The following is a 69,488-nucleotide window of genomic DNA, read 5'->3' as shown; positions in this document are numbered from 1 at the left end:
GCGCTTCCGAGGCCCTGGCACAAAGGTGGACCAAGGACGCACTGGCGGCTGGGAAGGAGGGGCTCCGAGCCGGTTCACACGCGGCGACTGAAGCCTCGTCTCGGCGTGATCTCCGCGGAGCTGTGATCAACACGCGTTTGAGAAGCACGCACTTGTGTCTAATTGGACCCTGTTGGGTTTCTACGGAGATCCCCGCAGTCGTGACAGGAAGGTCTCTCGTCACCGGGACATGGCGAAGGCACGAGGGCAGAGCCTGGTCACGGCCAGCCGCTCTGTGACCACCATCCACAGGTCATGGGACAAATTCCCAGGCGCCCCTGTGCCGGGAACCCCACTGGGCTGAGTTAGCCGAGGTGGCTCCTGGGAGCTGGTTGGTTTCCCTGGAGGGGGTCCAGCCTCGCTGCTCCCCAGGACCCCTGCCCGGCGCTCTGCAGAAGGGGCGGCCCCAGGCCGGGGAGGGGCCAGACCTCAACCCCTCGCTCCCCTACCTGCCAGGAGCACGTGGCCTCTCCCCGGACGGTCCAGCCGCCCGCAGCCTCCCACCCTGCTTCAAACATGACGGGCTGGGTCACCGCACGCCGGCTGCCCACCGGACCCAAGCAGACAGATGGACAGAGGGTGAAGGGTTTTCTAAAGGGAGCACAGCCAGGCCTTCGGAGTCGGTGTCCTGTGCTGATTCAGCACCTGCGTAAAGTCCTGCCGTGGATGCCGAAGACTGATGCCGCCCCCGCCGGCCCCCGGGGACCCGGGGGCTGTGCACACGGGGGGGGCGGGGGGGAGAGGGGCAGAGGCACTGGCATCACCACCTCACGTGACCACCCGTCTTGCTGGTGAGCAGGCAAGCAGGGACGGAACGGCTCAGCCTGGAGAAAAGAGGGGCTCGCACCCGAGCAGGCTCTCCAGGCTTGGCAGCCTGTGGGGTCTGCCGGTCAGGAGCAAGGGGGCAGCGGGCACCACAGGGCGAGAGGGCAGGCGTGGGCGGGAGGCGCTGGCCGGCTCGGGGATCGGCTCGCAGGGCAGGCGCAGGCCGGGAGCCCCGGAACAAGCCCGTGCGGGAGCTCCCCGGCCGGCCCAGCTCCGGGCCACAGGCCCTCCCTGCTCCAGACTGGCGCTGTATCCAAGGTCAGCCCCCCTAGGGGGCTTCCAGCATGCGTGGGAGGGCCTCCTGGGGGTGGCAGGAGGAATAAGGGCAGGACAGCCCTGTCACGGTGTTCGCCATCCTGCAGGAACTTGGTCCTCTTCTCCAGGCACCAGTGGGGCCGGGCATCCTGAGGTCTGTCCATGTAAATGAGCAGCAGGCCCCCGCCCGCCCAGGCACATGGTGGCAGGCACACGTGTGTACATGCACGCACATGCACACGCGTGTGTTCCCCGGGCTCGCACACACGTGCACACACACGCAGCGGGACTTGTTAGGAGCTGGGGGCAGGACTGATTGCTAAATTTACACCAGGCCACCACCGGAGTCAGACTCATAATCGGGTCTGGTTGCCAGAGAAGGGGGCAATCCTCAAGCTGGGGGCACAGGCCCCTCCTGTAACGGCTCTCCTCCCGCACACTGGAGCCCCTGGGCCGGGGAAGGTCTGCCCGGTCACAGCGGGTTTCCCGGGGTCCCGAAGGGTGTCCGTGTTTTCCAAGTGAGTGCTCAGTGTCGGGTAGATGGGGAAACTGAGGCCCGGAGAGAAGAGCAACCCTCAAAGCCTATACAGCCAAGAGGGTCAGGGCTGACGCGGGGTTCCAGCGCTTCCTCTAGGGGACCACTCTGCGACCACGAAGGAGGCCACGCAGGGACCACTCCGCGGCGAGATGGCATCTGGCGGCCAGGCGCGGGTCCAGTCTCCGGTCACCCCCGTCCGGCCCTTCACAGCCAGCACAGCCGGCTGACCATGTCCATGGCCCAGACACTGCCACTAGAGAAACCCAGACTGGAGGCCAGTGAGGCCTCAGGGTCACTTTGACCCGGCACATAGAGCTCAGTGGTCCCCACAGCTGCCTGTACGTCCACGCTCCGGCCACGACCAGGAGGGGAGACTAAAGGCGCCGGCTGAGCAGGGCCGGGGGCAGAGGGGCGGCCGGGATGGCTGGCTCTGGCAGGCCCGCCCTTGTGCTGACCTCACCTCCTCTAACCCGGGCGGCACCCGTGAGTCGGAGGGGACCGGCTGCTTCTCCCTCCGCCTCTCGGCCGGCACTAAGTCCTCATCTGCATCCCCTCTTTCTGTCAGTGTGGACAGGGTGTCCATAAAACACCTGCAAGGAGCCGTCTCTTCCTGTGTCAGGCTCCAGACCCCCTGGACAGCAGCAAGTGTCCGCCCTCTGTCCCCCGAACATGAACAAGGGACAAGACGGGAGACAGAGAGAGACAAAAGGGACAGGCAAGAGGGAGAGTGCCACACAGCCTGCCAGCCGTCCCTGGTGGCCCCACAAACCATAAGACTGCAGAGACACCCCGGCAGCAGAGGCGGGGTCCCCAGGGCCTGGGGGCTGCGGGGGGAGACTTGCCTAGCCAGCCCCCATGCAGAGAGCCCTGTAAACCCCCAGAAGCACCCGGCTCAGGACATCAGACCATCACCTGCTGGGCCTCCGGGCAGCTTCCAGAGCCCTGCCACCCCCCAGGGGCCACCCAGAGCCAGCTTCCTCGCCAATAAAATAGACGGTCACGCCATAAAATGAGCCCCGAGGACCACCCAGAATCTCACCACAGAGCACGGAGCTCCACGAACACAGCACAGCTGTGGAGAGGATGCTGATGCTTCGGTGAGGCTGCGCACGCCCAGGGTCTGCCAAGGAAAAGCAAATGTGGCCAACCTTCCCCACAAAAGGGACATCCCAGCACAAGGACAATCTCCCTCGCCACACTCCTCCAGCCTCCCCTACGCCGACCCCGCTCCTCACCAGATGCTCTGTCTCCATTAACCCCCAAAACTCTTGGCCCAACCATTACTATGCCCCCCAGGGCTGTCTTCTCCAGACCCCAAGGCTGCACTGGGGTCTTCTCTGGATACTCTCGGCCTCTGGCATCCCTCTGGCATCAGGGACCACACCCTGGACCATAATGGCCTGACTATATGACCCCCAGGCTAGGGCCAGACTGGGCCCTGTTGTGTTGGAAGAGGTAAGGGGTGGAGGGATGGATGGATGGATGGTGGGTGGGTGAATGGATGGTGGGTGGGTGAATGGGTGGGGGATGGATGGATGGGTGGAGGGAGGGATGGATGGGTGGATGGGTTCAGGGAGGGATGGATGGATGGAGGGATGCATGGATGGATGGTGGATGATGGGTGATGGATGGATGATGGATGATGAGTGATGGGTGAATGGATGGATGGATGGACGGTGGGTGGGTGGGTGGGTGAATGGGTAGGGGGTGGATGGATGGGTGGAGGGATGGAGGGATGGGTGGATGGGTGGAGGGAGGGATGCATGGATGGATGGTGGATGAGGGGTGATGGATGGATGATGAATGGTGGGTGATGAGTGATGGATGGATGATGGAGGGACGGGTGGATGGGTGGAGGGAGGGATGCATGGATGGATGGTGGATGAGGGGTGATGGATGGATGATGGATGATGGATGATGAGTGATGGGTGAATGGATAGATGGATGGACGGTGGGTGGGTGGGTGGGTGAATGGGTAGGGGGTGGATGGATGGGTGGAGGGATGGAGGGATGGTGGATGATGGGTGATGGATGGATGATGAATGGTGGATGATGAGTGATGGATGGATGATGGAGGGATGGATGGATGGATGGATGGTGGAGGGGATGGATGGAGGGATGGAGGGATGGTGGATGATGGGTGATGGATGGATGATGGATGATGGATGATGAGTGATGGGTGAATGGATAGATGGATGGACGGTGGGTGGGTGGGTGGGTGAATGGGTAGGGGGTGGATGGATGGGTGGAGGGATGGAGGGACGGGTGGATGGGTGGAGGGAGGGATGCATGGATGGATGGTGGATGAGGGGTGATGGATGGATGATGAATGGTGGGTGATGAGTGATGGATGGATGGTGGAGGGGATGGGTGGAGGGATGGAGGGATGGTGGATGATGGGTGATGGATGGATGATGGATGATGGATGATGAGTGATGGGTGAATGGATAGATGGATGGACGGTGGGTGGGTGGGTGGGTGAATGGGTAGGGGGTGGATGGATGGGTGGAGGGATGGAGGGACGGGTGGATGGGTGGAGGGAGGGATGCATGGATGGATGGTGGATGAGGGGTGATGGATGGATGATGGATGATGGATGATGAGTGATGGGTGAATGGATAGATGGATGGACGGTGGGTGGGTGGGTGGGTGAATGGGTAGGGGGTGGATGGATGGGTGGAGGGATGGAGGGACGGGTGGATGGGTGGAGGGAGGGATGCATGGATGGATGGTGGATGAGGGGTGATGGATGGATGATGGATGATGGATGATGAGTGATGGGTGAATGGATAGATGGATGGACGGTGGGTGGGTGGGTGGGTGAATGGGTAGGGGGTGGATGGATGGGTGGAGGGATGGAGGGACGGGTGGATGGGTGGAGGGAGGGATGCATGGATGGATGGTGGATGATGGGTGATGGATGGATGATGGATGATGAGTGATGGGTGAATGGATGGATGGATGGACGGTGGGTGGGTGGGTGGGTGGGTGAATGGGTAGGGGGTGGATGGATGGGTGGAGGGATGGGGGGACGGGTGGATGGGTGGAGGGAGGGATGCATGGTTGGATGGTGGATGAGGGGTGATGGATGGATGATGGATGATGGATGATGAGTGATGGGTGAATGGATAGATGGATGGACGGTGGGTGGGTGGGTGGGTGAATGGGTAGGGGGTGGATGGATGGGTGGAGGGATGGAGGGACGGGTGGATGGGTGGAGGGAGGGATGCATGGATGGATGGTGGATGAGGGGTGATGGATGGATGATGAATGGTGGGTGATGAGTGATGGATGGATGATGGAGGGATGGATGGATGGATGGATGGATGGTGGAGGGGATGGGTGGAGGGATGGAGGGATGGTGGATGATGGGTGATGGATGGATGATGAATGGTGGATGATGGGTGATGGATGGATGATGGAGGGATGGATGGATGGATGGATGGTGGAGGGGATGGGTGGAGGGATGGAGGGATGGTGGATGATGGGTGACGGATGGATGATGGATGATGGATGATGAGTGATGGGTGAATGGATAGATGGATGGACGGTGGGTGGGTGGGTGGGTGAATGGGTAGGGGGTGGATGGATGGGTGGAGGGATGGAGGGACGGGTGGATGGGTGGAGGGAGGGATGCATGGATGGATGGTGGATGAGGGGTGATGGATGGATGATGAATGGTGGGTGATGAGTGATGGATGGATGATGGAGGGATGGATGGATGGATGGATGGATGGTGGAGGGGATGGGTGGAGGGATGGAGGGATGGTGGATGATGGGTGATGGATGGATGATGGAGGGATGGATGGATGGATGGATGGTGGAGGGGATGGGTGGAGGGATGGAGGGATGGTGGATGATGGGTGATGGATGGATGATGAATGGTGGATGATGGGTGATGGATGGATGATGGAGGGATGGATGGATGGATGGATGGTGGAGGGGATGGGTGGAGGGATGGAGGGATGGTGGATGATGGGTGATGGATGGATGATGAATGGTGGGTGATGAGTGATGGATGGATGATGGAGGGATGGATGGATGATGGATGGATGGTGGAGGGGATGGATGGAGGGATGGAGGGATGGTGGATGATGGGTGATGGATGGATGATGAATGGTGGATGATGAGTGATGGATGGATGATGGAGGGATGGATGGATGGATGGTGGATGATGGGTGATGGATGGATGATGGATGATGAGTGATGGGTGAATGGATGGATGGATGGACAGTGGGTGGGTGGGTGGGTGGGTGAATGGGTAGGGGGTGGATGGATGGGTGGAGGGATGGAGGGACGGGTGGATGGGTGGAGGGAGGGATGCATGGATGGATGGTGGATGAGGGGTGATGGATGGATGATGAATGGTGGGTGATGAGTGATGGATGGATGATGGAGGGATGGATGGATGGATGGATGGTGGAGGGGATGGGTGGAGGGATGGAGGGATGGTGGATGATGGGTGATGGATGGATGATGGATGATGGATGATGAGTGATGGGTGAATGGATAGATGGATGGACGGTGGGTGGGTGGGTGGGTGAATGGGTAGGGGGTGGATGGATGGGTGGAGGGATGGAGGGACGGGTGGATGGGTGGAGGGAGGGATGCATGGATGGATGGTGTATGAGGGGTGATGGATGGATGATGAATGGTGGGTGATGAGTGATGGATGGATGATGGAGGGATGGATGATGGATGGATGGTGGAGGGGATGGTGGAGGGATGGAGGGATGGTGGATGATGGGTGACGGATGGATGATGGATGATGGATGATGAGTGATGGGTGAATGGATAGATGGATGGACGGTGGGTGGGTGGGTGGGTGAATGGGTAGGGGGTGGATGGATGGGTGGAGGGATGGAGGGACGGGTGGATGGGTGGAGGGATGGATGGATGGTGGATGAGGGGTGATGGATGGATGATGAATGGTGGGTGATGAGTGATGGATGGATGATGGAGGGATGGATGGATGGATGGATGGATGGTGGAGGGGATGGGTGGAGGGATGGAGGGATGGTGGATGATGGGTGATGGATGGATGATGAATGGTGGGTGATGAGTGATGGATGGATGATGGAGGGATGGATGGATGGATGGATGGATGGTGGAGGGGATGGGTGGAGGGATGGAGGGATGGTGGATGATGGGTGATGGATGGATGATGAATGGTGGGTGATGAGTGATGGATGGATGATGGAGGGATGGATGGATGGATGGATGGATGGTGGAGGGGATGGATGGAGGGATGGAGGGATGGTGGATGATGGGTGATGGATGGATGATGAATGGTGGATGATGAGTGATGGATGGATGATGGAGGGATGGATGGATGGATGGATGGTGGAGGGGATGGATGGAGGGATGGAGGGATGGTGGATGATGGGTGACGGATGGATGATGGATGATGGATGATGAGTGATGGGTGAATGGATGGATGGATGGACGGTGGGTGGGTGGGTGGGTGAATGGGTAGGGGGTGGATGGATGGGTGGAGGGATGGAGGGACGGGTGGATGGGTGGAGGGAGGGATGCATGGATGGATGGTGGATGAGGGGTGATGGATGGATGATGAATGGTGGGTGATGAGTGATGGATGGATGATGGAGGGATGGATGGATGGATGGATGGATGGTGGAGGGGATGGGTGGAGGGATGGAGGGATGGTGGATGATGGGTGATGGATGGATGATGGAGGGATGGATGGATGGATGGATGGTGGAGGGGATGGGTGGAGGGATGGAGGGATGGTGGATGAGGGGTGATGGATGGATGATGAATGGTGGATGATGAGTGATGGATGGATGATGGAGGGATGGATGGATGGATGGATGGTGGAGGGGATGGGTGGAGGGATGGAGGGATGGTGGATGATGGGTGATGGATGGATGATGAATGGTGGGTGATGAGTGATGGATGGATGATGGAGGGATGGATGTATGGATGGATGGATGGTGGAGGGGATGGGTGGAGGGATGGAGGGATGGTGGATGATGGGTGATGGATGGATGATGGATGATGGATGATGAGTGATGGGTGAATGGATAGATGGATGGACGGTGGGTGGGTGGGTGGGTGAATGGGTAGGGATGGATGGATGGGTGGAGGGATGGAGGGACGGGTGGATGGGTGGAGAGAGGGATGCATGGATGGATGGTGGATGAGGGGTGATGGATGGATGATGAATGGTGGGTGATGAGTGATGGATGGATGATGGAGGGATGGATGGATGGATGGATGGATGGTGGAGGGGATGGGTGGAGGGATGGAGGGATGGTGGATGATGGGTGATGGATGGATGATGAATGGTGGATGATGAGTGATGGATGGATGATGGAGGGATGGATGGATGGATGGATGGATGGTGGAGGGGATGGATGGAGGGATGGAGGGATGGTGGATGATGGGTGACGGATGGATGATGGATGATGGATGATGAGTGATGGATGGATGATGGAGGGATGGATGGATGGATGGATGGATGGTGGATGAGGGGTGATGGATGGATGATGAATGGTGGGTGATGAGTGATGGATGGATGATGGAGGGATGGATGGATGGATGGATGGTGGAGGGATGGATGGAGGGATGGAGGGATGGTGGATGAGGGGTGATGGATGGATGATGAATGGTGGGTGATGAGTGATGGATGGATGATGGAGGGATGGATGGATGGATGGATGGTGGAGGGGATGGATGGAGGGATGGAGGGATGGTGGATGAGGGGTGATGGATGGATGATGAATGGTGGGTGATGAGTGATGGATGGATGATGGAGGGATGGATGGATGGATGGATGGATGGTGGAGGGGATGGATGGAGGGATGGAGGGATGGTGGATGATGGGTGATGGATGGATGATGAATGGTGGGTGATGAGTGATGGATGGATGATGGAGGGATGGATGGATGGATGGATGGTGGAGGGGATGGGTGGAGGGATGGAGGGATGGTGGATGATGGGTGATGGATGGATGATGGAGGGATGGATGGATGGATGGATGGTGGAGGGGATGGGTGGAGGGATGGAGGGATGGTGGATGATGGGTGATGGATGGATGATGAATGGTGGATGATGGGTGATGGATGGATGATGGAGGGATGGATGGATGGATGGATGGTGGAGGGGATGGGTGGAGGGATGGAGGGATGGTGGATGATGGGTGATGGAGGTGGAGGGATGATGGATGGGTGGATGGGTAAATGAGTGGGGGGTGATGGATGGATGATGGATGGATGGATGGATAAACAAATCAGTGTGTCGATGGGTGGGTCGATGGAACAAAGGCTGGAAGGGTGTGAGGGTAAGAGGGAGGGATAGACAGACTACCAAAGGACTTCGCCCCAGTGACAGGGAGCCTCATCCTCACAGCCTCCTTGCTGATCCAGCCCCCATGAGACGGCTGTAAAGCGACCCACAGCATCTTTCCATCATGAGCCATCCTCTGAAACCGGCTGGCTAAACCACCAGGTGTGGGCAGGGCACAGGGGCTCAGAGAGCTAGAGCCAGGGCAGGGGGCTGCCGTGAGGCCAGGGAGGGAACCAAGAATGGGGGAGACGGAGGCACACGCCCCCTTCTTCTGGGTGGCTTCCCTGATTCTCCTAGCTGAGAATAACCTCTCTTTTCCTCTTTCTGGAACTCTCTCTGCCCCCTCTCATGCCATGCATGTCTCCCCTTCTGCCAGCATCATCTGTCCTGCATCGCGTATCCCTGGAGCCCAGGCACCCCGGTCCCTTGTCTCACTGGCCCCGCACCCAGGGTCCGTGCACGGGGTGCCTTGCCCACCTCCTGCCTGCAGCGGGGACAGCGCTGGTGCATCCTGATCTAGAAGGTGTCCCGTGCGCACCGTGTGGCTGTCATCTGCCTGCCTGTCTTCATTCGTGCCCCACGCACGCCGCGTGCAGGCTGGTGTGACAGAGCGGGGACAGCCGAGACTGCCGCAATCTGCCTGCACAGAAGTGGGGGGGGGGGGTGCAGCACTCCCAGGACGGCCCCCAGGAAGGGCTGAACCGTGCGGGCTCAAGGTGGATGCAAATGGGAGTGCTGCCAAGCTGCTCGGTGCACGCCCGCCCTCACGGTGGGCAGGCTGGGGTGGCGGGAACGGCCCCGCCGGTGGCCAGAGCACAGAAGGAGGGAGACCGGAAGCTCTCCCCATAAAACCCACACCTGTCCAGCTTCTGCTGGCTGCCGTGCGCCCGCTGCCCGCTGGGCGGGGGCCAGCTGTGCCACCAGCTCGGCAGAAGGCAGGTGCACGTGTCTCGGCCCGGGGGGTCCCAGGGGAGCCACCAAGCCGGGGTCCGAGGAGCCTGGCTCCTCCCCGCCCCTCCTCCCAGCCCTTCTGCCAGCTCTGGGCCTCCCAGGGCGCATCTTAAATCAGTGTTTAACAGCCAGGGGGAGAGTGGCTTGGGGAGGCCGGAGAGGAGGCATCCACACGTCGCTGGTTGATGACCCCCCCAGAGAGAGGAAAGGAACTCTGTCACCTCCCATCAGAAGGAGGAAGCCAGGGCGTGCACCCCAGCTTGGCCACAGAGCCTGTGGTCCGCAGGCCGGGCCCCTCTGCCCTGCCCTCCACCTCCACTCCCCTCCTGGGGGCTCACGGAGCCCAGCTGGCAAGGGAAGGGCTCTGACCTCTGCATCCTGCTCCGCTCCTCTGCGGGTGGCCCTGCCCCAGGAGTTCAGGGACACCCGAGACCCTATAGGAGGGGACAGAGCAAGTCTAAGTTCTCCCTATCAGGCCCTCCCCAAAACATCCTGTGTTCGGGGTGCAGGGAGCTGAGGTACATCGGGGACAGGCCATGCACGGGGCCCCACGGGCAGAGAGGGGCCCTCCCCCCCACTCCTGCCAAGATTCTCCGTCCCCAGGATCCCCCGCCTTTCGTGCCCATGTATACGGCACCAGATGAGGGGTCAGCCTGGACCTGCTCCTGAGTCCGCAGGGCTGGGGCTGGGCAGGGCCTGGGGCCACCCCGCCCGACTTTGGCGCCCACGGCTACAGAGGCGGCAGCTCCCCACCGGGCCGTGCAGGGCCCAGAACCAGATCAGAGAAACCCGAGCCCCAGCACGTCCAGTGGTCGCTAATGGCCCATGAGTACCAGCTCAGGGACCCCAGGCCACCAGGACGGGGTTCCAGCTCAGGCCCTGAGTCCTGGCCACACCCCCGTCTACACCCAGGGTGGGCTCAGGTTCAGGCTTCAGCCGGGGGGTGGGGGGCACAACCAGGAGGCTTGGGGGTCTTTTAAGGTCAAAGACCCAGGAGACTCTCACAAGCCCCGTGGCTGCCTGCCTGGGGGGGGGCGGGGGAGGGGGGAGGGGGGAGCTTGTGACTAGAGGCTCCGGAACAGACAGGCCTGCTCCCAGGCCACAGAGCACCCACCGGCTGAGCCCCCGGCAAAGATCGGGCTGGGCCTGGGCCCCCTAATCCTGTCCCTGTCCCTGGAGGGCTCCCAGGTGCCAGGGCTGGGCCAGGGCTCTGCTAAGAGGCTCTAATTGGTAGGCCCAGAACGAGGCTGGTCCCCAGGGCAATCGCGTGGTCACAGGAGGGGAGAGCGTGGGCCAGGAGCTGCGGGTGCTTGGGACCCTGAGAGTGCACTTCAGATCCTGGCAGCCTCGTCTATTGTCCTAGAAGCCGGGGGGCAGTCAGCACCCATGGGGCTCCCGTGACAGACGGGGTGTGGCTTCAGGCTTCGCCCGTCTCCCCTGAGCACGTACGTGGGGGTCTCAGTGTCTCTGCAGATGTCCTGGGCACCGGGCATCCACTGTCTCTCTGACTGTGGGGGGGCCGAGGCCCCTTCCTGACCTGCCCACGTCTGTCCCTGACACCTGTGCAGGGGTGCTGTGCAAGATGGCTTATGCCACGCCCTCTTCAGGGGGGGCCATGGGGAGGCACCCGAAAGGAGAGGCCCCAGCTCACCTCCGGGGCCCTCACACCCCCGCTCGCCCTGCTCCAAGCCCCAAGGGCCCCGCCCTGGTTTCCCAGGCGGAAGAAGCCTAGGACCCCAGGCCTCCCTCCCCGCAGCCTCCGCCCTCACACTGTGCCCCGCCAGGCACGTCCTTCCGAAGGCCAGGCCGCGGTTAACTTTCCCAAAGGCAATCTGAGCCGTCCCCAAACCTCGCTCCCAGCGGGTCGCTGCGCTGAGCTCGCCCCGTGGATTCACCGCTGCCCCAACTCCTCTCCTCGCCTCACGCACGTGCACTGACAGACCACACTGCGGGCCCGGGAGGCCGCCCCCCCGCCCAGGTCAACCAAGAGCAGAGCCCTTCTCAGCCCCACACCTTCACACATACACACTTGCACACGCATGTGTGCACGCGTACACACATACCCAGGCCCGTGAGTGCACGTGCCTGCACGCACACGGGCACGCCCAGGTTGGATGCCCTGCTTGCCCGCGTGCACAAGGAACGGAGCCCCGGCTGGGTGCTCAGGGCCAGCACTGCCCCCAGCGCTGTGGGTCCTGCGCCTGTCCCCTCCCGCGAGGGGTGTGCTGAGGGCTGACACCCCCGGCCGCCGCGGAGCGCACCCTGCCTTGCCCGCTGCTTCTGTGGGCAGCAGCTCTGGGTCTCCTCCAGAAAAGGCTCCCCCAGAGGTAACTGATGACCCGGGTGCAGATGGAGGGAGGGCAGGACAGAGCGTGAGACAGTAAACTATTAATTGTGCCCATCGCGAAGCCCGGGCCACCCCCGCACGACAGACAAAGGCTACATGTTCCCCTTCACACGCGTAATTTATTCTCCATTAATGCTCGTGACAACCCAAGAAATTAAATCTGTTTTAAATGTAATCTATCTCTAATACTTAGCAGAAGGGGACAGCCCTACCTGGCTTTGAATACTTAAACCTCCATATAAAACACCGTGGACCCCGGGAGCACGAGTGCATTGACGAGTCTAATATTATCTTTAGGTGAGACACGGCTCGGTCCATTCACTTCCCCTGATGCAAATGTCCCGTTTTTATCTGCAGCTTACAGGCATGTCACAAATAGGATTAGAAAACCATTTCGTGAAATGGAAACGAACGGGATTTAATGGAAAAACTAAAAGATGGTCCAAGACCCATTTTTCTTTAATGATCTTTCCAGCCGGGAGATGGCCTGGAATCACCTCCCGGGTTGCGCGCCCCCAGGACACCTGCCCCCCACGTGGAACAAAAGCCAGACGGGGCTAGGGGACCCCGGGAAGACGGGGGGCACAGCGAGAGAAAAGGGGCCGCCGCCAGCCAGCCCGGAAGCCATTACGCAATTGATCCACCAGCAAAAGTCACTTAGCGGCTCCCCTGGAGCTCGATTGCCACGAACAACTCAATCCTTTGTGGTGGAAGTCCATCCTGGGGTCATCCGGGGACCGCCCCCCGAGCCCCGAGCCCAGGAGTGACCCAGCTGGGCACGCGGGGGCTGTCTGGCCGCACGTGCAGGCTCCGGGCACCCAGAAGGGGAGTCTGTCCAGCGGGGGCCGGGCCGTCTGCCCTGCCCTCCACCCAGCACCCCGGTGCTCGTCAGACTGACCACACGGGACGGAGGGCCGCAGTCCGGCCTGGGTGTCTCTTCCTCCTCAGCTGCAAAGGCGAGGGGACACAGAGATCCGGAGTGTTTATTGTGGCTGTATGGGAACCTCGGCCCTGCTCTGCCCACCCTCAGGGCCCTGACCCCTGGATCCTGGCCCCACAGCCACGCCCACCCCACGCGTTCACCCTGAGCCCTTCCCCCAGGGCCGGCCCGGAACCAGGAATGGTGCCTGGCTCCCTCCTCCTCTCCCACATCACCCTGAAAACTCTCCCCAACCAGCCTCTTCTGTCACCGCAGGGGCCCCCGCAGGCAGGTCGGCCCGTCCTCCCTCTTCAGGCCAGGCCCTCTGCAGCCCCCCACCCCCCGCCCAGCCCGGCCATCTCTACTCTGCGGCCCCCATGACCTTGCCCATCGCCCCCAGCCCCCCAGTTCCACCCACTTCCTGCCTTCCCACCCGCTGGACCCCCATCCAGGGGGCCTTCCCTTTCCCCTCTTCCGGCAAGACTCAGCTCAGCAGCCACCTCCTCTGAGCAGGCTTCCAGGCCCGACTCCCAAGTGTAACTGGCCGTTCAGTCCTCCGGGACCGCAGCCCTCACCGCCCTGTGGCCGCTTCGGGACTGTGGGTCGGTCTTCCCTGACCCCAGACATCAGCGTGTGGCGAGCCGGGGGCAGACGCAGTGTGGGAGACAGCGGGACAGCCTTCAAGCCGGGCCGCTCAGCCCTGGCTCAGCCCTGCTCGTGAGTGAGCAAACCTGGTCCCACGCCTCTGGCCTCGGGTTCCCCCTCTGAGCGGCAAGGAGGCCAATCAGGGTGATCTCGGAGCCTCCTTAGCCCTGGCCAGGCTCCACCTCCCACCTCCCACCTGCTCCGACAGTCCCTCCCCCTGCCAGCCCACCGGGGATCTCAACCTCCACCCCCACCCATGTGATGCGTGCCACACCGTCACCCCTTTGCCACTGCCGCGTGGGACCTCGTGGCTGCGGGATGGGCAGACGTCACCTGGTGACGTCATGCTGACCTGAGCTCACCTTGGTCCTGTGAGGCACCTGGGGGGGGGGTGCAGGGAGAGGCCCCTCCAACAGTGAGGTGCCAGGCAGGACCCCGGGACAGGGGCAGCGGGCACTGAGCCCTTCACGAAATCAGGGCATCACACACACAGGCGTCTTCCATCTCGCCACAGAGCCCCATCAGGAAGAGCTCCAGCGGCCGGAGGGGCAGAGGCCAAGGTCTCTGGTGTCCACTGCGCTGCCCAGCTTCTCCCGGGCCCCCGTCCACTCAGCCCCAGCCTGGGCGGCCCCTCCCTCCAGCTTCCGGGAGGCCCTTGCCTCTAACCGTCTCCTTGACAGGTCAGCCAGGCCAGCCCCCCCCCCCCACCCCGGCACGTGCGTTTGCCGGTCCTGGTCGCCGGGCTGAGGGGAGGCCCCGGGCTGGAGGCGGCAGGAGGCAAGGCCCGGGTGTCAGCTTCCGAGATTACAGGAAGAAAGTGCTTGGTGCCCAGGAAGGGGACAGAGCCTGTGAAAGTCACAGGAGGGGTGATTCTTCTGCCAGGAAGAGGCATTCTGTCATCCCATGAACATGGAACTGGGAAGGAAGAGGCCAGGGCCTGAGAGAGGGGTGCGGTGGGGTTGAATCGTGCACTTTCAGGGGCTGCTCACCCAGTGTGGCCAGATTCGCGCCTTGTGAGCTGAATTGGGACCCCCACCCTGAAATCTGCATGTTGAAGCCCTAACCCCAGCACCTCGGGGTGTGACCAGATTTGGAGACAGGGTCTGTACAGACGTTATCGGGTTAAAAATGAGGTCCTGGGGTGCTTCCTGATCCAATAGGACCGTGTCTGCCTAAGGAGAGGACATCGGGACACAGACACGCACAGAGGGCCGACCACGTGAGGACACGGGGAGAGGATGGCATCTACACGCCGGGGAGAGAGGCCTCAGGAGGCGCCAGCCCTGCCCGTGCCTGGACCTTGGACTTCCCGCCTCCAGACCACGAGACCACGAGACCACGAGACCACGAATGTCGCTTGTTTGAGCCTCCCGGGCGATGGGGCTGTGTTTCGGCAGCTTGTGCTCTGACGCCATGGTTTGGGAAGGAGAGGAAGGCTAGGAGATCGGGCTGGGAAGGTGTGAGCCATAGGGAGGTTGGAAGGTGTGTGAGCGGGGAGGGCGGACCCTCAGGGCCGACCACGCAGGGCGGCCTGCCCCGCACCCGGCCACCCCCTAGGCGCAGCCGCTCCCCAGGTCCCCCTCCTCCTGCCCGTGGCCAGAAGGGGCAGGGCTGTGTGGCCCCTCTGGGCTGCCCTGAGTCAGGAGGCTTCCGACCCGAGAGGCCTCTCTACACCTAAACTAAACACTTCCTCCAAGCATTTGTCTCCTCGGTAGATAGTCAGAGGGAGGCAGGACGTCGTGGTGGTTAGAGCACCACCTCCCACCCCGGGGGGGGGGGGGGCCCTCACTGGGCAGCCCAAGCGCCCGCGGGCCCCTCCCTTCCTCGGGGAGACAGGACACCTCTGCTCCGGCCAAGCCCTTAGGACAGGCCTGGGGCTCACTGACCCCCAGTCCGCGTGGACTGTCGGACTGTCGTTGCATGAATGACCGAGTTACTGAAGGAAGAGCTGAGCATCTAAGAACACTCACCTCCCCCACTCTGGTGCAGGCGCACGACATGCTCTCCAGATGCAAATTTTCCAAACAGGTGCCAGAGCTCAGCCCCAGGGTTTCAGTAACTGGGCTGGAAAGAAGAACTCGACCAGTGTGCCCCACCGTCCGGCTGAAACAGACAGCGGCAGGTGACATCTTCTGTGTGATGTGCCGGGATCCAGCGTGAACGTTCGGGGGGCTGGGGTACAGAGGCGCCTCGGGTCAGGCTGCTCCCCAGTGAGGAGCACGCGTGTGGACCATCTCTCACTCCTGACGTGTGGGCCCTCCCTCCCAACCATGTCCCCACCGCCGCCCCTGCCGCCGGGAGCCCCTCCCCCCATGCCATCTGCCCACCTGCTGCTCTGGGTCAGAGACCACAGTGTCCTTCGCCGGGACTGAGTGCTGGCCGAGGGAGCTGAGCCGGTCCGGCTGCCTCTGCCCCGGGCCCCGGATACGAGCAGGTGTTACCGGGCAGAGGCAATGAAATCTTACTTTAAAAATCAAATATTTAGGTGCGATCCTTTACACTTAAAGTTTTAAAATTTGCTTCATCTGTTTCAAAACAACTCAAGGTCATTGTGGAAAATCCAAACAGCACAGAAAAGAAGGCAAGTCAGTGCTGTGCCCGGCTGGATCTGTGGGTTCAGTGCCCAGCGTCCCTCCTGACACCCCTGTGGTCCTTGCACCCTCGAGATTCAGGCCCCGGGCGGCCAAGTGCCCTCCCCTGCTGCTTCCTCCTGCCCCCCCACACGCAGAAGATGGACCGGGAGGTCCCCGTTCGGTACACGAGCAGCGTCTGAACATCTAAACTGCACTTGCCCGGGCGTCAAAGAGTTGAAATCATCTCCCCGCACGCCCCCCCTGGGTCAGCGTCGCCGGTGACCAGCATGTCGCTCTGCCCAGCTGACCAGTTGGGAAGGGAGGTGGGAGATGAGACAGTGCGGCCCCAGGGCACCGGGGGCCCGGGCGCGATGCATCTTCCGGGAGTGGAAAACAGCCAGGGGCTCCCCACCCCCACCTGCCCCAGGGCCGCCACCGGCCTTGAGTGGGTGCCCCCCTGGCGAGGGTACCTTCTCTCCCCGTCCCGGGGTCCCCTGCTCCGGAGAAGTTGGGTCCAGCAGGCGCAACGATTACATAATCGATGGTTACAAACATTTCTCAGCTGAGCGGCTATGGTGTGCGATGTATGGGGTAAACGCTCGTACCCGCGGGAAGCCCACCCTGGCCTCTGAGCCCCGTCGGCTGCCTGAGCTCCGTGCCCAGCAGGCCCCAAGGCCAAGGGCCGGAGCCCGGGCCCATCCACACTGTGGGGGGCCCCCGCCTGCTCCCTCCCCGCCCACCCTGCGGCAGGGGAGAGGCCCCTCCCTCCACTGTCCACCTGCTTCCATGGCTTGAGTGTCCGGGATGAGGTGCCGTGGACGCCACGGGGACTTCAAGGTTCCGGGTCCTCAGTGCACATGAACTTGAGGTTAGTCCTCAACAAAATGCAGGGACTGGAAAAGCACGGGCCCCTCTCTGCCCCGGGGCACCTGGGACATCACTGGACGCGTGCACGTGGGGCTGTGTTGGGGGACAGGCAGCAGACACACCAGAGGGGACGCCAGGGTTGGGGCTGCGGGGCCGAGGAGGCCGCCACCCGGGGAGCACAGGCCCCCCACCAGTGCTCTGGTGCTCCAGGGAAAGCCTCCGGGGGCACAGGCCACACCCACATCGCATGTTCTCAGACTGCGAGGCCCAAGGGCACCAGAGATCGGGACGTCACGGGGCCGAGCTGGACACGAAGAGGCTGGAATTTGCTGAGCTCTGCCCCCCACATTCACACGTGAAGCCTTGAGTCCCAGTACCGGGGGGCTGACTGCATTTGGAGGCAGAGCCTCTGAAGAGTTGATCGCTTAATTTTTTTTAAAGAATTTTTTTAATGTTTATTTATTTTTGAGAGGGACAGAGACAGAGACAGAGACAGCACGTGGGCAGGGGGAGGGACAGAGGGAGAGGGAGACGCAGAATCCGAAGCAGGCTCCATCCAGGCTCCGAGCTGTCAGCACAGAGCCCGACGTGGGGCTCAAGCCCACGAACCGTGAGATCATGGCCTGAACCAAAGTCGGACGCTCAACCGACTGAGCCACCCAGGCGCACCAAGGGGTGCGCCTTTAAAATGAGGCCTTCAGGGGCGCCTGGGTGGCTCGGTCGGTTGAGCATCCAACTCCTGATTTCAGCTCAGGTCATGATCCCAGGGCTCATGGGTTCAAGCCCCACATGGGGTTCGGTGCTGACAGGGCGGAGCCTGCTTGGGATTCTCTCTCTCTCCCCCTCTCTCTGTCCCTCCCCCTGCTCGCTTTCTCTCCCTCAAAAATAACAAATAAATGATTTTACAAAATAAAAAACAAGCAAAATGAAACAAAATGAGGCCCTCCGAGTCCCTCCGACTGGTGTCCTATGACAGGAAGAGATGTGGACACATAGACCCCCCAGTGCAGGTGGAGGACAGGGGGTCTGCACGCCGGGAGAGAGGCCTCCGGAGAAACCAGCCCTGACCCCAGGCTTCCAGTTCCAGGGCTGGGGGTCAGTGAACGTCTGGCACTGTGTCCCGCCCGCCCTGAGCAGGGTTCGGTCCTGGAAACAGGGCTGAGGCCGAGGCCGGGCGGGGCAGACCGGCTGGACGACTCTCCACTCCTCACCCCTGCAGCCAGGTGCTGGACCTGGGTGCATCCTCTCCCTCCCTCAGCTCCTCTGCCAAGCCTCCCCGGGCCCAGCCCCCCTCTGCTCTGCCCGGGCCCCCAGGGGAGCCCCGGGTCCAGACCGGCCTCCACCAGCCTCCGAAATGCCGGGGACCAAATCCACCCCCCCCATTCCCTGCCCACCCCAAACCAGCCTTTTGCCAAACGCAGTCAATAAATTATTCAGTTTGCAAAATGCCATTATGTGTGAGTTTACTTAATTGAATAGAATAATTTATGGTAGAACCTGGGGAAAGGAAGGTCGATGAGGAATGCACAGAAGAATGATCGAGTTTCCGTGCAGGCAATTTGATTTTTATCCCTCATTATAATAATGTTAAGGGGAAAACATCAACTTGGGTCAGAATCAATATTTGCAGAGCGGCCGGACCATGAATTTTAACTGGAGGTGGCGAGGGGGTGGGCAGGCCCGTCAATAATTAATGCCGCGTCTGCCGCCACAAATAACGGCGAGGTTTGGGTACACGTGCCCGCTGCCCGCAGATTTGCTGGTGATCATAAAAGATAATTTAGGAACAAGTCTGTTCGCGATACACGTGTAGCAACCCCAGACATGATTCAGGACGCGGTTACACGTCGGTTTCCCAACAAATCACCTGGGGGACAGATGGTACAAACTTCCTGCTTTTCCTCAGTGCCCTGCCCTGGTGTGTCTGGCGGGGGGCAGCCAGGGCCAGGCCCCGGCACCCTGGGTGGCTCAGCCTGCGTCAGGCCACGTCTGCCTGACCGCCCCGCACCCCTGATGCCCAGCACTAGGCCGGCCCAGCCCTCGGAAGGCAGCTCAGGGCAAACAGTATGTCCCAGATGTGAGAAGCACAGGCCAGAGGATGGGCCACCTGCCAGCCATGGGACCCTGGGCTCGTCACCTCTGCTAGGAACCTCGGTGTCCTCCCCTGAGAAGCATAGCTGTGTTCTGTGATAATAGGGGGCCCCTGGTTCTGCATGAGTGGTTACTCCTGATGCTGTCTGTCTTTCCCTGAAGCTTTTCCCATCAGCCCAGACACCTGTCCTGTCCATGTCCACAGGCACGTGTGGACTCGTGCCCATGGCCCACGCCATCTGCAGACAAGACCTCCAGCTCCAATCCTGCAAGGCCGGGAGGAGCCAGAGCTCCTGAGGGGAGGCCCTTGCGTGGCCCCCTGATACCCATAGAGCCCTGCGGTCAGCTCCGGGAGCCTGGGACTCTGTGCACATAGATTTGTGATAGCTGCCTCACTTTATAGTTAAGAAAGCAGGCTCAGGAAGGTCGAGGAACTTGCCCGAGGTCACACACCCAGGCGGCAGAGCGAGGCCTGGGTCTGCCCGACCCCAAGCCTCCCCTTCAGATGACCGGGCCACTTTTAGAGCCCCGCGTGGAGGCATGGGGGCAGAACAAGGCAGACACAATACCACGGCCCTGGAGGCCTGGCAGGGAGCTCAGGACATAGCCACCACTTTAGATTCCTTTGGGAGCCTGGGATATCTACTCTGAACAGAAAGTGGCAGCAGAAAGGCAGATATTGGCCTTATGGCCAGAGCATGGTACCGGGGGCCTGGGCTTACGGGGTTCTCCTTTCTCTGGCTAACTTCCAGGTTCTACGGACTTCTCCAAACCCTCAGAAACAGAGAGGGCAACAGAGAGGTGGGCCGTGGGCCAGGACTTACCTTCTCAAACCAAAATGTCTCAGCTGACAACACAGGACACCAGAGTCAGTGCCCTGGGAGGGAATGTGCCTACCCAAGCATCTCCCCCGCAGTGCAGGTCGGCCAGAGCCTAGCCCCGGCTCCACTGAGACCCAAGTGGCTTGAACAACTTCAGGTCTGCATAGACCCTGCAAACACATTCCCCACAGACGTTTCTCCTGCAGGCTGAGGGGTCCCCAAGAGCAGGGACCACGTCCACTTCTTATCTGCCTCCGGCACCAGCCCTGAGTCCGGCATCACACAGCCCTAATTACCTTTAGATAAGTAACATGAGTGGATAGATGATGGGATGGATGGACGGGTGGATGTATGATGGATGGATGGATGAATACACAGATGGATGGACAGGTGGATGGATGAATGGGTGATGGACAGATGGATGGACGACTAGATAGATGGATGGACAGGTGGATGGATGAATGGGTGTTGGACGGATGGATGGATGAATGGATGGATGGACAGGTGGATGAATGAACGGATGATCAATGGATGGATGGATGATGGATGGATGGACAAGTGGATGGGTGGATGGATGATGAATGGATGGATAGATGGATGGACGAATGGGTGATGGATGGATGGATGATGGATGGACAGGTGGATGGATGAATGGGTGATGGACAGATGGATGGATGACTGGATGGATGGATGGACAGGTGGATGGATGAATGGGTGATGGACAGATGGATGGATGACTGGATGGATGGATGGACAGGTGGATGGATGAACGGGTGATCGATGGATGGATGGATGATGGATGGATGGACAAGTGGATGGGTGGATGGATGATGAATGGATGGACAGATGGATGGATGAATGGGTGATGGACAGATGGATGGATGACTGGATGGATGGATAGACAGGTGGATGGATGAATGGGTGATGGATGGATGGATGATTGGATGGATGGATGGACAGGTGGATGGATGAATGGGTGATGGACAGATGGATGGATGAATGGATGGATGGACAGGTGGATGAATGAATGGGTGATGGATGGATGGATGATGGATGGACAGGTGGATGGATGAACGGGTGATGGATGGATGGATGGATGAGCAGATGGGCCAGTGAATGGGTGAACAGATAGGTGGGGATATGAAAAGTAGACAGTAGGTAGCTGGACACACAGCCAGGTGTTAGGGAACAAGGAGATAATAGGTTGGGGTGAACAGTGGTGACCAGAATGAGAGAAAGGACTAGGAAGAAGGGTCGGTGGGTAGGTGGGGAGCAAGTGGCCGTAGGAGGGTAAAGACCATGCTAGTTCCCAGTATTCAGTGAATATTTACCAAGTGAATGAATGGACATGTGACAGCAGATCGTCAGATCGACAACTTCACCATCTCTCTCCACACTGACAGGACACAAGGAGGCTGAGGCTCTGATCTTGGCATTTCTCCCGGCACCACGAGGGCAGAGCTGGAACAGACCTCAGGGCCAGCGCCCCACGCACCACTTCATCGGGTGGGACGGCACAGCTGACGCACGCCAACATTCTTCCTTCACGCCCTGGTCCTGGCCTGGCCCTGAATCCCTACTTGCCAGCCCTCCTGCGGCAGCAAAGCTCCTGGTGTCAGGGAGGCGGTGACCCCTTGCCCACCCTCCCCCTCAGCCCGGGGGCCCCCGGAGAGCACTGCCGACTCCGCCACCTGACGGACAAGCACATTAACGTTTCATTACGGCTGCATGCTCACCTCAGCTGTCCCACACATATCAGGACGCTCCACGGGGGCCCCTGTCAGCAGGGGGACAGGCGAAGGCGGGCTGAGGGAGGGCGGGCAGCCCGTCTGGGGGCGGGTGCTAATACAGGGCACGGGCCCGCGACGGATCACAGATCAGACGGCACGTGCTTTGGGAATGAGCGCCCCCCCCCCGCCCCCGTCCCACAAAGGAAACACGAGCCGCCCGATCAGAGCCCCGCCAGCACCGACCCCTCAGAGTGGGTGGGGGGCTGCCTCCTCACCCCCTCTGCCCCTCCCTGTCCCAGCCCCTCTCCTTGGCAAGCTGTGTCCCTGACTCAGCCACCACACTCCCCACCTTCCTCTTCTTCCCTGCCCGGACGCATTCAAATACGCTCTCTCTGGCTCTAAGAAGCGCCCCCCTCCTGCCGCACGGGCGCTGGCCAAGGCCAACGACGGGCTCTAAGAAACCACCGCTGTGCGCAGGTGCACCGGCCCTCCGCGTGCTCCCAATGTCACTGCTGTAGAGAACGTGTTCGCAGACAAGGAAATACACAATACTCCACGGTGACTTCCGCCCAGCCTGGATCCCACGGGCTCTCCACGCCCCCGCCCCCCGGGTCGCAGCCCAAACCCACGGCCACCCACCCTCCCGCCCGCCCGCCGCGCACACGATTTGACAAAGGAAGCAAGTCCCACGCCTCGGGCTGGCTCCCGCCCTCCTGCAAATGTGATTCATTCAACAGGAACCTCTTTCAGCTCAAGGCCGGGACCACACTCGGGCCGGCCTCGTTAGCTTTCCCTGCCGTCCGAGGACGGGAACGATTTCATTCTACATTACTTAGTGACAAACACGCCTGACGACCAGCTCACAAAAGCCCCAAAAGCTTAGCAGCTGGCTCCGGCTGACCCGGGGGAGCTCCCACCCAGCACGGTCTCCCGCTCCCCTCCTCCCCTCCACGAATGAATGAAGGACACGGCGCCAGAACCAAGGGAGGAACAGCAATTTCTGTGTCTCAGCCCAGAGCTTCCTTCCAGAGCTGCCCTTGGCCGCCTAAAGCCTCTCGGACCAAACAGCTTCCCGAAACGGCGCTGGCGGTCCCGCCGTCCCGGGGGCCTCACACCTCGCCGCCCGCCTAAACCCCGAGCGGCCGTGGGTGAGGCCAGGCGCAGAGGTGCCCCACGCCGAACACCAGCTCTGTGCCAGGCCCGTGCTCCTGGCCGGGCCCCCGTCCGCCGTGGACGGAGACAGCCGGAGCCACGGGCCAGGCCCGCCCCGAGGAGGGTACGGGTGCTTGGTAAGGGCACTGCTCTCGATCCCATCCGTGAAGGATGATGGACAGGCAGCGCGCCGCCTCTCTCCCTTGGCTCCCCACCAGCAGCCTGGGGTGCCCAGCCGCCCGCCTGGCCACCCCCAGTTGGGCCTCCCCTCCGCTGACCGCCAGGGCAACAGAGCCCTTAAACTGCCCGCCTCACCCAGCAAATCCCCCGCCACGACACCTCCGTCCTTGTCCGGGCGGCTCCTTTCCGCCAAGAGGACCCTCACACCTGCCTCTCTGTTCCTGCCTGCCTCCCAGGGTCCCGCTCGGTGCCTTCTCTTCCAGGAAGCCTTCCCTGAACACCCCTGTCCTGGGCGGAAGGACCTCCCTTCCTCGGAGCAGCACCCCACACACTTTCTCTGTCCTCTCTCCTGGCCTCCGTCACCTGCCGGACTCAGGTCACCTGCTGGACTGGAGGTCCTGTTGCCGGGACCCGCAGGCACTCAGCCAAGGCGGCTGCCCCAGGGCGGGTGTCAGACAAGCCATGAAAGTCACCCCAGGATTGTGCCACCGCTCCACGCCAGGAAGCAAGTCAACAGACAGCGATGACCAGAAACACGCTAAAAAGGAGCAGACCAGATGTCACGGCAAACAAATGCTCTTTGTCTCGGTTGTTTTTTTTAAAACAGATTTTATTTTTAAGTAATCTCCACACCCCACGTGGGGCTCGAACTCACAACCCCGAGATCAAGAGTCACACGTGGGGCTGAGCGGGCCGGGCGCCCTGTTCTTTGTCTTGTTAAGGGAAAGGCTGAGTCGCCACCGAGGGGGACCCTCTGGCCTGAGGGTAGGTGAGACACCCCTTCCGTTCCTCCCTCTGCCAGGACAGGGCCTTTCCGGCCACGCCTGGGTGACCGGTGGAGGGGGGGTCATGGTGTAGGGCTGGACTTGGAGGCATCAGGAGCCCAGGTCACACCCAGGTCGGGGAAGGGGGCAGAGCTTTGGGGGCACACGGTGAGAGGCGGGTTTGAGGGAGCACTGATTGAGATCCCGCAGGTCTGGGGGAGCCCGAGAGGCACAGGGCAATTTTGGAGATGGGGGGCACGGAATCACAGATCTGGGGTTCGGGGGCCCCGGTGTCTAGAGGCGATGCGAAGCCATACCTCACGCCCAGATGTGGGCAAGGTGGTCCCGGGGAAAAGTGGGACCCACTGGAGGAGGTCCCCAAAGGGACAGAGCAGGAACGGCCACGGGGAGTTGGGGAGCATTCAGGACGAGAGCGGTGAGGAGTGGAGGGGCCCCAGATGCCGGGACAGCAGCCCCTTCCCCAGTGACCCCAGTGTGGGAAAGGGGAAGGCTGGGGGGGGCCTGTGCAAGGTGCCCCCACCCAGCCTTGGTCTCCCCAGCCTTGCCCGGGGCGACGTCTCTGTGAACAGGGCTGGGGTCTCACCCTGGCCCCCGCTCCAGGCTGTGGGGCCATTTGCAAGTCTAATCACCGTGCTCCAGCTCTGGCGTTCACACCCCATATATTGGCACCCACAGCTGAGATGCCTCCCCTCTACAAGCTCACAAGTTTGGGGGCCCCTGCTCGCCTGACAACGCACAGGGGTCAGGAGAGGGAGCGTCGGCCACCGAGGAGGGGACATCGCAGTCCCTGCCCCTGCCCCTGAGCCTGTCCCTCTCCCTGCCCCTCTCCTGTCCCTACCCCTCCCCTAGCCCTGCCTCTCCCCTGCCCCTGCCCCTGCCCCTGCCCCTGCCCCTGCCCCTGGCTCTGGATGAGAGCCTCAGGGAACAGGACAAGGGCAGCCCCAAGGCTCAGGAAGGAAGGCAGGGAATTACAGGTCTCAGGGGGGCAGGGACAGAGCCCCTGGCAAGCAGGAACGGGCACCCCGGCCACCCCCTCTGGGGCCGGCATGCCCACCTTGCACACCCCAGGGGCAGACTCCCTGTTCACTCGTGCACACGCACCACCCACGTGTGCACACACAGACACGGACACAGACACAGACGCGTGCCCTGCACCAATGTTAGATTCTTCCCGAAACCCTGTGAGGCAGGTGAGAATACGTGTCCCTGTTTTCCAGATTAGCAAACAGAGGCCCAGATTTGCTCAGCAGCATGCCTGAGGTCACACAGCTGGTCGGATTGTGTACCCAGACGGTCTGGCTGGGCGGGGCACTGGGACCCTGTGCCCCCATGACTCTGGACGAGACTCTGAGAGCCCCCTCGCGTGGGGATAGAGCCAGGCCACACCCAGGTCAGGGAAGGGGCCAGACGGGCCCTGGCAGGCCCTGAGAAGAAGGGTCCGCCAGGCAGTTCTCAGACAGAAGCCCCTCCTGCCGCTCCTGCTTGGTGACAGGCATGTCCGACCGGGAGGTCAGCGCTAATGGCCGCCTCGCTCCACGTTTGTGGTTAAGTTGACAGCAGTGGAGATTTACAAGCCGCGCCCGGCCTCCCTGCGGTGGCCAGGCTGGGGGACCAGCCCTCTGAACTCTCAGCGTGGGGAAGGCTTGGCCCAGGGCCCCTCCTCCAGGCTCGACTCCCACCCAAATCTCCCCATCTCGGCCCCTCACCTGCCGGGCCCCTTCTACCCACAGCCCTCTTCTACCCTCTCGGTTTGGGGGCTCCCACTGTCTCGGAGTCCCCAGCCCCCTGAGGGAGAAACTGAGCCCTGGAGGGCTGAGGTCACAGATCAGAGCCAGCTCCAGAGCAGAAAAGTCAAGGGTCAGTGTCTTCATTTCACCATGGAGGACAGTGATGACCAGAGAGGCCCAGGAGTCTGCCTAGGTCACACAGCAGCTTTTGATGATGCTCTGATGGGACCAGAGCCCGCCCCCCGCCGGGAGCCCCCAACATCTTGTCTGTGGCCTCTGGATCTGGCTCAGTGGTGAGGAGCAGAAGACGGTTCGGTGCCCAACTGCACGGGCAGCCAGCTTCCGGAGGGGACCAGGTGGGGCCTGACTCCCCCAGGGCCTGGAATCGAGAAGTTCAAGGTGGCCGCAGCTGAGCGTTAACACAAGTGGGGGCTCCGGGACTTCACGGGCCTCAGCCCCGCCCCCTCCCTTCCGCCCTCCCTGCTCTGCCTGCATGCCACCCCAGAAGCTTCCCCGCCCCTCCCTCGACGCCGCCTCCCTGAGCCTCACACCTGCTGCCTCCGTGGGGGCCTCCGTTCCCCCGCCTTTGCCTTCAGAGAGGCTGTCGAGGCTGTCGAGGGTCTGGGCCGATCTGCCCAAGACTCTAGACAAGGAGGCCGCCCTTCCCCTCTCATGGCCTGGCTGGGTGCCAGCTCACGGACAGTAGCGGCCACTGGAAGCTTCTAAAAGAAAATACTCGTGCTGAAGTCCAGGCTCCTTCAGGGGAGACTCCAATGCAGTCAGGCCCAAGGCCCTGAGCCAGACCCTCAGATCCCCAGACTCTCAGATCCCTAAATCCCCCCAGCCTCGGATCACATAGATCCTCATTGCTTCAGGCCCCCAGACCCTCACAGTCCCCCAGACCTCACACACACACAGGAGGAAAGTGTCATGACTGCAGCTCAGGGCCGGGCCCCCAGGGCCCACGGCGGAATAGCTGGGACAGGAGTTGAGGGCTTGAACAGAGCTTGGGGTGAAAGCCTTAGAGCAGATGAAAAGCTTCTGGAAGCTTCCATCACCCACCCAAAGGAATAGCCCCCTCGCTCAGGCCTCACCTACAGCCCTCCTCCTGCCGAGGCAGCCTGTCCCGACCCCGGCGCCGGGGTTGGGGACACAGAGGGCAGGAGACACAGTTCAGAAGGGGCTCTGATGAGGGTCCAGGCGGTGGGGGAAGCCAGAGCCAGGCAAGACAGCTGTGGCAGGAGGCTGGTTCTGAGAGAGGCGGGAGAGAGAGCCGCCCCCCACTGCCCCCACCCTGCCTCCTGCCCCAGTTCCCCCGGCCACCTGGGAAAGCCACCTGGCGAGAAGCCATCTTGTGATGTAAATGCCAGCACCATGCCTGGAAACCAGGCATGCCAGGGAATGCCAGGGACCAGGGTCCCTGGTCCTCACCCATGGCACCCCGGTCAGGCACGGGGACAGGTGACCGAGGCTTATGGCCGTCGGTGAGGGACACAGAGAGACCGCGGTTAGAGGTCCGGGCCTGACCCACCTGACTGCTCCAGCTGTGCCCCCGCCATCCTGCGCCTCAGTTTCCCCTCCTCGCCCAAGGGGGCTGTGCGGCCTCTGTGGTTTGGAGCTGACATCGGTGCCCGCCCCGCAGGCCCCAGGAAAGGAGGAGCGATAGCAGGAACGGGGCGGGGGCACCCGCGACACGGCGTCGCCGCAGGCACATGACCGGAGGCCTGGCAGAGGGCTCCTCCCACGCCGCCTGTCCCCACCTGGTGGGCCACCGGCGGCTCCGGTCCAAGCACAGCCGTGTATTTACTCACCTTCTGTCTTGCCCTCCCCCCCACTGTGCCTGCCACCCTGCCCTCGGCTCCCAGGGCCAGGCGCACAGCAGGGGACCTCAGCCTAGAAGGGCTTTGGCTTCTCCAAAACGCCGAGGCCCGCAAGAAGGCAGGTCCAGCACGGCCCAGCTGAGGGCTGACCCCGGGGTGGGGGGGCTGTCAGCCAGGGGCCGGGACGGGCCGACCCCCCAGTGCTAGCCCGCACCCTGCGCTCTCCAGGGCCAGGCACCAATCTGCCCATAGCGCCCCAGGGGCCTCCGGAAAGGATCGTTCCTGGAGAAACAAACAAACCAGGAGAAAGAATACGGAAATGACCATTTTTTAAAAGGTGAGTGCCTTCAAAACGGCATCCACCAGGCCCATCAGATAGCTGCTCTCCCCCTGGCGGGTCCTGGTGCCTGAGTGCTCCCTCCACGCCCGTCTCTTGCAGCCTCCCTACCCCTGCTCCTCCCAGTCCCGATGGTGGTGGGAGGAGGGGGGGGGGACCCTCAGAAAGGAAGGGTCTCCCGCCTCAGTATTCCCGCCGCATCGCTGCCTCGGCCAAGGGCACCATCCCTTCGAAGCCGCGGCACAGAGCCCCGCCCCCAGCCTCCCTCCTCCCACCAGCTGCTCAGGGGCCGTCGGTCCACTGCCCTGTTGGTCTGGAATGCGGACTTTTGGACTTTTCGCGCAGACAGCCAGGTGTCCGGCAATGCCCGGTTTGGGACGCCCAGCCCGCCCATCCTCTGATCACGTGTGGCACGCTCACTGCTCGGGAAATCACCCCTCCTGCCACTGAGCCCCTGAGTCTGCTGTCCCGCCAGGACCAGGGGATGTGGGGAAGGAGGCCGGGCCCCGGGCTCTGGCTCTGCACCCGCTCTGGGCAGCAGGGGGCGGGCCCACCGGTCTTGGGGCCCAAATCTGCGGGCACCGACGCCAGGGTCCTCCCCACAGACTTGCCAGAAACAACGGGCTGGAGGGAGGGTGGGAGGCTGGAGAAAGGATCCCCGGCCGGCCAGGACTCCAAGAATTCCGACACGACGAGCACGGAGCGTGGGGCGGCAAGTCCCACACGTGTGTGAGCGCGAGTGTGTGCATGAATGCACGCCCGTTCATAAGTCCGGCCTTCGGGGGGAGGCACGCTTCCCGCAGAGATCCATTTTCCTCCGCGGCTTATTAACAAATTGCATGGCCTGCCGCGCACTCCCCCTGGGACTCCATCTCCCCGTCAGATCAGCACAACTTGAAATAAGTGAGCAGTGGGATACACAAGCCCCCCGCCACTCAGCCAGCCCCTCCTCGTCTTGACCCCGTGCCCTGCCTGGTCCCCTGGGTCCTCCCACGGGACTGGCTGAGTCGTCACCAGCTCTCCCCCGAACCGAGGGCTCAAAGCATGCCAGGTTCCCAGCCCGAGCTGTCTGTCGGGGTCCTGGGGACTGTCCCCGGGGCCTCCTGGGTCCCCTCACACAGCTGCCAGACCAGGGACCTGCACCCCTCCCAGATTCCTGCGCCCCTCCGTCTGATGGCAGAGGATAACGGACTGCCGTCTCTCCCTGCTAAGCAAGGTGGTCGCAGTAGGGAGACCCGACAGTGGGTGCTCCCTGGCGCCTGGGACTCGGAGAAGGGGTCCGCCCAGCTCAGAACCTTCTGTTCTGCTGCTCCAAGGACCCCAGAGCCTGGGGGCCAGGATGTGCAGTTTGGGGGCCACCCTCAGGCTGGGGATTCCAAGCCCAAAGGCCCTGAGGAGGGGCGACTCCAGCTGGAGCTTGCCAGGCGGGGGGCATTCTCGGCATTCCCCCAGCACACGACGGAGCCTGGAATGCTCCGTCCTTGGGAGATCCTGGGCCTTTGGATACCCTCTGAGTGGACCAGTGGGGGTGGCCCTCGAGGGCACTGACTTAAGACATACGAACATACAAGCACCGTGTCCCTGAGTCACTCCTGCTCAGCTTCCAGAAAGCCCTGGAAACCCCCAGAAGGCTCCAGAAGCCTGAGCCCAGAAGCCACTGCGGGGGACACGGGTGCGTGCGGTGGCCGGCCAGCAGGGGCGGCTTGGGCTGCAGACTGTCCCCCCACCCCCCCACACACACCGCCCGGGGTTCTCAGCCGAGGCTCATCCCGCCTCATAAAGACACCGGCGTGCCCCGCACCAGCGCAGACAGGCCCACAAATCAGGGCTGGGTGCTAGATTTAGAACATCACCACTCTGCCCGTCGGATCAGCTTCCCCGGACGGCCACCGAGGCTGCAAGAAATACGGCCGATGTCTCCGCCGCTGGAGAAACAGGAGAGATTTATTCCAAACCACGGCGACCTGTGCTCAACGTCTGGGGCGACTCGGACACAGCCAGGCGGCACATCCCCCTGCAGGAGGGGAGCTGAAGGCACGGGAGGGGAGGACCCGCCCGGGGCCCACGGTGCAGCAGCCGTTCTGGGCCCCACACCCGGGGGTCCGGCCTCGAGCCAACTCATCCCAGAAACCCTGGTCCCTGCCTCCGAGCTGTGTGGGGCTCCCTTCAAAGGGCCCCGACTTGGGAGCTCTCTCTCCGTGGGGCACACGGTCCTCTTCAAGGGACAGGTAAAGGCGTTCTATTCACCTAGGCCATGGTTTCCCGAATGGCCGTGCCTAGAGACTGCGGGAGCAGGGCAGACCAGCTGACCTCACATTCGCCACGCGGCGACGGCGTGAAGGCAGGTACGGGGTGACCTCACCCTGGAGCCGCCCTGCGGGTTCTCGGAGACGTCACTGCCTCTTCTCCAGCCGCCGGGCCCACCTGGGCCATTAGACGATTAGACGGACACCGTGGGCACCATGGCCGCGGTCCTGCGCCCTACGCAGCCCGGCACCAACCAGCCAGCAGGCGCCTCCCGCACACCCCTGCCCCGTGGTCAGACACTGTGAGGGAGCCCCAGACGACGGCCCAGGCTTGCTACGTTCCCCTCCGCCCAGACACAGACAGCACCCCTGGGGCCTCGCAGCTGTCATCTCAGAGCGCCAGGGCCTGCGGGCGCCGGTGCCGGTGGGTACCCGGCGAGGAGTCAGCAGAGAGACCGGGCCAGGCAGGGACCTTGTGCCAGAGGGCACCCGTCCCGGACCGCGCCACCCTGGTAGGCACAGGGGCCTCCGCGCGGCGGGCGAGGGCTCTAAAAATGGCTCTGGCCCGATGCAAGGCTCCCAGTGCCCAAAGCTGGAAGAAAATTAGGAAGGTATTGGATTATAACCCCGAGTGTGAAATCGGTGTCCCCAGCAGCGAGGGACTAATTAACAAAGGGGAGAGAAGAGACGGGCCTCTCGCGGGAGTGAGTCCAAATAATCCGGGGAGGTGGCCCGCTTTGGTGTGCTGTCCTGGGGGAGGGCGGATCCCGGACCAGAAAGACACGCGGGGAAATGTGAACAAATATTGGCTTTAGCTCCTGAAAACGTATCAGCACTCGCTCCATTACACTCTGTAAGACGTTAGCGTCAGGGAAGCTGAGTGTGGGGCGTATGGGAATTTGTACTGTCTTCAGAAATCTCCTGTAAACCTAAGATAAAATGTGTTTACTTATTTGCTTATTTCTTTATCTGAGAGAGAGTGTGCGCGGGCAAGCAGGGGAGAGGGGCAGAGAGACAGGGAGAGAACCTCGAGCTCCACTGTCAGCGCGGAGCCCGACGCAGGGCTCAGTCCCACGCCCCTGGGATCGTGACCTGAGCAGGAACCAAGAATTTGACATTCAACTGACCCAGCCACCCAGTCGGCCCCAAGATAAAATCTATTTTTAAAAGGTGATTCTGAAACAGATAGAGGCAAAAGACTGAGGTTGGATGGGGCTGGGCGGCAGGTGCGTATGACATTCTGTGCTTGTCACTGGGGGTCTGTTTCACAAGGTGGGAAAGAAGGAGGGATCAGGGAAGGGAGAGGAGGGGAAGGGAGAGGTGGGGTGAGGGAAGTGGAGGGAGAAGGAGGAGAAGGGAGAAGAAGAGGGAGGGGGAGGGAAGAAAGGAAGAGGAGAGAAGAGGAGGGGAGGGAAAGAAGGGCGGGGAGGGAGGGGGAGGGGAGGGAGAGGAGGGGAGAGAGGGGAAGGGAGGAGGAAGGGGAAGGGGACCGAAGGGAAAGGAAGGGAGGGAGGAGAGGAGGGGGGAGGGAGGAGGGGGAAGGGCAGGGGAGGAGAGGGGAGAAATGGATGGGAGAGGAGAAGCGGGACAGGACGATGGGAGGGGAGAAGGGGGCGGGGGAAGAGGAGGGAGAAGGGGAGTGGAGGAGGGGGGCGGGGAGGGGAGGGGAGAAGCACATGCTTGGAAGGCTCCAGGACCCAGCTCAGCAGCCCACATCCGTTCAGAAGGCCGAGAGGCATTTGTGGTTGTCAGTCTGGGACGGGGTGACCTGGTCAGGAGGGGATTTGGGGAGGACGGTGAGGCTACGGCTGGGCCTGAAGCCCGGTGACCCTGGGGCAGGGCAGGGGGGCAAGGAGGGAGGGCCCATGGCTGCTCCAGGTACAGACGCCGGTGGGCCCTCCCCTCCCAGAGGGCCCCTCCCCTGAGACCTCGGTGTCCCTGCACTCCCGCCAGCCCCCCTGGGCCAGGCCACGCTGGGGACGCCACGCCCCTCGGCCCTGGCCCTAACTGCCTAATGGGGTCTCGGGGTCCCCAACCACAACACGGGCCGGGGTCACCAGGACGTCCGGGGCCCCCTGCCCTGGGTTCTGGGCCGGGAGGCTTCTGTCCGGGCTGAGGGCTGCGCCCCCCGCCCCCACGAGGCAGACCCAGCCCGCGGGAAGCCAGCTCCTCCGTGGCCCCCGCCCAGCCTCCCAGGCTTCCTGTGTGGAAACGGGGCCTGGATCCCGCCTTGGTAAACACGTTATCGGGAGGGAGAAGTCACCCTTCGGGCTTCCTGTTTGCTGCGGCCGACTCCAGGGCCAGGCCCCAGCCCCCCAGGGCCCTCGGGGACCCTGTCTGCCTCCGTCCCCCTAGCTCCTGTCCCGGTGGAGCCGCTGAGACAGGCCCTCCCCCCACCCAGGGCTGCAGGGCGGCCCCATGGGAGGGGGGGTGCTCAGACTCCCCGGGACAGTGGGGCCGAGGCGGGCCAGGGGTGAGCGCCGGGGGGGGGGGGGAACCCCGAGGCAGAGCGACGCCCAGCCGGGCGGGCGCTCTTGAAGCGCGAGGAAGACTGAGGCACCCAGACCTCGAGCAAGAGCCCAGGGCCCTGACAGACGGCGCACCCATCACCTCAGGCTGCAGTGTGGACTCACCCCCATTCCCCCCACCACCCCAGGACACGGGCCGGGAAGGGTCGAGGCCCCATAGCTGGCCTCACGGGGGCCAGGACCCGGCAGAAGCACGGCCCCTGCAGATACAGAGTGCTGCTCGGAGCTCCGGAAGGCCGGGCTCCCCCACCTCTGCCACCGCCATCCCCAGTATCACCGCTGCCACTGTGATGGCCCTACCCTGCCACCATGGCTGTCACCGCAGCGGCCACACGGCCCTCCCCGCCGCCGCCATCGTGTGTGAGGTGACGGGAAGAGGAAGCTCAGAGACCCAGCCACTCCCAAAGCTTCAGGCCGTCCCCCTGGCTCCTGAAATCCCCCCCGGGTGGCAGGCGGGGGCGGGGGGGCGGGGAGTGGGGGGCATCATGCCCCTCTGCCCAGATTAAGGCCCAGGAAGGAGACGGCAGGCTCTGAACCCTGGTGGGGCTGCGGGCCAGGTACCCAGCTCCTGCCCACCCACCTGCCCCCACCTTGGTTCCCAGCCACCACTGGTCCCTGTGAGCCCCCTGCCCTGGTCATCCAGCCCAGCCTGGCCTCACCTTCCCGAGCAGCCCCCCCAGTGCCCGGGGCCACGGTGGGCAGGGCGGGCAGAGCAGGCCTGGACTCGTGGAGTGAGTCAGGCGGGCACCTCACCCCCGGGAGTGGGCTGGCCGGGTGCCAGGCCGGCCTCGGAGGCAGAGACGGCCGCCGGGGCTGGCTCCTGTCCTTGTCCCCAGATGGCCCAGGCAGGCGTCTCACCAGCTCTCAGGGCACCGTCACTCCCACCCCTGGGGTTGGCTGACCCCGGCCCCCCGACACAGGAAACCCCCTCCCCCTGGCCCTGAGTGTTCTAAATCCGCACCTCCTCCAAGAAGAAAGTCCAGAGGAGGAGCCTGAGGTAGCCCGGCTCACTGTGGGTCTCTGTGTCCCCACACATCCCATAAGCAGGATGCCCACAGACCCCTTATAGGTGGCATCGCACGAGGGCCGCCTCAGCGTTGGTCCGAGAGCTGGGTCCCAGGCAGCTGCGGCTTTCCCATCCATGAAATGGGCACTCCCCAGCTCGGTTCCCAGCCTGTAATGACAGGGCTGAAGGCTTTGATGTCCCAGATGAAAGGCGGCCCCAGGCTCCAGCTGCCCCCAGAACAGGGGGTTCCCATCCAGAAAAGCAGGTGCCACCCTCCCAGAGCCTCCCCTGGACTGTGGGAAGGAGGCTCCCCTAGCTGGCCCCAAAGGTCAGCCACCCCCAGCAGTAGCTGGCGGGGGGGGGGGGGGTCGGAGAGGGTCAAGGGCATCAAGGGCTTGTCATCAAGGAGCAGGCTCTGGGCCCCTCCAGTGGCTGAGGGGTAGGAGAGGGAGGAAGGGGTGTTCTCTGCAGGAGGAAGGGACCCACGCAGCACCCCCAAGTGCAGTCCACCCCCCGCAACAGCTCTGGCCAGATGGTCAGGACACTATGGCCTTGGCTCTCAGGCAGGCCTCCCCCAGTCTCCTGTGTGACCACCCCGGCCCCAACCCCGCCCTGTTCTCTGATGTGGACGTGGCCCTGACCCCACCCAGGCCCCAACACTGTGCTGGTCCCTCAGGATGGAGGAGGGCGCCCAGCACCCCTGCATGGCAAGGTCAGACCACGGGTCACAGCCAGCTGGGCCTGGCTCACGGGAGTCCCAGACCAGGTGGGCTTCTCAGCCTGTCCCCTCAGCTATCAGGTCCTGAAAGCCTGTCTCCCATCCCACCCAGGGCCCCACCACAGACACCTGCACCCTTCAGCGCCTCCCAAATTCAGTGGCAGACGAGCAGGCTTGGTGGCTAGGCCTGAGCCCAGGCCGGGAACCAGATCTGGCCTCCGAAGAGAAAGGGAGAGCCCGGGGGTGCTCCGGGCTGCCGTTGCCTCTGGCTGACGTGGGAGCCCAACCCCAGGGGCTGGGGGCCGTGCCAGAGGCAGCAGGGAGCAAGAAGGCAGCCTGGGGCGGTTGGGGGGCGGGGAGGGCTCAGTGCAGAGGACAGGAGGGGCCGGGGAGGCATTCTGCACGCTGTCAAATGCTGTTGGGTGTGGGACCTGCTTCTGCCCCCAGCTGGGCCTCCCCCCTGAGGAGAAACCTCGTTCCCTCGTTCTTTCCTCCAGCAAGTATCTCCTGAGGCCCCACTGAGGCCCAGCACTGTGCCCAATGTGGGGGCACAGCAATGACTCAGACCCCACCCCACCCTTCAGAAGCCCCACGGAGGCGGGGAGTACAGGCAGAGACCACACGAGGTGTGGGGTGCAGGGCGGAACAGCCCCCGTGCCAGAGGGGGAGTCCCAGACCACACTAGGAAGGGCCCAGCCAGCTGGGAGGGGCCGTGGTGCCCGCACCACAGCCCCCGGGGGCCAGGGGCGCGCAGACGGGGTGGGGGCAGCAGTGGGGCTGCTCAGGACCAGGGTGTGAGCATCGGGCAGGGCCGCCTGAGGCCTGCAGAAGGTGCAGGGTGGGGAGGGAGGCCGTGCCCGGCGGGGGTCCTGCCAGCTCGGGGGTCCTGAGCCTGATGTGTCCTGTGTGTCTGCTCATCTGTCTCCCGGAGGGACAGGCAGCGGACAAAGGAAAGAGATCAAGGGTCTCCCACCGCAGGACCTGCCCCAATTTCCCCAGCTAGCATGACCCCTGGGAAGGGCCCCGAGCCCGCCAGAAAATGCTGCTTCCCACCAGCCCAGCCCCGTCCCGTGGACCCTGACTCAGTCCGTCCCTGCTGTCCCCTCTCGATCTGTCCCTGCTCTGTCCCCTCTCGGTCTGTCGGTCTGTCCTACTCTGCCCTCTCGGTCTGTCCCTCCTGTCCCCTCTCGGTCTGTCCCTGCTCTGTCCCCTCTCAGTCTGTCCCTCTCTGTCCCCTGTCAGTCTGTCCCTGCTCTGTCCCTTCTCGGTCTTTCCCTGCTCTGTCCCCTCTCGGTCTGTCCCTACTCTCCCCTCTCACCTGCAAGGTTGGTCCCTGCAGGGCTGCTGCAGGGCCCACAAGCAGAAGGTAAGTCCCCTGCTGTCCTGGAGATGCATCCTTCAATGCCTTGAGGCCACCTCACCCCAGGGCCCTTGCAGGGCAGCTCGCCCAGTGAGCTCAGGAGCCATTTTAACAACCGATGCGTCTTTTATTCACAAAAGCTGCAGCAAGATGTTATCTACACATTTGTACAAAGGTTTGGACGCCCTTAGAAAATGCACAACGGTCAGAAAACAGAGCTCATTGTGCCGGGAACACATACCTCAGCAAATTCACCCCTGGTCTGCATTTGGCAAGAAGTGCCTCCCAAGGACCCCTGCCCTGCCCAGGGTGCCCCCCAGAAAGAGCCTGGCCTGAGGAATACCTTCCATAGAAAACCATAAAAACATAGATCATTTGTCTCCAAATTCCCACTGCAAATACTGCATTTATAGGCAAAATGATATAAAAATATGAACCTAACAGAACCTTTACAAAACCCTTATCCCCCACATTTTTTGTGTGTGTTTTCTTTTGTTTTGTTTTTGCTTATGGTTTTGGTAAGAATTCCTGCCGTAGAAGAAGGCGCCGTGTGCCTTCAGCTCAGCCCGTGGGTGCTGCCCTCCCTGTGTCCTCAGGACAGAGCAGGTCCTCGGGGAAGGGAAGGTGGGCCGTCCCTGCCCGGAGGACCCCCAGTTCCATCTGCAGAGAGAACTGCACGCAGACCCAGGGCCTGGTGACCACTAGGGCCGGCTCTGCCGAGAGGAGACAGCTGTAAAGGAGAAGTGATCCTGACCTTCGGGCCTGCTGAGCCCAGAGCTGTCCTGCTACATGAATCTGCTTGGCTGGAGAGAGGCTCCTGCTGGGCACTTGGATGGCCACCGCGGCCGCCAGGCCACAGCCTGAGCACACTGTCTGCTGGTGTCTTGAGTCCTTAGCACCAAACGCAAAAAGGAGAGAAGTCCAGTTCAAGGTTAAAGGCACTTGTGTCGTCTGGATGGTGACAGTCTCTGTCTCCGCACGCTCGTTCCCTGTCCGCTCACTGCACTCGGCCAGCCCCTCCCTCACGCTCCCTCGCCTCTGAGACCCCCCCCCCCCCCGGTCCTTCAGCCGACCCTCTGCATCCTCCTCCCTCCGACCCCTACCACATCCTCGCTCCCTCCCACGCCCCCTCCGCGCACCCCAGTGCCCAGCCTCAGACGTCCACCTCCTGCGGCCCGGGCGTGGCGGCGGGGGCGGAGACGCTGATGTCAAAGCAGGTGACCATCATGACGTGGGCCTTACACAAGTTCACGCACTGCTCCAAGGCGGCCGTGGCGTGCTCCAGGGCCGCCAGGTACTCTGCTGACTCGGGCTCCAGCTCCGGGTCCACCTCGACTGGGGAGGGACAGCAAGCAGCTGGTCAGGCCAGGGGTTCCCACGGGGCCGAGGAAATGCTTCTCTCCCCTCCCGGCTTTTGGGTCCCTGTCTGGGCCAAGGTGAAGGTGAGCAACTGGAGTTCTAGAGGGAAGTGGCTGGCTTAGGGGCGCAGCAGGCAAGGGGCACCAGGGCGGTGGGGGCACACTGTAGAGTCCTACAAGCCTGCGCCTCCCGCCTCCCGGGATGGAGAGATCAGTTCTCCTCCCAGCAGAGGGGCGGGGCTCACACTGCCCCTCCCAGCAGAGAGGGGCGGGGCTCACACTGCCCCCCCAGCGGAGAGGGGCGTGGCCACAGTGCTCCTCCCAGAAGAGGGGCGGGGCTCACAGTTCCCCTCCCTGCAGAGAGGGGCGGGGCTCACACTACCCCTCCCAGCAGAGGGGGCGGGGCCACACTGCTCCTCCCAGAAGGGGGCGGGGCTCACACTGATCCTCCCAGCAGAGGGGCGGGGCTCACACTGCCCCTCCCAGCAGAGAGGGGCGGGGCCACACTGCTTCCCCCCCTGGCACCGAGGGGCCGGGGACTCACACTGCTCCAGCCAGCGGCCGGGCTCCACCATCAGCCGGCCCTGGGTCTCGGCCAGCTCCCCGCACAGGTGCTCACGCTTGGCCTGCACCTCTCGTAGCCTCTGCTGCCTGCGCTCAGCCAGCCGCAGCGTGGCACTGTTGCACGCCGGACCCTGGGGGGCAAGGGATGGGCGGGGTGGGGTGCTCAGGCATGGAGGGCAGCCCACTCCCATGCTCTCCCACCATCCCCAGCTTTGGAAGGAGGCTCTCCCTCCAGCCCCCAGGCCTGGGCCAATGTACGGTGGGGCCTCAGAGGTGGGCAGGGGTCAGACCTGGGCCCCCCACAAGGTGGGGCTCCCACCAGGTGCTCCCAAAGCAGCCTGCCAGTGCCTGCGCCCAGGTTGTGGGAAACAGCTGTGGTAAAAGCTCCATCAGATGCAACTCCAGGGGACAACAGTGGTGACCTCAGGACCCCTCGGACCACCCACTCTGCCCAAGCGGGCATCAGCGGCCACCACAGGTTCAGGGTTGGGTAGTGCTGGTTCCTACCTTCTCCACATCCTGGGAAGGCTGAGGGCAAGAGGGGAAAGTAGGGTCAGCTGGCCACTGGGCCACACCCTCCAGGGCCCACCCTGCCATCCCAGGACCTCTCACCACCAGCCGCCCAGCCGCCCACTGGCCCTGACCTCAGGCGGATCCTCCCTCGGGAGCGGGCGGTGCCGCTGCAGCCGCTCCACGTCGTCGATCTCATACACCTTGATCTCGAAGGGCTCCTTCAGGGAGCCGGCCAGGGGCGGGGGCAGGTCCACCCACTGCCCGGGGAGGCTGGGCTTGCGGCCCAGGGCAGCCGTGTCGGGCATTGGGGCTGGGATCAGCCGTCTCCTCTGCAGACCTGGAACAGAGAGCCGGGCCCTGGATGCACGGAGACTGGGGGCCCAGGCCCAGGCCCCGGCCCCGGCCCAGCCTGCCCAGGGCCTGAGAGAGAAGACAGCACCGGGGCCAGATCCAGAAATCCCCAGCCTCTCCAGGCCACTTGTCACCTGGACAGCCACTCCAGCTGCCCCTTACAGCCTCCTGGTTGGCCCTCCCCTGAGGGCAGCCCTCAATACCCCAGCCAGCCAGGCTGAGGCCCAACATAACACTCCCTAGCCCAGCTGCCCCAGGACAGACTCCTGAGCCAGGCTTGAGGGGCGCGCCCCACCCATACCTCCCAGGATGTCCCTCCCTGCTCCCCACTCCCACCCCCACCCCCACGCCCCAGCCACACACACACACACACACACACACACACACACACACACACACACAGCAAGGAGCTGGCCCTGTCTCCCCAGGTCAGGGTAGGAGGCAGGAGCGGCTATGGCAGGGGGCTCCCATGCAGCTAGGCCCGAGCCCAGGGAAGCACCTGACTGGGAGCCCCAAATGCAAGGCCTCCCCCGGCTCCCAGTGCCCCATCGGGGTGACCCACACAGACTTGCACTCGCCAGCCTGCTCTAACAGCACAGCCCCAGCCTCGGGGGTGGCAGGAGATCAGAGGTGGGCATGCGGTAGGTGCCAACAGCGGAGGGCAGCACCCGCACCCACCTGTGGCCCTCTTCTTGGGAGACCTGAGGCTTCGAGAGCGAGCGCCGGGGGAGGCGGCCCCACTGTCGCTCATGGAGTCGGGGGCAGAGGAGGCACTGCCGGTGGCCTCGCTGTCTCGGAGCACGCTCTCATAGCCGCTGCTGCCACCGCTGTGGTAGAACAGGGCGGTGCGGCCCATGGCGGGCGGGAGCTCGCCACTCAGCACGCTGCTGTTGTCGCTGCCGTGGCCGCTGCTGCAGCGCTGGGGCCTCCGTGGGGCAGTCACCTTGCTATAGGGGGAGGGCAGCGCCGGGCCCGCGGGCGGCCGCTCCTCCCCCACATTCACACCGCTGTCACTGCCGCTGTCCGAGTCCACTGAGCCCCAGGGGGGGCCACCTCTGCCAGGGGCTCCGCTGGCTGCCAGCTCATTGACGCGGCTATGGGCGGCCCGGAGCGCCTGCTTGGTGCCCATGATGGTGCCGCGGCTGGCCTTGGCCCCCATGCCAGGCACTGCCCGTGGGGCCACCCGGGGCGCCATCACGGGGCCACCGGGGGTCCTGCCCACTGCTGGGGTTAGTGGCTTCACGGGAACACCCAGAGCCCTCGACCCACCAGCTGCTAGGCTGCGGCCCTTGCCCCCTGCGGCCGGGGGCTTCGGGGCCCCCACTCCCTTGGCTGGGCTGCCCCTACAGGCAGGAGTGGGCCCAGGTGTGGGGCTGGTGGACGGTACACCCAGCCTGGGCACGGCCCGGGCTGGCCTCCCGGGAGCTTCCCTGGCCTTGCCGCTGCTGTGCCCCAGGAGCTCACACCGCTCCAGAGAGCCGTGGGTGGTGGCACGGGACACTGCCTCCGCCTTGCCAGCCCTGGCCTTCAGGCTCGACGTGGCCCTGGGGACGGAGTGGTCAGCCCGGCCACCGGGCCTGGCCTCCTCCTCCCCTCGGGGGAGGGCGGCAGCCGCAGGTCGCGAGAGGCCCCCGGCCTGGGGAGCGGCCAGAGCTGGGCCACTCTTGTGCTCCAGGCTGGATTTGCGCACAGGAGGGGCTGGGGGGGCCGCCCCGCTGGGCCTGGGGAAGAGGCCTCCCTTGGGGACCACGCTTTTCTTGCGGCTGGGGGCATCCTTCAGGCCGCCCAAGCACGCAGCCGCGTCGGCCAGGGCGTCCCGGCAGGATGCGGTGGGCGTGCTCACACCCAGTGTGGTGGCTCCCCTCCGCAGCGGTGGGATCTGAGCCACGGCCTCCGGCCTGTGGCCTGCCCCGGCTGCCACCTCACAGCCGTCCACGACCCTGCGGGCACAAGGCAGCACGGGGGCCGGGCTGGAGGCCCTGCCGGCAGAGACCCCCTGGAGGGCACCACATTCATCTGCCCGCAGCAGCCAAGGGTCCTCGAACAGGCCTCCGGGGCCCGGCGGGCTCGGGGCCAGGCGAGGGCAGCCTGCGCGGCTGGCCGCTGAGGGAGTCCTCAGTTTCCGGGGAAGGCTGGAGTGGATGGTCTGCGCCGGGGCTGCCCCCCATGGGGCAACTCGGGTGGGGGCTGCGGCGGCCGCTTCCCCAGGACGAGGACTCCGGGCCGGGCCAGGACTGTCCGATCGCCCGTGCTCCGGGAACCGACAGCGGCCATCATCCGGGGAGCCGCCCAGGACGGGGGGGCCCAGAGGGTCGGGCCTTGCCGGCGAGTCAGGGCCGGCCCCGAAGGGAGGCTGCGGCGCGGGGCTGTGGCGATCGTCCGCGCGCACGCTGACCTCGCCGCGCCGAGAGCTGATGGAGGAGCCCTGGCTGCTCCCGGCCCAGGCTGCGCCCTCTGAGGGCCCGCCGGGCGCCTGGGTGGTGTAGGCATCGAACTCGTCGTTGATACTGCTAATGATGCTCACGGGCCTCGAGCCGGAAGCCAGAGCCTGCAGAGAGCAGTTGCTGCCGAAGCTGGCCAGGCTGGCGGGGCGGCCGGAGCCGGTGAGCCCGCCCAGAGACAGCTCCTCCACCACCGTGAACACCAGCTCGTCCTCGCCGTTCAGCTCCACGGGCTGCTGCAGGGTCACCGTGGTGGTCAGCAGGCCCCGCTCCAGACGGCGGCCTCGTGCAGACGGGCGGGGGCGGCCGGTCTGCCCGCTCATGCCCACGGGGGGCGTCCGTGCCGCACCATCCACGTCCGCGCCCCCGGGGTCCTCGGGGGCTGGGCCGGCTTCTGGCTGCCGAGGAGGCGGAGGGGCCGGGCCGGGCAGTGGCCTCCCGCCTCCGCCCGCGGCGACCTTGTCCGGCCCGGGCGGCGCAGGCCTAACGCTGCCTCCCTCCCTCTGGTCGGCGCTGGCCCTGGAGGGCTCTGGGGCACCCCGGTGGGTGTCCGGGCCGGGGCTGCCTCGAGGTGTGCTGGCCGCCAGCGGGGAGCCCACAGCCTTCCTGGGGGCGGCGGCCTCGGGCGGGGAGGGCCTCCTGGCCCCGCAGGCCGGGCCGGGCTGGGCCCCACTGGCGACGCTCAGGGTTTCGGAGGGGCCCTCGCTGCCGTCAATGCCCTCCAGACGCTCCTGCAACTCGGCGAAGGTGCTACAACGGAAGTGGTCGGCGTCTCGAGGGCCCTGGGAGGGCCTGCGGCGGCTCAGCGCAGGGATGATGGGCACGAAGTCGGGCGGGCCCTCGTTGTCAGTGAGCTCGCGGTCGGACAGTGCCGTCCCGCCAGGCCCCACGTAGATGACGGTGTCGCAGGACTGCTCACTGCTGGACGAGCACTCGGGGTCTCCGGGTGAGCTGGGGGCCAGGCGGCCAGGGTCAGGGGCCATGGAGCGGCGGAAGGGTCGCAGGTGCGGTGGGCGGCGGGCGCGGCCTTCCTCACAGGAGCTGTCCCCGCCCGAGGAGCTGGACGCGTACTGGGGGCAGAGCAAGCGGGTGAGCGGCCGCCTTACCCACCGCTCACCGCCCCCCCCCCGCCCGCCCCCGCGCCCCAGCGACACGTGCCGCTCACCGCCCGGGAGGACGCGATGGCAGCCACGGCACCGGGTGGCCCCTGGGGTGGGGCCGCCGCAAGCACCAAGCACAACCGCGCCTTCTCCGGAGCCCAAGGAAATAGCATTAAGCCGAATCACAGGGACGCAAGGACACGCGGCCACAGCCACACCACCCGTAACTGCGAATCCAGGATTCAGACCCAGGTCCATGTGACCCCGGGGTGGCCCTCACGCCACCCTCCTGCCCCTCCGAGGGCTGCCCGGGAAGTTTTCTGCTGGTTGGCGCCCGGGGGCCACGGGGACCCTGCCAGGTTGCCCGGACCACAGGCCTACCCCTGTGCCGGAGACACAGAGGCCAAGCAACCGCAAGCCCCCCTCGGGGACAGGCTCCAGCCCTGCGTCAGATGCCCAGGGCCCAGGCCCGGCTCCCTACCTTCTCTGGGCAGAGCTCCACGGGGCCAACCAGAGATGGGCAGCAGGCTCCCCACCCCGCCAGGCAGGGGCCCTCAGAGGACGCAGGACCTCGGGGGGGGGGGGGTCCTCAAGGCGGGAGGGGCAGGAAGGAGGCGGAACAGACCTTGACCTTCTTCCTGCGCAGGCGGTGAATGCGGGCAGCCAGCTGCACGGTGCTGAGCGTTTCGGCATGGCGTGCTGGCGCGTCCGAGACGTGGGCGATCATGGTGGCTCGGCAGCTGGGGGCGGCCAGGGACTCACGCAGCAGCATGGTGAGCCTGTGCTCCCTGGGGGCGAGGGTTGCTCAGAGGCTGAGGGCCTGGGGAGGGGACGTCAGGGTGGGAGGCTGGGCGTGTGGGGTGCTACGGGGCGGGGGGCGGGGGAGGGCAGGACACAGGCCCCTCGCCGGGACGGGGCCATGCCTGGAGCCCAGGCTCCGGTCGGGCAGCCACCCCGTGGGGCCCCCCCCGACGGCAAGTCCCGGCAGATGGGGACGAACAGAGGACCAAAGAGCTCAGGGGTCCAGACGCACTGGGCAGGCCCGCCTTGCCCTCGGCTGGTTCCCGGGGGCCACCCCAGGGCCGGAGCCCGCCCACCGAGGAGCCCGCCGTTCACCTGTAGGGCACGTGCTTGGCTCCGCTGACCAGGGCCAAGATGACGCTGCCCAGAGCCGACAGAGACAGGCACGGGGGGCCCCCGGAGGCCTCGCCGCCCCTGCCGGGCGCCCCCTCACAGCTGCCCAGGTCGATGAGATGCAGGCGGCTGCGGCCTCCAGACACTGAAACCACAGGGCGGGAGGGTGACGGCAGGGCCCCAGGGCACCCAGGCCCCCCGCCCGGGCACGGCCCTGCGGACGGGAGCCACGCCGGGCGGACACCTACTTCCGCCGCGGCCGCACTTCTCCATGCGGTACTGGTAGACGTGCAACGTGAAGAGCGTGTGCGAGCCGCACCGGGCGCCCTCGCTGCAGCCGGGCCGGCTGGTGCTGCGGGCCGCCAGCGCGGCGTCCAGGTAGAAGGCTGCCTTCTCGGCCGTGGGCGCCCGGAGCTCGCTCTGGTTCTGGAGCTGGGGACAGGCGGAGGGGACAGCGCCCCACAAGCTGCGGCCCGCGCCTACCTCCCCACAGCCCCCTCGCAGCCCCCCGAGACCGCACGCGGGGCCGCGGCGTACCTGCGCCCCACACCCCGGGTCCTCGCGCAGGTACACGCCCGGGGACTGGGCGTCCTGGAGGCTGCCGGAGGCCACCTCGGCCAGCAGGTCCCGCAGGCTCTCGTCGGGGCCGCACACCTCCGCGGCCGACACGCGGACGGAGAAGCGGGTGCCCGTCCTCTCCTTGCGCTCGTCGATGAGCCTGAAGAGCCATGAAATGGCGCAGGGCACGACACCCAGGCTCTGAGGCGAGCTGTCCTTCCCGATCATCGTGTAGGACTTGCCTGGGGGCCACGTGGGCGTGTCAGGGCCCCCCCACTCAGCCCGACATGCCCTGGGAGCCCAGCCACACCCAGCCTCCGCCCTGGACCTGCCCGGGGCCCTCGGGGCCGACTGGGGGCCACTGAGACCTAGGGGGCCTCCTCCAGTCCAAGGCCCCCTGCCCTCCAGGACGACAGGGTTTGGGCTTTCCCTCCGTGCAGCCCCCTCCCCACCGGGAAATGAGGCCCAGAGACTGCAGAGAGGGGATGAGGGGGGGATGCTTACCAAGGCTCATGTGGCCAAAGGAGAAAATGCAGCCATCAGCCCCCCCGACCACTGCCTGGAGCACGTCAGCCACTGTCCCGGAACAGACCTCAGCCTGGGAGGGGGGGGCCCCGGGTGTCAGGAAGGCACCAGAATCGAGGGAGTCGACACCCAGCCTCCCACCACGCCTGTCTGTCCCCAGCTCACAAGGTGGCCAGGCCGGCACGCACAGGACCGAGGACACAGACCTCCACGTGCACACGGGACACACACGGATGGGATACAGACACACAGCGCACAGGGCGTGAGCCGCCAGGCACACAACTCACACCGCCGTCGTGGAGACCACACCACACCCCAGGCACTCACGCACACCCAGCACACAAGCCTTCCACAGAGCCCACCAAAAATCGTGCACTTCCCCAGGCCAGCAGCAGAGAGTCGGAGACCCCCTGGGCCGGGGCCAAGGAGGAAGGGAAAGCAGAAGGGGCCGGGCCCGGGCCGCTGGCCTCGCTCTTGCCGCCCTCCTCCTTCCTCGCCGGGCACCAGGAGCAAGCACAGGCCCGGCCCCGGCCCCGGCCCCGGCCCCAGCCCTGGGGGTGCCCGCCGCCCTCACCTGCTCCGAGTCCTGGGGGAAGACCGCATCGAAGGCAAACATCTTAGGAGCCACAGCGGCAGCTCGTCGGGGGCCCGAGCTTCCCGGGGGCCCGGCGGCCGGGTCGTACAGGGTCACCTGCTTCTTACGCGGGTCCACCTTCAGGAAGGACGTGGGCTCGGCCGAGTGCTGCGCCCCCTGTGCCGGCCAGATTCGCAACATGACCTTCACCTGGCAGGGGAGGCGGGAACGGGCATCTGAGCAGCCGCCCGCCCAGCGGCCGCTAATTACAAGGCAGGAGGAACTCGCGCGAGTTGAGACAGCGGGCCAGGCCCCGGCACGGGGATCCCCACCGCAGGAATGTGGATGCCTGCACCCCAGCTCCAGCCAGAGCAGATCCCGTAAGAGATCAGCCAGGCAGGCAGAACGCGAGGCTCAGTGACAGGATGGGAGCCTGGTGTGGGGGCAGTCAGCACAGGAGGAGGAGCAGGGGCCAGGACAGGGGAGCACGGGGTCAGGGAGCACAGGGTGGAGGAGCATAGGAGGAGCATGGGGTCGGGGAGGACAGGGCGGGGGAGGGGGGTGGGTGGTGGAGGACAGCAGGGGGAAAAGTCAGGAGTGGGGGAACAGGCTTTGGATGCCCCCGTGAGCACAGGGATGGAAGTGTGGCACCACAAGTGCACCCACCTACCCTCGATGAGGGGTTTCTGGCCCGCTCACTGACTCAGATGCAGAGCTGGAAGCTAAGCGAGCTCAACCCGAAGGCACAGAGCCCCTGGGACCAGAAGGAGCCCCTGGCACACACACAGCGCGGCTCTCGGCCCAGCGACCCCCTCCCAGGCCCACCTCCATCCCAGGAGGGAGGAAACACTGACAGGTCACACAGCCTGAGACCCAATCCCAAACTGAGGGCAGAGGGAGGAGGAGGGAGGGAGGGGCAACCAGAACAGGCCGCAGACACAGCCACCCCCCCGCCGAAGGAAGATGCACAGGCCACACTCCTGCCCACGGAGCCCGGCCCCGGGGTGCTGCCCCGCACCCCCACCTCAGCGGCCCCAGGTCAGCAGGCCGTCAAGCGCAGCTCCCAGGAAAGCAGGCGCGGGATGGGGACTGGGGCAGCCCCCCAGCGAGGATTCCCTCCCCACGGCCAGAGCAGGGCGGCCCCAGCCCCCATGTCGGTCCAGCCTCTGCCTCCTCCAGGGAGCCCCTGCCTCTAGCCCCTCAGCCAGGGTCCGGCACAGGGAGAGGAAGAACAAAGGCACAAAAGGGGGCCGGCTGGAGAGCCATGATGCCCTGGGAGGGGAAGCTGGGGGAGCCAGCCGGGGACCCAACCCAAAACCCCACACACTGGCAGGGTCCCGGCCAGCAGGAGGACACGGTGATCCTCCCCAAGAAAAGGCTCAATTCTGCCAGGAGGTGTTGGCGACACTGAGGCCTGGCCAGGGGGGCACAGGTGGGGGAGTAGAGGAGAAAGAACAGGGCAGGATGGGGGAGGGTGTTCGCCTGGGGGCTCTGGCAGGTGACCACGCAGCCTCAGCTCCCGCGTGACCCTAAAACCAACAATAGACACAAAGGTGTGCCCCCCATCCCCCACCCCCCACCCCCGTGCCAGGCTCCGCGGAAGACTGGCATCCACACAGTTGGACCACCAGCCCCGTCGCCCCCAAGGGAACAGAGGCTCAGCGGGGAGGGGGGCCGGGACCCGGCCCCAAGAGCCCAGCGCAAGCTGCACTGCAGACACCCCAAAACCTGCGTGGAGAACAAACACCCCAAACTACGTCTCGTGCAGGGCCGTGACCACGATGCGCCCCCCGTGAACTGGGGCGCCTCCTGGGAGGGGCGCCAGACCCCACTTTCTGCTGAAGGACACCACCTTCCACTCCCCAATGAAGTCTTCGATTTCTCCGCCACAGCGTAAATCAAATTACCAGACTCATTTCAGAGCCCATATTTTTCACGGATTTAATTGTAAGTGACAGATACATACGCGGGCAAGATTGGTTTACTGTGGGTAGTTCCGCGAGGCCCGTCTTCTCCCCTTCAGCACGTGGCAAATTGACATGCAAAATCGCTCCAGGAAGGGGGGGTACGTTCTCAGGGGAGAAGCGGAAAGAAAACACTTTTCTGCTGCACTCCCCGAACCTGGGCTCCGTCGGGCGAGAATCGATTCCTTTATTCCCCGACGACACGAACAAAACTATTTCATTTCCAAATGCTGCTGCCAAGCAGACAACAACGTGCACTTCGCGGTAATTTCTGGCAATTTTTTTTTCAGCATGAACTCCTGGCCACTTCAGGAGCCAAATGGGCTGTGCAGATTGGAGGGGGTTCCTAGGGGGTGAGGCCCTCCGCCTGGTCTCCTGCAGGGCAGGAAATGCGCCCGGTGCTGCCTTCTGGAGCCAGCGACATTCATCCCCACTCAGGGACCCACGGCCTGGCCTGCGGGGAGGGTGCAGAGCGGCCGCCTGGGGCTGTCGCCCTGTCCTAGCCATTGTCTGCAAGGATCCTGTCATCACGGCCAGGAAATGACAGGGTCTTTGCACCAGACAAGGGCATCAAGTCTCTTCCCCAAATGTTCAGATATTACAAAGAGCCGCGGAATGCTGCCAGGTAGGGAAAAAACACGTTTTGCATAAAAAAGGGCTTCTACTCCTAAGAGGTGGCCCAGGCGGGCGAGGGGGGAGGGGCGCCGCTCAGCACCCACAGAAGCGATGTCTTTTTTAATACTGCAAGATGATGAATTACCTTAAGTAGCACATTAATGTCAGGAATTGAGTGTAATCTAACTTCTTTTCTGTGACAATATTAAACGCCTTTCAAGAGGCATTTCTGACTATGCGACATTCGTGCAAATAACAGCCCGGGAGCCAGGGAGGGGGCACTGGGTGGGCAGGGAGTGGACTGGGGGACAAGGGGTCCATGCGGAGGGACGGGGGCAGGGGGTGGGGAGGGGGCTGGTGTACCACGGAGGAGACCCTGCCCCAGAATACTTGGGTGGGGACCCCAGAAGGAGGTGGCAGAGGCTTGCTACCCCCATAACACGCCTGAGACACGAGGCCCGCCCTGCCCACCACCCCCCCCACTTTCAGAGAGAGCTGGCCGAGGGAGCCAGCGACAAGGGAGGAGGCCAAGGTCAGAGCTGTTAGAGCCCTGTCCCGCAGCCACTCTGCTCAGTCGGGGTTCGTGTCCCCGACACATACACCTGCACGTGGGCGGCGCTGAGGTTCCCAGGACCACCTACGCGGAGAGGTTTGTCGGGGTGACAGGCGTGAGAGAAGGCTTCTAGCAAGAGCTGGCTGGCAGTCGCTTGAGGAGGAGGGGCGCGGCGGGAGGGCCGGGGGGGGGGGGGGGGGGCGGGGAGCGTCAGGGGAGTGGTCTGGGGAGTGGCTCAGGCCCTGGGCCCGGGGACCCTCTGTGAACACATCAGACCCCTCTGCAGCCCAGGCGGGTGGGGCAGACCGAGCCCAGGGGAGCATGGACCCAGCCAACCAGCCTCTGCAGGGTGAGCCTCTGGGCGCTGGAGAGGCTGCGCCCAGTGCCCGGGTGGGTGGCCGGCCGGCCGGGGGCAGGGGTGTGCGGCAAGGGGGCCACCCCAGTCCCAACCACCCTCGGGGAGGCACCTGGGAGTGGCCAGCACGCAGAGTGTGGGCAGGAAGTCAGGGGAAAATGTCGGGGTACACACTCAGGGTCAGGTCCAATGCTCACCCCCACGGCTGTGTGACTGTGCCTCAGTCTCCCCACCCTCCATGGGCACAAAGAGCCCACCTCACAAAGAGCCCAGCTAACGTGCTCACGCAGACCCCACACATGCAGGGCCCCGATCCGGCCAGGGTATAGTTCCCAGCAAACCACATGGGGCCAGGACGGAAACCCAGTCTGGGCAAAAGGCCACGGGAGCCAGGGGTCAGAGCCAGGGGCCAGATGGCCTGTTCCAAGACCAGGCAGCTGGGCCCCTTCCCCCCTCTGGGCCTCAGTTTCCCCACCTGAACCAGCTGATCATACGTTCCCCTTTCCAGGGGTGGTGGCAGCTGGGATCTGCCCGGACTCTGAACAGCGGAGGGCAGCGTCCCAACTGACACACGGTAGGGGGGCTCCTGGGGGCCAGACCCCAACCCCCAGCCCCAGGAAGCCCTGGCTGTCCCACCCCACTCTGAGGCCACAACATGCCCCTGGGACCCCCACCGCAGTCTCCTAGGCTCTTGTTGCCACCCAGAGCAGCCAACGTGGGCCTGGGCCTCAGTCTCCCCGTCCGTATCCCACCTCATCCAAGCTGGGAGGAGGAAGCAGGATCCTTTCGCCTCCTGCGCCCCCTCCCAGCACCTACTCAGACACCCCTGGCTTCGTCCCAGCCACCAGCCCCCGGGGTCACCGCCAATCAGGAGCAGGCCTACCTTTCCGACACCGCCGAGGTTGTCCTTCACCTTGGAGGCGGCCCTGAGCAGGCAGGGGGGCGTGGGGGGCGGCCACAGCTGCAGGACCCCGCTGAAGTCCGTGGGGTAGGGGGAGGCGCCGCGGGCAGCAGGGGCTGGTGGCGGATGAGGTTTCTTGCGCTTGGAGGCCAGGCTGAGCTTCTGGGCAGCCCTGGGGAGGGGAGGACGGGGGCCGTTGGGGGCACTCAGTGCTGTCCTCCTCACCTGCCCCGCCCCGGGTGCGGCCCCACAGCCCGGTACGGGCCCCCGGGCTGGGGTTGCTGTGTCCTATCCCTGGCGGCTGGCTCAGTGCAGGCCGGGTCTCCTCCAGCTGCCCTGGGTCCCCTGCCCAGCAGCTGCTGGGGGGACAGGGAGGGGGGGTGGCTGGAGCGTGCTGGGGTCAGCCACTCCTAGGCCGGGGCACCCAGGCGTGTCGACTTAGTCTCTGTGCCTCGGTCTCCCCATCTCTAACATGGGTTGCCATGACCAGCACAGGCTCTTGCGTGCAACCCTGACGAGCCGAAGGGTTCGAAGCACCCTGCAAACCGGAGGAGCTCAACAAAACCTAGTGTTCCCATGGTTACCGTGGCCCCCGGCCCCCTCCCCACCATACCGGCACCCTCAGCCGGGCACTCGAGCCCTGCACGGTGTAGCCCCACCGACCCCACAGCACCCCCGGGGAATGTGCAGACCCCCCTGAGTTTTAACCCACCCCGACATCTGGTGCACGTTTGAGAAGCACTGTTGTGAACCCCCAGGGGACCGTCACAGGCACACGTGCCCCACGGGCCCACCACGCTCCCACGGGGGCTCCCGCAGCCGTCCAGCACATCCTCCCCCGGCACCACGCTAGAGTTGGCTCGCGTCAGCCCCCGGAGCCCGCACCCTCCACTGCAGGCCACCAGGCTGCCCGGCACCCACCCCAGGCTCCCAGCACGGTGACACCAGGTGACACAGATACGAAAGAACACACCGTGGGCCCCGGAGCGCGTTCAGGCTCCGTGCCCGGTGCGCAGATGGCCTGGCCTCATCACCTCTCCACGCGGGTGGGGCCCCCGTGAAAGGGGGGCAGCCGGGATGTGATCCGAGCTCGGGGCTGAAGCACCTGTGGCACCCGCGGCTCCTCCTCTCTTCTGCACCCCGCGGTGCCCGCCCAGCCCTCAGCCAGCCTCCCGCTCAGCCATCTACCGCCAGCGTTTTGCTTAACCCCACTCATCTTTAATAGGAGTTGTCTTTTAAGAGACCCCAGGGACGGCTTTCCTCCTAGTGAGGTGTCATGGCGGGAAATAAAAGTAATCTACGATGCGTGGCGGGTCCTTAATAGAGCGGTGGCCGGTGGTGCCGATGCGTGCCCGGGCCGGGTGGGGCGGGGGTGTGGACAGTGGAGCCCACAAGCTGTCCAGGAGGAGCCCAAGCATCTGGGGGTGCAGGGAGCCCCGAGCCGGGCCACCGGGCTTCTCTGGCCACAGACCCACAATAACCCGATTCCCGACTGAGCCCACGTACTTGTAAACCTCAGAACTCCGTGCAAGGAGAAGACCTTCGTCCCACCCCCCACTGCCTGAGAATCACAGCAAGTCAGGGGCAGAAGGGGCCTGGCAGCATCGCCTGAGGGCAGGGGACAAGAGCCACTCTGAGAAGGCAAGGCCTCGGCCACAGCCCAAACTTGAGTGTGACCTGTCCCCGGGGGTCAGTCAGGGCCAGCAGGGCAAGGACCAGGGAGACCTGGGCAGGGGCTGTGGGAGGAAGTGAGGCCGTTTCATCAGAGCCTCGGCTCCTGGGGCTCCTCCGCCCAGCCCGCTGCCCAGCCTTGGACTCCCGTCCTGGACCCCAGCCACCCCGGGTTCCGCAGAGGCTTCCTGCCAAGCACTCGGGGGTGGGGGTGGGGGGGTGCTGTAGCAGGACTTGGAGAACCAGCAGGCAGCCCGGCCCCACCTGCCCCACACTGCCCCCAGGGGCTGGGGTGGCCAGGGAGGGCGGGACTCTGAAGGACTAAGAGGCCCCAGGATTCATTTCCTCCTCTGTAAATAGGTACAGTGGTGCTCATTCCCAGGATTTCAGGAAAGCCCAGCACGGACGGGCCGCCCAGCACGAGCGTGTGGAGGGTGTCCACCAGGCCCTCAGGCCGATGGAACAGGTCAGCAGACAGCCCTGGCCAAGGCAGGCCTCCCCCACGCCAACAGCCAGTTCCCTGCTCCTCCCTAGGTCGGGCAAGGTCGGCCTGGGACCCTGGCGCTGTGGGGGGCGGGGCATCCTGAACCCACACTCCCAAATCTCCGGGGGGCGTAGGGGCTGAGAAGGACCCAGGGTTGATGCGTAAGGTGGTGGAGGAGCACGGAGCAACTCCGGGTCACAGCCTCCAATCTGCACGACCAGAGGGCAGTGCTTTCTCTGCCCGGTGGGTCACACATGAGGCCAGATGGCTCCTGTTCCCTCCGTGATCCTCTCAAGAGCCAGGAGTTTGCGGCACAGACCTCAGCACAGCTGGTCACCCTCAGGGCCCTGGCAGCAAAGCACGGCGAGGTGTCCTTCCCCCAGACACGTTCCGGTCACGCCTGGACAGGGGCTGGGCCTGGCGCTCTCTGAGGTCCCGCCAGCCCTGGGAGTCAGGAACGCTGTTGGCCAGGGCTCCACCCTACGGTCTGACCTAACTCAGGGCACCCTCTCCTCCCTCCTCAGCCCTGCGGTCGGCCCCCAAGGGGCTGGGAGCTGAGGAGCTGGGCCCTGGCCCGCCTGGCCCTCCAGGTCCTGCCCTTACAGGCTCACCCCACCAGGCATGACTCAAAAACATGTCACTGCATTAACAAGGGCCCAGGACGGGCACTCTCTCTTTTGATGAAACCCAGGCCCCTGTTCACAGGGACAAACCCAGCAGCCACACCTCGGTTTCTATGGCCTGGGGGAGGGGGCCCCTGGGGGCCAGGCTTGCCATTAAGGGCTGCAGATTTCTGGAGGCCCAGGCCTGGTTTCTGACCAGGGAAGGTGGAAAGAGCTAGTGGGAAGGTGCCACCAGGCCTCACAGAGGCTAAGAGAATACACAAGCACCACACCCAGGACCATGAATGCCCACTGCGTTGTTGGAGGTGGGGGCCCAGGGTGGGACCTGCAGGGGTGAGGAGTAGTGGAAGGCGAGACATGCGGGAAGTGTAGGCAAGTCTGAGTGGTCTGGCTCTGAAGAGAAGGCTTGGAAAAGCAGGAACTTCACCTGCGCATCTAGCTCTCCGCATCCTCAGAAGCTATTCTTCCAGGAAGCCTGCCCTGATGCCCCCAAGCTGGGCTTCCCAAGTCTCTGCCTCCTGCTACTACAGGAACCAGTCCCTGTCCTGAGAAACAAGTTTATAAGGCCGTGTCCATCCACCAGGCAGAGTCTCAGAAGGGAAGGTGTTTGCCAAGCCCAGGCCAAACACCGGGGAAGCTCGGGACGCAATGACATGGCTAAGAGTGAGTGAGTGAATAGATGGGTGCATGGGAGAGTGGGCGATGAGTGCATGGGTGCAGAGGTGACTGGGTGAGTGTGTAGGTGAGTGGGTGAGCGTGTGGCTGTGTGGGTGAGTGGGTGTGTGGGTGAGTGGGTACAGGGGTGAATGGGTACGTGGGTGAGTGCATAGGTGCATGGGTGAGTGGGTGCAGGGGTGAGTGTGCGTGGGTGAGCGGGTGCAGGGGTGAGTGGGTGGGTGGGTGGGTGGGTGCGTGGGTGCATGGGTGAGTGAGTGCGTGGGTGCGTGGGTGAGTGGGTGTGTGGGTGAGTGGGTGCAGGGGTAAGTGGGTGCGTGAGTGCATGGGTGTGTGGGTGAGTGGGTGCAGGGGTGAGTAGGTGAGTGGGTGCATGGGTGAGTGTGTGGGTGCGTGGGTACAGGGGTGAGTAGGTGAGTGGGTACATGGGTGCAGGGGTGCATGGGTGAGTGGGTACAGGGGTGAGTGGGTACAAGGGTGCAGGGGTGAGTGGGTGCGTGGGTGCAGGGGGTGAGTGGGTGAGAGGGCACAGGAGTGAGTGGGTGGGTGGCTGGGGGATAGACCCCTCCAACATCCCTCGGGGAACATTTTGCCATTTTACAAAGAACAATTGCCTCTCACAAACGAGGTGACTGCACAAGCAGGTGGCCTTGATGGTGAGGCCCTTCCCTATTCGAGGAGGCAGCCAGGGCTTTTTGGACACGTGTGTGGCCCCCACTCCCACAGCCGCATCGTGTCACCTGGGAACTTCACCTCGCAGTGGAGACACTCTCGGCAGAGCCGTCTTGCTCGGGGTACCTGGCTTATGCTGACCGCGTGCCCCTGGGCGGTGCCCCCTCTGGCTGAGGACCTCTGCCTGGCACCAGGCCAGACAGTCCTCGGGTTGGGCACCCAGGCAGACACCCAGGAGGGGCTCCACCGAGGTGGCAATGCGGGGGCATCTATGAGTGCGGGCGGGGGTCCTGGTACCTGAAGGAAACCTCACCCTGCCACCTCCCCAGCCCCTGCCCGGGAGACCCCAACGGCTCTTCCAAAGCATGTACATTCAGCGATTTGGGAGCTGACCACCAGAAAGACCCAGAAGGGTGGGCGAGAGACCACTAGAGGAGACATCTTGGGAGGAGGGGAGACGGCAGAGGTGAAGGGCAAGGGCACCCCACGGTAGGAGCAGGAAAGCTGGGGAAGGGGGTCAAGGCCTCCAGAGAGAATGTAATTATGCCCTCCCCACGGAGCCCGGCCTTGTCGGAGCTCTGGTCGGTTGGCACTCTGAGCTCTCGGCCACAGCTGTGGCCGCCAGGTGCGAACGGCCCATCCAGGCCCAGCTGCGGGGAGCAGGGCGCCAGGCCTCAGCCCTGAGCCGTACAGCGCAGCAACATTAATGAGGTCCTGGGCACCCGGCGCCCACGCAACCACTCCCTGCCTTGGTCCCCCAAATCGGGGTGAGGGGCTCAGAGGTCCTGGGAAGGCCCGGGGCGAGGCTGGCCCCCAGCGAGTGCTCCAGGACCAAAGGAGATCCCAAACTGCCAACGGCTACCCCATTCCGCCTCCCCCGGCCAACGCCAGGCTCCTACTCACCCCTCAAAGTCCACCTCCGTGGCACTCAGCACCACGGACAGCACTCTGCCCTGTCCCTTCACAGATGCCACACGGCCATCACAGGCTGTCCGCACAGATACCCACCCCCGCTGGCCAGGGGGCAGGCCGTGGGCTGGGCTCAGCTCTGCCCCTGTAGGAGCCCGGCGAGGGGCAGAGGTGGGAGCACAGACTGTACACTCGGCACACGCCCGAAGCCCCCCAGGCCAGGATCTGGCAGCTCCACGGCCCCCCAACACACACACTAAACAAGAGAGCAGACGTATGGTGCACAGCACTCCCATCCCACCCAGGGGGCTGTGGCCCAAGTCAAGCACAAGGTCCGATGGCCTTCCTGGCCAGACACGCACCCCCCCCCCCAACTTGGCCCGTGCCTCTGCGAGACGCTGCTACGATTCAGGGCTGGTTCAACAGGCTGGAAGTAATGGCAGCGGGCAGTGCACAACCCCCCCCCCCATCAGAAAACTTGCCTCCCGCTGTCCCCACACTTGTTTCTATGGTAACTTCCCAAGGTCAGCAGCAGCCTTGCTCCGATGGAGACAAAAGGCAGCCGGCACCTGCTTAGCCGGCCACGAGGTTACTAATGAGCCAGCGTGGCCCCCAGAACCTGGGACCACTGGAGCGCTCCTTCCTTTTCAGAAGGCTTGAAATCCCCCTGCAGGCACGGCCCAATGCAGCAAGCCACCACAGAAAGCCCTAGACATGGAGGCTAACCAGGTGGGGACGTGCCCAGCTTGGCCCTCTCGTCCCCTGCACGGGGACTCCCCCGCCGGCCCCACAGCCAGTGTTCGCCAGCCCATCAGCACCCCCCTCCCCGCCCCCTGTCGGGCCTCACGGCCCCACAGCCCGTGCTGATAAGGCACCTTGCCCCTCCACCCGCACGTGATTCATGGACAAGCTTATCAGTGCCCGCCAGGGCTGCTAATGGGACAGTGACCCGCATCTGGGCCTGCCATTACCACTCATTACCACCATTACATCCTGTAATCCACAGTCCTCCGCTGTGTCTGTCCTATCTGCTGAATCCCAGGGCCCTGGCGGGAGGGGCAGGGGCAGGGGAAGAGAGCCCCTCACCACGCACCACTTCCCACCTCCAAACCTGCCGGGCCTGGGCTACACCAGCCCCCGTCCCCAGCACCTGGGGCCTGCAGGGCCGCAGCTAAGCATCTGGAGGACCAGAGCCCAGGCCGGGACTGGACCACCCAGCTCCTGGCCGACGGGGGAGCTGGATCTAACAGGGACAGGTGTGCCGGCAGCCCCCCGGGGAGGGGAGGGCAAAGCGTGGGGTCTGGGTGCAGCCTGCCCTCCAGGACGCCCTCCTTCAAGCCCCGTTCCACTCCCCCGCCCCTGGTTCCCCGACTGGGATCAGCCTCTATCTGCGGCCCCAGCCCACACCGGCCCAGGGCAGGCCCCAGGGCACCCGTGGCTGCAGCCCACCCCTGGTGCCAGAGGCCTCCAGCGCCGTGGACACGGTGCCCGTCCACCGTGGCCCTGCCGCCCTACCAGGGCAGATCGGCCACAGCTCTCCCAGGGAAGGCCCGCAGGCCACGGGGGCCAGCGGCCCAGGTCCCCACCTGCTGTGTGTGTCCCAGCACCCCCGGGGGGACGTACCTAATGAAGAAGGAGGCTGCCGCCGACGGGCCTGTGGAGCCCCCAGCCGGGGCGCCCGGGGCCGGGGTGACCAGTGCCGTCGTGCGGGCCCCACCGCGGCCCCACGTCTTCGACGCGCCATCAGAGCTCAAGGTGGGGGAGCCGTCCCGGACCGTGTCTGCCACTGCCACCGCAGCCACCGCCGCCTCAGCCTAGGGGGAAGGGGGAGCCTGCATGAGGAACACACGCCTGCTGGGGAAGCGGACCGCACACCCCAGGGCCCCCACATGCTCCCCGGGCCCCCCTGCCCACAGGACCCCGGCTGGTGGCCAGCCTCACGGGGCCCACGGAAGACAGGTGGACACAGATGCCCACCCAGTGACCCCCACACCCCTCACCCCCGGGTCACCCACCTGGGAGCACGCAGGGGCACGATCAGAGGAGAAACCACAATAACTATTTGTCAGCAGCACTAATTGCCCCGTGTATGATAATGTATGACGCTCCCATCATCTGAAATACTACTCTGGCATTTCCAGCTAATTAGCTAAAATAAATTCTAGAAAGAGAGACAGCCTCGTAATGAAGCACAAATGTAATTAAATGCTCCCTAGGACGGCACCAGAAAACCTGAGATCCGTCCACCATATATTATGTCTATGTGCCCACGTCGGGCCCTGGACCCCCAGGCCAGACCTGGCCCCGGAGGGGGTGGATGCGGCTCCTGGCAGGAGTGGGGGGTGGGGGGGAGCAGCCCGCCTCCGCCTGGCCACTCCCAAACCCATTCCCCTAGGAACCCCCGTCCCCAGGGTTCAAGCCTCCCCAGGTACCACACTGGTCCCTGGGCCCCCCTGCTCCACTCGGCCCCAAGGGCTGTGGACAAGCACCGCCTGGGCCACCTTCTACGCCAGGCCTGGGAGGACCAGGGTCCTCATGCTGATGGGACATGGGCCTCCCTGGTGACCCTGGGGGTGAAGAGCCACATTCTGGAGGGCCCAACGTCCTCGGGGTCTCCTAAGGGACGCAGCCAGAGGCCATGGTGCCACCACACGCCTTGGGAGGAACGTTCTGAAGAAGGTCCTGCCGCCTCGCCACGGCGGAAGGTCCCGCCCTGCCCAGCCCACGGTCAGCACCAGCTTCCAAACCCCTCTTGGGACACAGTAAAACCATGTCTGCAAAGGAAGTTCACAGAGAACCCCAAACTTCAAGCTAGATAGAAGCCATGCACTCCCCCCGGGGGCCCCTGGTGCACCGGCCGCTCCCCCAGGAGATGGAGGACAGGTCAGTAGCAGAGAAGGGTACACCTGAAACAGCCCAGGCCCTCACCCTCCGCGCCCTGCCACCTGCCTTGCCTCTGCCTAGAGGGCAGGAACTCCTATGCATCCCTCAGAACCCAGCCCAGCCAGCCCTCTCCTTCTCCAAGGCACTCCCTGCACCTGCCCCAGGTGCCCTGTCCCGGCCTCCCCCAGTCCTCTGACCTCAGCTTCCCTCGGGCTGTCTAGTGCTTCTGCACCCCGCCTACGGGGCCATGCCCAGCACCATACTTTCTCAGTCCTCCGGCTTCCGTGAGCACCTAAAACATGTCAGGAATCAGGAAGACCCTGGGGGGTCCTACCGCACAGACCTGGTCCCCTCCACATCCTTGTGCCAACACCTTGCCTGGGGCACGGTAGGTGCTCAGTAAATCTGTCTTCCAGGAGCACACAGCCTGGCAGGGACGCATCTTCTCCCATGGCTGGGAGGCCCCCTGTCCCTGAGGGAATGGGGCTGTTGGAGTGGAGGGGGCACCAGCTCCCGGAGAACATTCCAGGAGGGCCAGCCAGGCCTCGGCCTGGACGATAAGAACGAGAAGCTGCTTCTCCAGGAGGCTGTGGAGACCCAAGGCAAACGTGTGGGTCACGCAGGGCAGCCCGGCCGGAGGACTCCCGTACGTGCTCACACCTGCCCTCAAACGTGAAGGCCTTTCTCACCACTAGACGCAAGCGCTCCCCACAAAAGACCCGGCGTTGTGGAGCAGGGCGGGTGGGAAAGACTTGCCACCTTCCGTCCCACGGACGCTGACCACCGGGGCCCCGCAGAGCAGAGCAGGGTTGAGCACCCACCGTGCGCCCCAGGTCCGGGGAGGGGACCACCACCCGCAGCACCCCCGTACCCACCCCTGTGGGCATCCTGGCTCCCGCCAGCCCCCCGGGACGGCTCTGCCGCGGGGCCCACGCCCAGCAGCACGGGCCAGGCCGTCACTCCACTCAGTGAGGCCTCCCGGCCAGCGGGGGACCCAGGCATGGGGTCACAGAGGGGGCCCTCCACGGCCCCTCCGTCCACTCCCACAGCGCCCGGGCCAGCCCACCGTCGCATGCAGCCTCTCCACCTCCAGCCAGAAGGTTCTGGCACCGCCTGGCGATGGCGCGGGTCGCCCACACTGACCTGTCTCCGGAGTCCCGCACGTGCCTCGGCTCCGCCGTCCCACGAGCTGCCGAGACACGGCCCCGGCCATCGGGACGGCCGCTGCCGATTCCTGCCAGGAGCGGAACCCAGGCATGCCAAAAGAAGCCGGAGGGGGCGGGAGGGAGGGCGGCCAGAGGGAAGACCACGACAGGAGGACAGGAGAGAGGGGCCGAGGAGGGGAGGGGAGGGCGGGAGGCGGCCAAGCAGAAAACGAGAGGGAGGCAGGAGAGCAGCAACGAAAGAGAAGCACGAAGAGAGGAGAGCATGAGGCGGCCGCACCGGCCCGGGGCCCAGCGCGCAAGCTCAGAGCCGTCCCGGCAGAGGCGCCCGACGGCAGCCGGCACCGACGGGCTCCAGGCAGCGCCTGCCGCGGGGCTCCGGGGAGCACCGTCCGGGAAACACCAAACTGGCCCCCGGGGTCCGAGCCCCTCGGCCCGTGATACTCTGGCACGTGAAGGACGGCGTTCGCCAGCCCCTCGGCACGAACCCCTCACTGGGGGCTCTTCGGTGCCACGAGGCGGGGACGGCTGGGGGGCAGGGGGCGAACGAACGGCCGGAACTGAACCCCGCAGACCGTCGCAGCCCGCCGTGGGGTGCGGCCGGTACTGCTCGCCGGGCCTGCGCCAGGTACCAGAGGCTCCGGGCTGGGAACGACCTGACCCCTGCGGGTGCCCTGCCCACCCCCCCCCCCCGCACCCCATCACAGAGGCAGCTCGGCTGCAGCACCACAGGGAAGAGGGGGCCATCGCATCCAATGTCTGTTCCATGGAGGGGTAAACTGAGGCCCGGAGCGAGGGCACCAGCAACAGGCCAGGTCAGAGAGACAGGCCAGGACCGTCCACTCCCTGCCACCCCAGCCGCATCCCTGAGGATGGGCGGGCACCTACCAGGGACCGCGAGGACCAGGGGAGGCAGGCAGGCTGGTACCGAGGTCACCGGCGGCAAACTCCCCGGCCGATGCCACACAACCCGCTCCCCGGTCTCCATCAGAACGACCTCGGCTCCTGTTCCACACATCACCTCCTCCAGGAAGTCCCCCACCCAGGCAGGGCCTCCACTGCCCCAGCCCCCATGGCCAGCCTGGAGCCCTAGGCTCTGGGTTCTCCCCTCCCCGCCGACCGTGAGCCCTAGGGCGCGGGGTAGGGCCCGGCCGTGGATGTCTGCAGGACTCGGGAAGGTCTGCACAGGCTCCATGCAGCCCCGCCCCCGGCCGCCCCGTCGTGCAGGCTCGTGGTCTCCGGCTAAGAACCGAGCGCAGGAGTCCTGTGGACATCTCATGGGTGCTCCGTCAGCACGGAGGGACGTGCTGCAGTTCACGGCCAGGACCCAGTGCAGCAGGTCAGGGCGGAGGACCTGGGCTGGCCCCATGGCCACCACCCAGCATCTCGGGGCAACCAGGGTGGCGACGGCCGGAGCCTGGCTCCCGTGGGCACCTCCGTCCCCTGTGGCGGCAGGTCTGCCCCTCGGCCTGACGGTCCGGAAAGCATCCGCCAGACTGTCCCGCCGGGTGGGCCCCACAAGCAGGAAACACCACTGGACACTCAGGAGGTGGAATTAGCCGGGAAGGGCCGAGCTCCGTGCTCCCAGACGAGGGCGGCGGGCTCGGGTTTTGATTACAGCTGTGGCTGCCGAAGGGCCGCTCCCTCCAGACACGGGGCTCTCCGGACGGTCCCCCAGAGAACACGGGGCGGGCTCCCAGCCACAGCGCCCAGGATGTCCTGGGCCCTCAAAGTCCTGGCTCCCGGCCTCCCCCTCCAAAGACCATCCCCCTCACAACCTGCCTCCCCCTCCCCGTGCTGAGACACGGGGCTGCAGCCCGCCCCCCAGCCCTCCTGGCCAGCTGGAGCCACGTCCGCTGGAAACAGTCGCGCCCCGGGGCCGCCGGTGGGCACCCCAGCACGTCCTCCAGAGGTATGCACACGCGAGACTTTACCATCCCAGAGCCACTTCTCGCTATCGATGCCCTGGTTCCGGGGAAATTACCTCATCTGAATCCTAAAGTTCTATTTACGCTTCTAATAATCTCCCCATCGATCGCCAGGGCTGCTGTCTAATTACAGATCGTTCCCACCCACCCCAAACGCAATCAATGTGCACATAAAACGGAGAGGGAGCCTTAAGCGCCCACGTTTTACGACGTGCTGGCTGCCGGCAGGACTGCCCAGCAAGAGGCCAGCAACCCCCTGCCCGGCGCGTGAGACATAGACTCTCAACGGCTGCACCGACCCCACGGCCCCCGCGGTCAGCTCATGTCCCTCCTCTACCTCCTGGGCACCCTCAGAGGGAAGGCCGGCCCCTCCCTCTGCCTGGCATCCGAGGCCCCTGTGAGACATCTCCGGCTGTTCCCCGCGGCCCGCGCTGACCCGCCACAGCTGGGCCCGCCACGTCTGACGCTTCCCTCTGGGCCCAGCTCAACCTCACTTCCTCCGGGAAGCCACCCAGCTCTCCCGAGCTGCCTCCCCAACTCAGTGCTGCCCCCGAGGCGGCCCAGTGCTCAGCCAGGAGGTAGCAGGCACGCGTGGCAGGGGCTGGCCTCCCCCTTCCTGGCCTCGCCCCGGGACTTAATAGAGGAGAAGTCAGAAGCCGCAAGGCCGCACCCAGGACCCGTCATCACACCAGCTGGAGGCTAGTTCGAGACCCAAGTGCTTCCCTGAGCCCCTGCACACCCCACCCCCAAGCTGCCAAGGGCCGGGGAGGCCCCAAGGGCAGAGTGCCGCTCCAGGACTGGCCCCAGCAGTGGTCACGGGGTCCAACTCCCAGCGAGGGCAGGATGTCATCAAAGGCACCGTCTCGCTAAACTCAGAGTGGACGGCAAGCCCAGGAGTGGGGACCGGGCAGGGGTCTGTCCTGCTTTGGGATTATGTGTGACTTTGTCCCAGCAGCTGGGGACCCTCCCTGTACCTCCATGCCCGCAGCCCCACGAGGCAGAGTCCACGGGGCAGGTCTACCCACCACTCTATTTCAGAGACGCTCACTGGCCGGGCTCGCACGGCTGGCTCTGTAGTGACTGGAAAATGGACCAACAAAACTAGTTTCCACAGCGACCCCCTGATCTCTCTGCCCCGGGGGTGAGTGGTGGGGGAGGGGGGCAACAAGGGGGCTTCTCCACATACCCACAATCACCAAGGCAGCAGCGTCGGACGCACTTGGCCCAGACCCCCCCGCCCCTCTCCCAGCTCCCTCCCCCTGTAGTCCTTTGTCCTGATAAGGCCCCCAGGCTTCACACCTCCACCTCCAGGGAGGCCTCCGTGCTTCACACCTCCAGGCCTCAGCCTGGACACAGAAGGCTCCTTCTGCCTGGAAGGCCTTTCCTACGTGTTTGCCTGGCGAACTCCTACCCTCGGGCTCTTAGCCTCAGTCCTCCACGAAACAGACGGGCACAGCTGAGGGCCCAAGGCCCCGGGAGAGGGCAGCCCCGAGGCTTGGGCAGAGCAGCCAGGCGCATTCTGGAGAAAGGCCTTCCCAGGACAGCACGGTTACCCTCATTCATCACCCAAACCCAAACGGACTCCCTCCAGTATCCCAGGAGACCCCTAATTCAACAACCCTCACATCGCGACTCCTATCCTGGTATACTTTCTGCTTGAGGGAAAACCAGGGGCGCCGCAGACCCCTGGGAGAGACCACCCCCAGCCAAGCTCTGTGGCCAGGGGGAACGCGGCCGGTCCCGGCTCCGCCCTCCAAGGCTCGCCTCTTCTCCACCTGCGTGGGGGACACCGGCCCAGCGCTCTGCCTGAGGACGCCCAGCCCAAGTCCATGGCACCCACGGGGCCCGCTGGTGCCCAGAGCTGGCTCCATGGAGGCCACGCCCCCTGGTGTGGAGGACCTCGAGGAGGGCCCGAAGAGGAGAGCCCTGGGGGAGGGGACACTGCCGCCGACTGAAAAGATGTGCCCCCTGAGAGACCAGGGGAGTGGGCACAGAACGCGGCCACCACCTGCAGGCCCCTCCCCCTAACGCCAAGCCCTGTCGCGCAGTCCACAGCCTCGGGGGCAGCCTGGAGGGGCGGGGCCGCCGGACCCCTCCCCACGAGATGCTCCCTCTGCCTCTGACCCTGAGGAGGAGGGCCTGACCCTGTCTCAGGAGCCCTCCCATCAGCCCACCACCAGCCGGTGCTCTCAGAAGCAGGAGCGGCCGACACCACGCCCGGCCACGCATGCTGGTGCTGCGTGGAACCGACGTCCCCGGGGCTGCGTGAGGACGCTGCCCGCTGTTGCGTCACCAGCACACTTGACGGGGGCCTCGGGAATGTCCGGGGGCCTCCCCCAGTGTTCACGGCCCCTTGCTTAAGGGGGTGCTGCTCAGTCTGCACAACGTGAGCCACGGTGGGATGTGGGCAGGGCCCCTCAGAGGCCAGCAGCCCGCCCCGCCCCGGGGACTCACCAGGCACGACGGTGGCAGGAAGCTGTTGACCCTCGAGACGCTCCACATGCCCTCCAGGCACTGCTGGGCCTGGATGGTGACCGTGCTCAGTGCTCCCCCGAGGCCAGCAGGTGCCACCGACACCTGGACGCTGGGCCCGGACGGCCAGGCCAGTCCCTTCCTCCTGTCCGGCCCCACTCGGCCCGGCTGCCTCCCGGCCGGGCCACCGGCCACCGGCACAGCCCGCGGGCTGGTTACGGTGCCCGGGCCGGAGGGCGCGAGGCCAGGGCCTCCGTGCGGGGCGTCAGGGTCCTCGCGGCTGGCAGGTGCCTGGAGCAGCCGCAGGGCCTCCCGCGTGAGCTGGTTCAGGTGCGTGTCACAGACGTCGCAGCGGCGCTCGGCCTCCGGGCGGCAGGTCGGCAGGGCCCCGGGCGCCGGCAGCTTGTCGAGGAGCAGGGCGGAGAGGCAAGGGTCCTGGGGGGACAAGGACAAAGGTGGTCGGTGCCTGGGCGCCAGGACCCAGCCCCGCGTTCCTCACCCGCCACGGCGCCAGGCCAGCTCACGCCGTGGACGCCGCATAATCCATAACTGATTAATAAGGCCCCAAACGGTTTCGTCTGCGAGCGCCCAGCAGGAAAATAATTATCGGAGCTTAACAGTGGGGCCTACGGTGCCCTTGACGACTACCTGCCTCCTCCCGCCCTCACTACTGTGCTCAGTCTCGGCTGACGAGGCATCTGCGCGTCCCCCAACACCCGGGCCGGCCGCGAGCAGCCAAGGCCGCGAGGTTGCGAAGCATCCAGGAGGCGGACACCCCCCCCCACCCTGGCCCCGGGGGGCCCTTCCACGCTTGCAGGCTGCAGGCGCCCCAGGGCTCCACTCGAAAGCAACACCCTCCCCCACCCTGAGGGCCGGCCTGGCTCAGCCCCAGGCCAGGTGGGGTCTCCCTGCCCTGGTGAAGCCTCGGCCCTGGTGGGGATCTGGGGGAAAACGCGAGGCGGCCCTGCCGTAAATGTGCCAGCAGAAGTCCCGCCGTGCAGTGACACTCCGCGGAGGCAGGCCAGGCAGTTCCGGGTCCACGGGAAGACGGAGGCACCGGTGCCAGCTGGCAAGGGGGCAGGAGGCTTGAAGCCCACCCTGCTCGATCGCAGGTATGGACGTGGTGCCCAGGGCGTGCGGCGCCTGGTGACTCCTCCTGCAGCCCAGGGTCCCGGCCGTGCGCCGGGGGAGGGGGGCACACGGTTCTCCCTCATCATGAGCCTGGGGTCCAGAAGGGGCTAGGGACAGGAGCCAGGTCAGCCCGAGGGAGGCCCTCACCCCGCCTGGAGGTCAGGGAGGCCTTCTGGAAGAGGGAACACCTCTGGAAGGAGGGAGAGTAGAAGAGAGCCAGTCCTCGGAAGGAACCTCACTGGAGACAAGCTCTCAAGAGTCGTATCTCCAGGGCCCACGCCCGGTCCCTTGACCAAGGCTCTGCCTTGGCGCCCCCCTGGGGCAGCCCTGGGGAGGTCGGGGTCAAAGCCAGAGCCAGACCCTCCACAAAGCACTGGCCCGGCCCAGCTGTGGCCGTGACCACCCAGGGCGTTCGTCCTCACATGGCCAGCTGGGCCGCTCGGCTGGGGCTCCTCCCGCCCCCGCCTCGGGACCTGCTATGACCCTCCAGACTCGGAGTTTCTTCCTCTCCCAGCCACCCCACCCCCACAGGACTCCGGCCTCCCCAGATACATACGCCCCTTACGCACAAGAGGAAGCTGAGGCCCCCCTCCAACAGAGGGCATCTCATTCACCCCACCCAGGTTCCCCGGGCCTGAGCGGTGGCCAGCCGGACCCCTGCACCGAGGCCTGGGAGGCTCAAGGGGGCCCGCTGTGGCAGCGTGGGCTGGCTGACAAGGGCCACTGCTGGTCAGCACCACCGTGGCTTTGCCCCCGCGTCACACTCCCTGCCCGGTCCTCCCCGGCTCAGCCGCGGCCCAGACCACTGCCCCCCCACCGTCCCCCACATACCCCAGGGAGACCGGGTCCCACGAAACTTGGCCAGGCAAGGTGCGCCAGCTGCCGGACCTGTGGGTCCCTCCAGAAGGCCTGGATTTTCTCCGGCCAAGGCCCGGAGGGCTCCAGAGCCTCTGAAGTGCTCCGCATGCCTGGGCCCCTTCAGCAGACACCCCCAGCGGTTCCTGCAGTCGGGGGCGGGGGCGGGGGGGGGCAGGCCCACAGAAACCCCACAGGAGCCTCCACTCGGGCTGGCACCCGGGGCCACGGATGGAATCCAGACGCCCTGTCCCCAGCCACAGGCAGGGCTCACACGGGGCCTGGCTCTGTCACTTGTCACTTCCCGCCTGTTTTCCAGGTCCCAGCTCTGATTACTCTGGTTTCTCCACTCAGCAGGAGGCTGCTAATGGTGGCCGGGCGTGAGGGGAAGGAAGTGCCATTAAGAGACTTGAAAGGCAGCCCAGCCCCACCCAGCCCCCCCCAGCCCAGCCCCCACCCCCTCAGGCCCGGCAGCCCATTGTTCCAGGGCCGAGGCCTGCCTGGGGACCTCAGGCCTGTGGGGGAGCCCTGTGGCAGAAGGAGGCAGGAAGGAAAGCTGGGGGGGGGGGGGGGACTTACTGACCTGAGCACGCACCAGACCCCCACAGGCACACAGCAACCCCCCCACACACCAGCTGTGTCATCAGGAACGCACATGGCAGCTGTCAGGGAGGCCCCAGCCCCACCAAGGCCTCAAGCTCCGCCATCAAAGCCCCAGGAGGAAACGAGGCAGGTCTGCTCCAGTTGGGGGCAGGGGTACTCACCACACCCCAGCCCTGCTTCGCCAGCCCCCCAGGAGGCCCGGCTCAGACACACCTGGGCCCACCCCGTGGCCCAAGCCCACTGTGGGGCCCACCACCCCTTCCCAGCACCGGCAGCCAAGCGCGCCTCTTGGGGGATCCCCACCTGGGCAGGGCAGAGGGTATCTCTCCCAGCTCCGTCTCGTGTCACACACACGAGACACGAGAGGAGAGCCCTGCCTTGGGTGACCACGCAGAGACCCTAGTGGGGCCGAGAGCCAGCCCGGCCCTGACAGGCCGGCAGGCCGGGCAGCACTGGGCTGGGCCACTCGCTGCTCTCACTTGGAAGCATGTGCCCCACACCGGAGGGACCTATGACCCTATGACCAAGCAAGCTGTGGCCAGGACAGGCTCCCCACCCCCAGCACCCTGGCCCAGTGCTCAGGACTCCGCGGAGGGGGAGCTTCACCCACACCACCTGCCGCCCCTGGGCGGCCTCCACAGAGACAAAGTCTGGGCAGTCCCTGCAGCCCCGCCCGCCTCCCCCCTCCGGGACCACGGTGGCCTTCCCCTCACAAGCCAACAGCCCTCAGACCTCAATGCCGGGGGCTGGGAAGGCCCTTCCCCGAAGCCAGGTCTCCCCTGCAACTGCCAGGGCCCACAGGCCCAAGCCCATGAGAGGTCACTGGCCCAGTTTCAGGAAGTTTGACCCCTGAAAGGCCCAGTCACCATGCCATCTACCACCCACCCCCTCTCTGGAGCCCAGCACCTTCAGGAAGACAGTAATTACCTCACTGCAAGATATTACCTTTCGCTTTCCTCTGCAGTCTAATTAAGCAGATATCTTACTTGCGTTTGGAAAATGTTTTTTTAATTTGATTCAATTTAGCACTGCAAACCATCTACCCGCCATGCCACCAGGGTTTTAGGGAGGCTCCCCCCCTAAATGTAATGACTTTCCATTTTTCATCTCCTTCCTGGGGTCTCCAAGTTGCTTCAAGTAATCCTTCCGCTTCCTCCTGCATTGGAGGCCCAGAACGATTGCTCCAGGGACGAGCTCGCCCGTCATCCCACCCAGAGGGGCCTCCCCAGCCCAGGGCGAGCAGCGCCCACCCTCGGGGCAGGACAGGAGCTCCCAGATCCCCACACTGAGGCCGACACAGGAGGAAGCGGGGACCGTGCTCCCCAGTTGGGAAAAAGACCCAGACCTCAGAGCTGCGAGACAACCCTCTCTGAGCCCTCGTCGCCCCGCCTTTAGAAAGGGGGCTCAGTACCCCCCGGCAGGGCCTCTCGGAGGGCAGACGGGGCCAGAGGCCAAGACTGCGGGAGGGCCCTGAGGCCTAGGGGCTCCCTTCCCCAGCCCACCACTCTGTGCGCCTGGAGCCAGGGTCCTCGCTGGGGTCCCTCTGCCTCACCCTCCCTTCCCTCCACAAACAAATGCCCCGGGCTGTGACCCTGGGCAGCCACTGCTTCGGGGCTGACCACAAGTCCAGGAAGGGACCCCTGGCTGCCGGACCAGGCGCTGCTCCAACCTTGCAGGCTCTGTTGGCGATGACATTCCGATGTCGCGTGCAGCCCCGGGGGACCCAGAGCCGGGGGCGGGGGGCGGTGGGGGGCAGGGGTTCAGTTTGCCAGCCAGCCACACCTGGGCCGCCCCACCCCTGCCTCCACCCGCCACGCACCTCGCCAAGGGCCCAACTCTCAGCCAGAGGCCCTGCCCACCCACAATCCTGGGTCCGGCGGGAGGACAGGAAGACTGCACACCCCCGGGCCAGACCCTCCCCCACCCGCCAGCCAGAACCCCGGACACTGATCCGGTCCCATCAGGCTGCAGTTCCGAAGGGCCCATAGCTGACACAGGCTCCCCTCCTCTGCCGGGGAGGTGGCGTGGGGGAGCGGGGGGGTGCTGCCCGGCCCACCCGGTGCCGACTGGCACCCGTCCCCAAGGCCCTGTGCCAGGCACCAGCCAGCTGGACAGCTCGGGGCACACACTAGTTCATTGAGACCCCCTCCCTTCAATGGCCTCCCCTGTCCTCCGCCCGATGCCACAACGCCACGCGAGGGCGGCGGGGACCCTGATGGCTAACAGCCTGACCAGCAGGACGGCCTCGGCTGGGGGGTGGGGAGCGGCGTAGACAGGCTGGCTTCCTGGGGGCGCTCCCCACTCAGAGGGGGCTCTGCACACGCTTCGGGGGGCCTGGAGCTCACCCAGACACGGCTTTCAGTCCAACTCTGTGGGGGTGAGCTGCCGCTCTCCTGGACCCCATTCTCCTCATCTGAGCCACGGGCCACAGCACACTCTCAGGGCCACTCAGGAGGGCCCAGAGCCCCAGGGAGGCCGGACGCTGCCCTGGGTGGCCCAGCCAGAGGAGGCGGCCGCTGAAACGGAGTGGAGCCCGTGCCCTCAGCTGGCCCCGGGCCTCCCAAGTTCTCCTGCTGGGAACCTCTGCGTGTGGGTGGCCAGCCCAGATGTGCACCCAGCCACCAGGCCCCTCCAATGAGGCCGCCAGGGGGACCCAGGGCTGCAGCGCTCTCGTGGAAGGACTTCCAGGGGATCCCTGGCCCCAAGCTCGGCTCCAGGGCTGGAGGGCGAGTCCGCTCCCCCACACCTCCTGACCTTTGACCTCATCCCCCTTCCCCTCTTCCCTCTGCCTGGCATCCCGAGACAGGCATCCCCACCCCAGAAGGCCATCCCTGAAGGCCCTCACCCCATCTCTGTGGGGCTAGTTCTGAGATCGAATGCCACCTCGTCCAGGAGGCCCTCCTGGATGCCCCTTTCCAGAGTCCTCTCTCCCAGCCCCACAGCACTTCCCTTATGAGCACAGACACGGGAGGGTCACTCACCCTCACGCATGCTGTTTCCTCCCTCACCACATGGGGTGGTGGAGTTAAGCGTGTTTTGCTCAGACAGAGGTCAGCCGACGGCTCGCAGGCATCGGCCCTCCCGTCTGCCCGGCTCCCTGCCCCCCCTCCCCCTTCCCAAAGCACCACCCACAGCCCAGGGTGGTGTGCTCCCCAGCCCCTGACCTAACCAAGCCCCAGGGGCGTTCTGAGAGGAGGGATCCCACAGCACAGACCCAGCCAGCCCTCCTCACCCATCACCCAGCAGAGAGGACAGACACGGGACAGGACGGGTCCCAGCGTCATCTCGAGATCCGGCGCCCAGGCTGCCAGGCCCCCCCCAGGCCCCCCGCCGGCCCACCATGCCGGCCGATGAGTCCCCTCAGACCCGTCTCCACAGACACCCAGCCGGCCACAAACCATGTTCCTCACCGACCACCATGAGCCTGAGGGGCTCTTGGATCAGACCACCAAGCTTGGGAGGCACGGCTGGGGCCCAACATGCCGAGAGCTCGGGAAGGGACGGGGCAAGGAGAGGGGCCCCCAGCGATGAGACCAGGAGGGCCCATGGCTGCACTTTGGGTGGCCACCAAGCAAGCCAAGCCAAAAAGGTTCCCAGACAACCCCTCAGGTTTTAGACGGGCCGAGTTTGTGGGGCCGGTCGGGGTTCCAGGTGGCCTGGCATCACGGCTGTGAGGGGTGGACAGGGACCTTCGGGGACGGGTGCGCCAGCATCCATCACGGGGTCAGAGGTGAGTGCAGAAGGCCAGCACCGGGCCCGGTGGGACCATCAATCTCTCAGCCCCAGGCGCCCGCTGAGCCCACCCACCCCTGCCCCCAGCCCAGCCCCCACAACTGAAGCCTGGGATGCTGGCGGGGAGCCCCCCACCCACAGGGCACCCGGACCCCTGCAGACAGCCCTCAAGCCACCCCAGCCCCACAGGGGATCCCCCAGCCACAAAATGTGACACTGGAAGTGAAAATGCCCCCTTTTAACCGGGGGGAGCAAGGCACTCAGCCCCAGGACCCTGTTTGCAGATGGGGAAGCAGAGACCCTGCAAACCTGGGTTCCCTCCCGCAGGGGAGCGTCTCCAGCCACCCCCCCTCCCCCCCCCCCCCATCGTGGAAAGGGAGAGCTCAGAGCTCAGGGGCAAAGTAAAAGGAGTG

General features: G+C 64.8%; 1 protein-coding gene across 1 annotated transcript; it reads right to left on the bottom strand.

The window, feature by feature from the left end:
* Window positions 1-35,898: 35,898 nt before the first annotated feature.
* KIF26A (kinesin family member 26A) lies at window positions 35,899-64,851 on the bottom strand. The gene is made up of 15 exons (XM_032593539.1): window positions 64,717-64,851; window positions 62,737-63,189; window positions 55,932-56,122; window positions 49,257-49,446; window positions 44,887-45,096; window positions 44,292-44,385; window positions 43,767-44,029; window positions 43,478-43,661; window positions 43,212-43,374; window positions 42,721-42,883; window positions 39,233-42,065; window positions 38,335-38,540; window positions 38,198-38,218; window positions 37,671-37,821; window positions 35,899-37,103 (listed from the first exon to the last, which is right to left on the bottom strand). Exons 1-15 carry the CDS (start codon window positions 64,849-64,851, stop codon window positions 36,922-36,924), a joined length of 5,439 nt encoding a protein of 1,812 aa, XP_032449430.1. The 3' UTR covers window positions 35,899-36,921.
* Window positions 64,852-69,488: the final 4,637 nt, after the last annotated feature.

The sequence above is a fragment of the Lynx canadensis genome, chromosome B3 (assembly GCF_007474595.2).
Source record: "Lynx canadensis isolate LIC74 chromosome B3, mLynCan4.pri.v2, whole genome shotgun sequence".
Lineage (NCBI taxonomy): Eukaryota > Metazoa > Chordata > Mammalia > Carnivora > Felidae > Lynx > Lynx canadensis.
The sequence above is the reverse complement of the archived record's forward strand: the minus strand, read 5'-3'. Positions and strand labels throughout refer to the sequence as shown.

What these genes read in the sequence shown, in the direction of transcription:
- KIF26A (XM_032593539.1), bottom strand. Translation starts at nt 64,851, where the DNA reads ATGCGGAGCACTTCAGAGGCTCTGGAGCCCTCCGGGCCTTGGCCGGAG. An exon ending in ACCTCGGCGGTGTCGGAAAG is followed by an intron (nt 45,097 to 49,256) that starts GTAGGCCTGCTC and finishes CTCCCCTGCCAG; the next exon opens with GTGAAGGTCATGTTGCGAAT. An exon ending in GCCAAGCACGTGCCCTACAG is followed by an intron (nt 42,884 to 43,211) that starts GTGAACGGCGGG and finishes CCTCGCCCCCAG; the next exon opens with GGAGCACAGGCTCACCATGC.